General features: G+C 36.9%; 1 protein-coding gene across 5 annotated transcripts; it reads left to right on the top strand.

Annotated features, from left to right (window-relative positions):
• Nucleotides 1-4,137: 4,137 nt before the first annotated feature.
• Nucleotides 4,138-37,290, top strand: HNRNPR (heterogeneous nuclear ribonucleoprotein R). 5 transcript variants are annotated; one of them, XM_069477451.1, is made up of 11 exons: nt 4,168-4,225; nt 7,399-7,564; nt 10,199-10,317; nt 10,901-11,008; nt 13,081-13,194; nt 23,615-23,791; nt 25,363-25,498; nt 28,434-28,639; nt 32,877-33,026; nt 35,790-35,911; nt 36,042-37,290. In XM_069477451.1, the coding sequence occupies exons 2-11, from the start codon at nt 7,408-7,410 to the stop codon at nt 36,652-36,654; spliced, it is 1,902 nt and encodes a 633-aa protein (XP_069333552.1). In that variant the 5' UTR covers nt 4,168-4,225; nt 7,399-7,407; the 3' UTR covers nt 36,655-37,290. The 5 variants fall into 5 exon arrangements, with proteins under 5 accessions (XP_069333555.1, XP_069333554.1, XP_069333552.1 ...); XM_069477450.1 differs by having other exon boundaries at nt 4,169-4,225; nt 7,396-7,564; XM_069477454.1 differs by lacking the exon at nt 7,399-7,564 and having other exon boundaries at nt 4,138-4,225; nt 25,363-25,496; nt 28,423-28,639.
• Nucleotides 37,291-60,948: the final 23,658 nt, after the last annotated feature.

The following is a 60,948-nucleotide window of genomic DNA, read 5'->3' as shown; positions in this document are numbered from 1 at the left end:
ACAGAATCTCGCTTTGTTGCCCGGGCTAGAGTGAGTGCCGTGGTGTCAGCCTAGCTCACAGCAACCTCAAACTCCTGGGCTCAAGCAATCCTCCTGCCTCAGCCTCCCGAGTAGCTGGGACTACAGGCATGCACCACCATGCCCGGCTAATTTTTTCTGTATATATATTTTTAGTTGTCCATATAATTTCTTTCTAATTTTAGTAGAGACAGGGTCTCGCTCTTGCTCAGGCTAGTCTCGAACTCTTGAGCTCAAACGATCCACCTGCCTCGGCCTCCCAGAGTGCTAGGATTACAGGTGTGAGCCACTTCGCCCGGCTCAGAATTTATTTTTATTTTTATGATTTAGAGATGAGGTCTTGCTGTGTTGCCTAGGCTGGAGTGTAGCAGCTGGATCATAGCTCACTGCAACCCTGAACTCCTGGGCTCAAGCAATCCTCTTGCCTCAGCCTCCAGAGTAGCTGAGACTACAGGCGTGGGCCACCATGCCTGCCTAATTAAACAAATTCTTTTAGAAGTGAAGTCTCGCTGTGTTGTCCAGGCTGGTCTCAAACTCCTGGTCTCAAGTGATCCTCCTGCCTTGGCCTCCTGAGTAACTGGGATTACAGGTGTGAGCCACTGGTGACCAAAATGATTTTGACTGATTAAAAATATGTATATTCTACAAGTGCTGAATCTGCCAACACTGAGATTGTAATCGAAAAATAGCTTGGTGAAGTAGCTTTGGAGTTAGTTACACAGGCCTGTGTTTGAGTCTTTGTTCAGCTGTGTGGCCTGCCTTTGAGGAAATGTTTTAACCTCTGTGAACCTTATGTCCTCAATAAAATGAGATAATATTACTGAGGTTTCAGTCTCCACATAAGGATCAGCAATAGGATATGTAGAACACTCAACACACATTAGGAGCTCAAAAATGGTAGCCATTACTGTTTACAATAATGTGCTACTAAGATGGAAATGCACTTTCTTTCCATTTTAAAATGGCTTTGATAAATTTGAGAACTACAAGGGAATTCAACCAGCCACCTCAAAGATAATCTTCAAAAGAAAAAAATGCTACAAAAATGATGATAAAATAGGCATGCAATTAGATCTTGGGGTAAGTAGATTACAAGTTTTTGCAAGTTATCCATATGGTACTTTATTTCATTAAAAGAATAGAGGATTCTTGGTTCCTAAATGTCAGTAAGGGTTGGTTGCTGATGCCCTTTCCACTAACATTCTACACAATAGTATTTCTTTGTGTATTCCTTCATTTCTTTCTCCTTTCTTCTTTCCTATGTTGTCTCCTTTTTTCCTTTCCCTTGCCTGTGCCTTTAAACTGTGGTTTGGATGGCTTATCCCTCTTAGTGGCAAGTGAAGGCATTCTAAAGAGGCTGAATTGATGTAATCCTGTGTGAAGACTAGACTAAATGTTTCTTTTAGCATCATGAAAGAGACAAGCAAGACAAAGATTAATTTAAGAATCCATGAGGAGGTTTGATAATTTTAAACATTCTCTGTTACAGGTTGTAAGTAGTACAAGTCAAAGCTTCAATTTGAATATCCTCGTGTCTTGTAATTGTAAGAAGCAAAAGCATATTCACTAACATACCAGCTAAGAACACAGATTTGGTCTGTGACAGGGAACAGTTGTGAAAGGGCCTGGCATTACCTAATTTCAAAAGATTAGGGATATAGCTGGAGCTTCCCTCAGCAACCCATTCTATTATGGTTATACTGGTCCTACCTTGTCAGGTAGAATATAAGCCGTTAGAGGACAGTGATTGTGTTTTGTTCATTTTCTATTCCCTACTCTTAATTCAGTGACTTGTCTATAGAGGGCAATAAATTATTTGTGGAACATTGAATCCATGAATATCTATAGCTATAATAATTTTTTTGGTGGCTATCCTTTCAAATAAAAAATCAAGACATACGGTCTGAAAAGGTGGAGTATACCTATGAGGACTATGTGGCAGGATACATGAAATATTATCTCAGAAAATATTGGGTAAAAATGGACTTAAAGGGAGGCTCTGAATGGAATTCAGGGGTCCTTCAACTTGGATGAAAAGAAAATAACATCTTTGTTTTGTCCAAATGAAATTTAGCACTTTTCCCCATTGTGAATGTAGGCAACAAACCACATTAGAATTAGTAATATCTTTCAGTCTGTCACCAACAGAAATCATTTTCATTTCACTTTATTATTGTAATGGATTTCTTGAAATAACACTTTAAAATTTTCAGTAATTGGCCGGGAGCGGTGGCTCACGCCTGTAATCCTAGCACTCTGGGAGGCCGAGGCAGGATTGCTTGAGCTCAGGAGTTCGAGACCAGCCTGAGCAAGAGCGAGATCCTGCCTCTACTAAAAATAGAAAGAAATTATATGGACAGCTAAAAATACATATAGAAAAATTAACCGGGCATGGTGCACATGCCTGTAGTCCCAGCTACTCCGGAGGCTGAGGCAGGAGGATTGCTTGAGCCCTGGAGTTTGAGGTTGCTGTGAGCTAGGCTGACACCACGGCACTCACTCTAGCCCGGGCAACAGAGTGAGACTCTGTCTCAAAAAAAAAAAAAAAAAAAAAAAAAAATTATTAGACCTGCTGCAAGATCTTGATATTTAATGTTAATAAAGAAAAAGACTACTATATCACAAATTTGTTTTTAAAATATATTTCCTAATTGTATTTCAATATAAATGGTTTCTTTTGTAATGCTATGTATTTTATTTTATGCCTCTAAACTGAGAGGAGATCCTGGCTTTTACCAGACTTTCAGATGGCACAAAATAGATGAAGAATGCGGGAGCTATAGGCAGATTTATGTGAAGCTAATAAAGTTTCACGGTCTCTCACTTTTACAATGCCCTTCCAAGACTCTGTTCCTCAATCTGTATTTGTCATTTTGTATTATTTTTCTTAAAGATCCCAGCATTTTTGTAAAGTTTCACACCCATAACATAAAACTTGGATTTAGCTTCGAACTGGGTACACAGTAGTTTTCAATAATTAGATTTTTGGTTTACAGGTTCTAAGAAATCAAATGATCCTCGAGTGCATCTGGAAATCCTGCAGACCACCTCTTGACCTCCTCCACTCCGAAGGAGGCGCGGGCGTTAGGGGTGCAGGTGGGAACGGCTCGCTCTACAGAAGTAAATTAGGTTTCTGCGGAATGAGATAGGTTTGGACTAAGGCGAGTACAGAGAACAAATCAGGTGGAAAGTGAGAAATAGGTTTAGGAATAAAAGGAATTAGTCTCCTTTGGGAATTACCCCTTTTCCCCCTCCCCCCCGCTCGGTTCTTTTGGTTCATAGATGGGATTTATCTGCTTTATCTACTTTATGAATATTAATTAGCTCCAAACCCTGTGGGAAAAGGTCTCTGCTCTATCGTTTGTGTTACACATTCCTCTTGAGTCATGCCCAATTTAGCGATTTCTCTCTCACACTCTGCGCTGCCACCAACGATGTGTGGAAGGGAGCCAGGGAGAGAAAGAGGCAGTTCTCCGATCGTTCCACGGGGTGATTTGCTATACAAAATCCGCCAGCAAAACGACGAGTCAAATTATCTTTAAGTCGAGTTCTAACTAGAGCCAAAAAGATGACCTGCAGAGAGAGGCCCGAACGCGTGGCGCAGGGCGTGTCGGGGGGAAACGCCGGCCGCGGCGGCGCGAGGGACGACTCCGAGGCGAAGCGACACCGGCGACCGGACCGGAGCGCCATGGCGGAGCGCGGCCGGCACGGACCATAGGGGGCGGGGCTCCGGAGGCGGCCACGCGGCGCGAGGCCTGGATTTTCTGCCTTGCATCGGCGGCAGACGACGAGGGAGGAGCCTCGACCACCCAGGGCCTGGTGCCCCCCAGCCTCGCCGCCACCAGAGGCTCCCACCACAGACCCCTTTGTGTGCCTACCCCCGCCCCGGAGGCACCCCAGCCAGCGGCGCTGAGTACCCTCATTGGCTCAGCCGACGGCTTCATCGATTGGCTCACGAGTCGTCCGGCGTGGTCCACTTCGCCTCGCTACAATTGGTCGCCTGAGCTGCCTGTCAGTCCGCCTCGCGCAGTGATTGCCCTGCGGCTCGGAGTCCCTGGAAGCAGTTCCGGGAAACCCCGCGTGCTGCCGGGATCGCGTCTCTGTGCATGAGGGGGGGAGGGGGTGGCGCGCGCGCCATTTCTAGTCGTTTTCAAAGCGCCTCGCGCTGATTCTCACGGGCCCGGCCGCCGGCCCCTGCTCTGCTCGGGTGAGTCTCGCGCTGGCCCGTGGGGGGAGGGGCCGGGAGCCCCGATCCGACCCGACTCGGCCCGGCCCAGGCTCCGCGCCTTGTCCCCAGTTTCGTTTTCGCTCCGAAGCCCCGCGGTGGGGGTGGGGATGGGTCGGGGGCGGCTTCGGCCTCGTCCGGCCGCGCCGCTGTGGGCCTAGCCCTGCTGAGGCGCCTTGTAACCCTGCTCGTCCTCCCTCTCGCTCCTCCAGCCCCCAGCCCACCGCCCGGCCCGCTGGGCGCTCTCCGCGCGGCCTGCCGGGGCCGGCGGTGCTTTTCCCGCCTCCGCCCGCCGCCCCATGCGGCCGGGTCGGGAGAAGGGCCTGAGGCGCCCAAGGCGCTATTGCTTCTCCCCGCCGGATCCGCTTCGCTCCCGTCTCGGCCGGCCTAGCCACTAGTGGGATGTGTTGATAATCGGGACAGGCCAGAGGGGGTGGGGTGGGCAGAGGGCGGGGTGCAAACCCCGGGGTTACCTGAGCCGAGAGAAAACTTTTGTGTGAGTAGAAGCCGATAAGGCCGATTTGTGTGGGAAGTCTCCCTCCCCTCCCCCATTCTGCATGCTGCGAGCTGAGATTTGAAGGAAAAAATGACTACTAGAGGCCGTGAAACTTAGGCTTCAAGCGGCGCCTGAGATGTATAATTCTAAGAATGTCGTAGGCGCACTAAATTGGAAAGGCGATTCTTTTTCGTATACGGCAGTAACCGTATTTCCAAAATTTAAAAATTAAAGCCAAGGGGTTCTTAAAAGGTTCAGTCCTTTCACACTACCTGTTTTAGATTTTTGCTGTCCAAGAGGCTGAATTTATGTTTCATGAGTCAGTCGTAGAATAAGGGCTTGCCACTCCTAAGCCATGAGATAACGGTTAGTTTTCATTTCGTTGGTTCTTTTAATTAGCCCGTCTCTTAATATGAAGAATTTACACAGAAGTTCAGAAAAAGTCGAGGAGCCAGTGCTGACTTCCCAAATCTCCCAGCAGCCCTTTAAAATCTTTAAATTTCTCCTTTTTGCAAAAATGTTTAGATCAAATGACTCCAATTGCATTAGTATATTTGCTGCATCCAGAAATATGGTTTGGCTGTGTGGCATTGTGTTGAATTGACATGAGTTTTAAATGGTCTCATATGACATAAAAGTCTTTTTTAAATGAGCACTTTGTATTTGGCTTGAAAAGATAGGTTTTTCCTTGATCTGAGGGTTTTATTTTCTGGAATCTAATTATTTTATGTTTTTTGTTAAAGTTTGCAAACTTTTTGAAAATTTTAACCAATTTCAATATCAACTTGTAGAGCCTTTGCAATGAAATGGTGGTCATAAATATTTCTGTCTTGTGCTTAATACACAACTTATCTTTTTGCTTTTACACACTTGAAAAAACCCACTTTAACAGATGTTCATTGAACTTTTCTGTTAAAAATTTGCCTCTTTTCTGTGACTAATAGTATTCTCAGGTGCAATGCTATGAGGGTCTTGTGATACTGAGAACTTTTGAGTTCTGTTGATCTTAAGGTATTTGGGAGTGGGGGAAAGCATGGAAAAACAGAACTATATGTTCGTAAAGATATTTTGGATTTTAGGGTGCATCTTTATAGGTTGTGTTAATCAGTAAACGTGTTCATCTCACACGATCTAGTTTCTTGATCAAAAGTGTGCCAGTTTTGAATGTTTCTGTTTTTGCTAGTTCATCAGAATTTGAGGCTTGCCTTGAGAAACATTTATCCACCCAGAGTTTAACCACAGTCTGCGTCTGTATACACATTAGAGAGCCATCAAGTCTTTATAATGTTTTGCAATCATGAGAAGTCATAATATCTCTCATTTTCTGAAGTATTCCTTTCTTCTTCCTACTATTACCTCCTTCCCTTCTTGGTCTTCCTTCCTTTTTTATTAACTTCAACTAAATATTAAGTGGACTTTGAAACGCAAAGTTGTTTTAAGCCAGAAAAGTGCCCCTGGTGCATTTGCACAGTGTTTGATAAACCAGTCTGGAAGTTTGGTTATCTTATGTGTCTTAGTACTTTTTAGGAGACTTGTATTTTCTTTATAGAAGACAGGTATCTTGAGTTTCATCAAGAAAAGTAGGCTTTTTCTTGTGGTCCACCTTCGTGTCTTTTATTTCAGTATATGTTCCAATGTCTTTATTCTGCTGCCTATTATCTTCATCACATAATAATTTCACCACAGACAGATGACTTTAATTCCCTGTCTTTTGAAGCAGTATAGAGAACTGGCCTTGTATGGTTTTATTATTTACTCTCTCTCCTTAGGGAATTGGTCCATTTTAGCATTACATACAGGCTGAATGTACAAAATGACTTTTGGAGGTTAATCTGAGAAATCTGACTGAAGTTTATCCTAATTAGGTAATGTTTGTTGAAATAATTTGCAAGCAGTTAGCTGTCCATTCTTCAGTGTTTTTGCATCTTTATTTTACTGATGAAAAATTCAACATGTACTCATTTTTTTTTTTTTTTTGAAGAAGCAACCTCAGCTATATCTCACTTACTATTTTATGTGGACTTAAAACAATTGTTCAGCTTTTAAACTTGGTCATTTTTTCTTTTAAATCTGTGAATGGGAATAGCAAATTAATCTTAAAACAAAACTTAATGTCAAGTTTGTTTTTTTAAGTGAAGTGTAGAAAACCCAACCACCAGCATGTTGAACTAGAGACAACAGGGCACTTACTTCACACCTGTATTGTATTTGAAGCAGAGTTAGGAAAATATGAAAGTCCATAAATCTTAAGTGGTCTGTGGGTGTTCATTCTGTTTTTAAACCAAAACTTTTAAAAACATTGTAAGAATTGAGAGCTAAGGGGCTCTTAGGATTTTGTGGTGATTTGTTGATCTGCCCACCCGGACACAGCAGCTGCTTTTGTTAATCAGCAGTTCTACCTTCACTAAATTAAAGCCTTTATTTAACCTGGTGTACATGAAGTTCCTTAAAGATCTAATGCTTCCATGTACATTTTCTGTGCTTTTATAGGGCTATTACTGCAAATTTAGGTCAGATACATCACAGAAGGCATAAACTATTATTTTGATAGAGGTTATTAGCAGCATGTATACAAATTAGTTTAGATAAATCATGCATTGTCCTACAAACTAGTTATTTCTGGCTTAATGTAATATAGCTCCTGAATTTTTTCCAGCAGCATATTAAAATGGCTAATCAGGTGAATGGTAATGCGGTACAGTTAAAAGAAGAGGAAGAACCAATGGATACTTCCAGTGTAACTCACACAGAACACTACAAGACACTGATAGAGGCAGGCCTCCCACAGAAGGTGGCAGAAAGACTTGATGAAATATTTCAGACAGGTATAATATGCATTTCTTGTTTCTGACTGGTTTTGAAAGTGAGGGCAAACCACTTTGAATTTTATAGATTTTTAAGGTTAAATAATACTATTGTTTCTGATCTGTAGAGCTGAATGTTTGTTACTTTCCCTTCATTGAGGGCATATTGGGTTTGACATTGATACTCTTATTTCGTTATTTTGAAGCCTTCTTAGTGTTGAATATGCAGTCTTAGTTGTTTCAGAACAGTACATCGATTTGTCTTAGATTATCACCAATTAAAATGTATGTTTCAGCCTACCAAATTTTGCATTTTTTTCTTAATCTAAATCAGTCATCATTTTGCTTTTACTTTTCTACTTTTAGCTTCTTAACGAGATTGCTAAATCAGCTTAGGTCTGATTAGGTGGCATAATAAGAGGAATAGTTAGACTGTATTGTCTGAAATGATAATAAATGTCAGACTTTTTGAGAGTTTGTGGCCTGTCTAGTTTCTCATAGACAGAAACCCATATCTCTCTGTAATTTGGAAGTGTTTGGTTTGTAACAGCTGCTTTTTTTTTTTTTAATTCAGAAGTCCCATTGTTAAGTGCTTAAGCAAATTTGAACATCTTAATATGGTTGGTTGTAAGTGGTTTGAAGTTTTAAAGAGGGAGAGAAATATTTACCCTTAGGGAGTGTTGCTCATAAATAAATGTGGCCTCCTCCTTTGGGGCCATAGATGGAAACTTTCTTCCTCTGTGTTTTGTGTGCCTATCTAGATTCTGAGAGAGAGAATTGAATTGTCTCACTCAAAATGTGTCTTAAGTACAGTAGTAACAAATAGCTGGTTTTTTTGATCCTTAAAAAAATTTTAAATCTGGGAAGCTCAGGATAATTTTAGACACTAAAATGACTTAAAAATGACTCCTGGGTGATGGTCCCATTTGAAAATGAGTCCTTAGGAACTTTCTGTGACATTCTGCCATAGAGAATTGGCAGTGATCTGCTTAGAGATGCTCTCAAGGTAGAGTGTTTTGTTAATGATAAGAGGCTGACGGTTTGGGTGTAGACTTGGATTGAAAGAATGGATTGATGGGTGTCCTGAGTTGTGGCTTTGGGTGGTGGTATGGAATATGTGGAATATGCAAGTAAGGAAACTCCAATTATTTAGGCATGCTCATTTTGAGCCTTTTTTTTTTTTTTTTTTTTTTTCCCATAAAGGAGACAGGGTCTTGCTCTGTCACCCAGTCTGGAGTACAATGGCCTGATCATAGCTCATTGTAACCTCGAACTTCTGGGCTTAAGTGATCCTCCCACCTCAGCCTCCTGAGTAGCTAGTACTACAGGTGTGCACTATCATGCATGGCTAGTTTTTAAAAATTTTTGTAGAAATGGGGTCTTGCTATTTTGCCCAGGCTAGTCTTGAACTCCTGGCCTCAAGAGATCTTCCCGCCTCGATCTCCCAAAGCGCTGGGATTATAGGCATGAGCCATGGTACCCTGCTTACTTTGAGCTTTTAAAACAAATCATGGCAATATTTTTTAAAAAGTAACTCTACAAGTGACATTACATTTGTTTAAAATTTATTTCGTGTATGGCGTAAAATTCTTTTTGGCTTTTTTACCAAAATGGAGTTACTTTTGATATTAGTTCATATGGACTTGGGGGTTTTAATCTGACCCCAATAATTGGGGCAGATGGAAATAATTTAATATTTCCGTCTTACATTGGATCAATTCTGAAATATATTCCATATATAGAGAGAAATATAACACAAATTTAACAGACTTAAATTATATTTTAAACTCAGTGGATATTCTGTGTGCAGTTAAATATACTACATATATATAGAATGCAGTGCGTATATTTTCTGTATAGTTTACTTGTAAGTCCATAAAGTTCTTACTGCCATTTGAAAAAGATTGTCATTATTGACAGTCAGTGTTGTGAATGCCACAGCATCTTTTAAATCTCAGCTTATCTCAGAAGAAAAAAGAATGTCTTAAAATACGACTTTCAGAATTGATTAATCAAGCTGCATTTGAATTTGTAGAAGAGTTTAAAATTATGCCTTTCCACATTCTGACTGCAGCAAAGTAGATGCTCAGATAAACAAATGCATTTCAGTTTATATTTGGTGTTAAGGAGGGAAAGCCTTTGACACTTTTTGAAAAGTGGAAAGAATTATTTAGTAAAATTGGTTCTCATAGTTTCCCCCACCTCTTCCATGGTTAGCAACAACTATAACAGTCTATAATTTGAAGATTTATCCTTGGGAAATACAGTGTATTCTTACCACTCCAACACAAACCAAAACCTCTTAAATTAATGCTTAGTCTGTAGTACAGTATGTACATCAGATTGAACTGCAAGACTTACACCTTTTGGGGAGTGGGAAATGGGTGTTAGGACTTCTGTAGTTTTTGTATGTGTGCGTGTGGATATAGAGATTGAAATTCATGTTTTTTGGTGTTGACATTTTATCTCTTATTTTCATATTTGTACTCAACTTTTGTATTATTTGGATAGCTGCATATATACATGTAGTTAAATGAAAGAGTAGTTTGTTAGTGATCGTATTGAATATAACAGTTCTTAATTAAATGTCAATAGGAGAGTTTAGATTACCTCTTTTGTTGCAATACTGTTACCCCTTTTCAATTTAATTTTTAGGATTGGTAGCTTATGTCGATCTTGATGAAAGAGCAATTGATGCTCTCAGGGAATTTAATGAAGAAGGAGCTCTGTCTGTACTACAGCAGTTCAAAGAAAGTGACTTATCACATGTTCAGGTAAGGTCATTACTCAGAAATGTCTTTGAACAATTAATGACCTGAAGTTATTTCACTATTTTTTCCTGTGGAGAAGTGGTAATTCTTGTTTGTGAGTACTACTTCTTTTTAAAAAAAAAAAAAAATTTAGTTTAAAGGAACAGAAGATCTGCTGTGGCAGTTTCAGAAGCATAAGTATAAAGCAAAAGTTTCCCACCACCCCTTCTTGCAGTAAGTTATTTTAAAAACTTAAAATCAAAGCATTTTTGGGCTATCTGATCCTGTTTTATTATCTTGGAGGAAAATGTAGGTGGGAGGAATAGTTTTAGACATCTGGCAAAGATAGTCCAGATGCAGTTAAATATCAACAAATGGAAGACCATGTTTTCCCAGTGTAGAAGGTAAGCTCCCTAAGGTCCACACGCTGTCTTACTACTGTCTGCTCCAGTCTCTGGTACATAGTTACCACTTAGTGAATATTTAGTAAATAAATGGAGTAAATATTTTGTTAAAATCCTAGTCTTCTGAAATTTTAATTTAGTTTGTATTTGACCCTTCACATATCCCCGGTGATTCTTTTTACTGAATTACGTGTCTGTTCTAGAACAAAAGTGCATTTTTATGTGGAGTTATGAAGACCTATAGGCAAAGAGAGAAACAGGGGAGCAAGGTGCAAGAGTCTACAAAGGGACCTGATGAAGCAAAGATCAAGGTAAAATTTGATTTGAGTAGTTGTAATGAAATTAAATTCATGAGTGACATAAGTTAGTTTATTTATTTATTTATTTGAGACAGAGTCTGGCTCTGTTGCCTGGGCTAGAGTGCCATGGCGTCAGCCTAACTCACAGCAACCTCAAACTCCTGGGCTTAAGCAATCCTCCTGAGCAGCTGGGACTACAGGCATGCGCCACCATGCCCAGCCAATTTTTTCTATATATATTTTTAGTTGTCCAGATCATTTCCCTCTATTTTTGGTAGAGACAGGGGTCTTACTCTTGCTCAGGCTGGTCTTGAACTCCTGACCTCGAGCGATCCTCCCACCTCGGCCTCCCAGAGTGCTAGGATTACAGGTGTGAGCCACCGAGCCCAGCCAACAATGCTGATATTGTTTGTACAGGTGGCTTATGTTTTAGACAAGAAATGTAACTTGTAGGTCCTGTCATATAACTAGCTTATATAGTCCTAATTTATATTGTCCTTTTTCTTCTTCATCTGTAAAATGATATAACCCCATTCTTAATAGATTTAAAAATAATTAAATACTTAAAAATTATGTTTGAGGTATAGTCTTTTTTTAAAGAAAAAAATTGATTGTAAAAAAAACCTGATTGGCTGGACACAGTGGCCCACACCTGTAGTAATCCTAGCACTCTGGGAGGCCGAGGTGGGAGGATTGCTTGAGCTCAGGAGTTCAAGACCAGCCTGAGCAAGAGTGAGACCCTGTCTCTACTAAAAATAGAAAAATCAGCCAGGTGTTATGGCTTAGGAGGCTGAGGCAGGAGGATTTCTTAAGCCTAGCAGTTTGAGGTTGCAGTGATGATCTACAATGACACTGCTGCACTCTACTTAGGGCAACAGAGTGAGACTCTGTCTCAAAAAAAAAAAAAAAAACAACTTGATTACTGTTCATTGAGTAGGCCTGTATTATTTCCCTAAAGCTGGCTACTTGCCCTTGGTGTAATGTATTATATAATGTTGTGAGGAGGGTTGGTAATCAGGAAACATAAGGTTTTAGTTATTTTTTGCAACCTGAGTATATTTATTTGGCAATTGCTAAATATTTCGAGTCTATACTGTATGAGAGAATTTTTATGGAACTTGTGATATAGCAGGAGTACAAAACAGACAAAAGGATCAAACAAAATAAAGCTTACCCTGTGGAACTTTAAGTACAATAGAAAGAGTAGAAAGAGATGGATGTAATAGTAACTGAGAGAAGCTGCGTGAAGGAGGTAGGACTTCTGATTTTATTTTATTTTTTTTTTTTTTTGAGACAGAGTCTCACTCTGTTGCCCAGGCTAGAGTGAGTGCCGTGGCGTCAGCCTAGCTCACAGCAACCTCAAACTCCTGAGCTCAAGCGATCCTCCTGTCTCAGCCTCCCAAGTAGCTGGGACTACAGGCATGGGCCACCATGCCCGGCTAATTTTTTCTATATGTATTTTTAGCTGTCCATATAATTTCTTTCTTATTTTTAGTAGAGATGGGATCTCGCTCTTGCTCAGGCTGGTCTTGAACTCCTGAGCTCAAACGATCCGCCCACCTAGGCCTCCCAGAGTGCTAGGATTACAGGCGTGAGCCACCGCGCCCGGCCAGACTTCTGATTTTTAAAGGAAGAGAACATTTTATTTGGAAAGAATCACTGGTATAAAGTATGTTATGTAAAGGGAACAAGTAGGGAAAGCAGTCTAATTGAAGTATGGGGATGAAAGATGACGAATACTATGGAACATAAGTATAAATAGGTAGCATGGGTCAGTTTATGTAGAAATTTTAGTAATGCTTACTCTTTTTTTCCTGGTCTCATTTATAACAAAAAAGTGGTATGTGCTTAGAGACTTAATTTGCCTACAGCCCTTTCCGTTGTATGGAAAGGAGCAGTAAAATAAAGTGGGAGCGACATGTATATGAGAGGAACCAGTATGAATTTTGACATTTTTTTATCTAACTAAAAAATACATATCCTAAGATGTCGGGGTTCCTTTTGGAAAAGATTATTACACTGATTTGTGTGTGTGTATTTGTGATTTAATATTCAAGTATAAACAGATGTATGATTATCCCTAGGCCTTGCTTGAAAGGACTGGTTATACTCTGGATGTAACCACAGGACAGAGGAAGTACGGTGGTCCTCCACCAGACAGTGTGTACTCCGGCGTGCAACCTGGAATTGGAACAGAGGTAAGTGTTCTTTAGCTGTTTGCCAAAAATCTTTCCAGTTTGTAAAGTGGGAAAAATACTTCATTCCTTTCAAAGTATAGCTATTGTTTTTTAAATGTTCATGTGTATTTTACTGCCATCATAAGCATGAGTAATCATGTGACTGGTAGATACCTAATCACCTTATATAGGAATGTAGAGTTGTTGGAACTGGTTCTAAAACTGTGCTACTGGCAAGATACCTTTTTAGGTGCTTGGGTGAGATTATTAGGGAGAAGCTTTAATGTCAGTAATTTTGAACGGTGCTTGTCCTCCCTCCTTGCCTCACCTATCATGTAGAAGGTGCTTAGTGTTTAAGAGACTTAATAATTAGAGATATTATTGATGGGAGTGGGTTGCACAAGGGAAGGATGTGGAATCAAGTAAAATGCTGAATATGTTCGTTTATACTTTAACAAAGAAGCAGTTCCTCCTTTATCTGTGCCTTTGTAGTGGTTTCTCCATATATATGCCTTTATGCTAGCATCTTCTAATCCTTTAGATAAAAGTATGTGCCAAAAAATAACCTGTGTTATAGCATGGACCTTTTCTATATTTAGTGCCTAGCATAATGCCAGGAGTATAGTTGATGCACAGTGTTTGATAAATGATCGATTATGATCTTTTTCTTTGAATACTGAAATTGTGGTCTTCTAACTTAAAATTTAAACTAGATTAAATGATAATTTTATAGGATTTTCTTTAAAACAGAGCGATAGGGGATAGCTTCCTTAGATGGATCGGGTAAATATTGATGATGTAAGTTCAATATTTAGGTAATATTATTATTAGGTTTTTATTAGAGTTAATTATTTAGGTGGTCTTATTAACTTTATTAGAATTCTGAGAAATCTTAAATTCACTCAAACTCCTATTTAAGTAACTTTAAAGGAAACAATAATGCCTCATCAAGACTGTTATAAATGGCATGCTCCTAAAAGCTAAAACTTTTCAGATAACCAAAAGCAAAGATCGTTTTTGCTAGCTTGTGAATAAACAAAGATGGCACCATTTAACATAACTTTTTAGATTCATGTCAGAATCAATTCTAGTTATGTGTTCTCTGTATATAGAAAATCATTGTTCTTTGAACTTTTTAACATTATTACAGTTAATATTCAATTTTTTAGTATTTAACATTATTAAAAATACTCTAACCATTTTTATTTTTCATAATACCTGAATCATCTACATATGGTTATTTATTTATTTAATTTTTTTTGAGACAGAGTCTCACTCTTTCTCCTAGGCCAGAGTGCGGTGGCATCATCATAGCTCACTGCAGCCTCAAACTCCTGGGCTCATGCGATCTTCCTGCCTCAGCCTCCCGAATAGCTGGGACTACAGGCACATGCCACCAGGCCCGGCTAATTTTTCTATTTTTTTGTGGGGTCTTGCTTTTGCTCAGGCTGGTCTTGAACTCGTGGCCTCAAATAGTCCTCCTGCCTCGGCCTCCCAGAGTGCTAGGATTGTAGGTGTAAGCCACTGTGCCCAGCCTAGATGTGATTATTTGAGTCTCTTTAAAAATTACTGTGTTCCGTAATTTTATATAATTATTGATGGAGTTGGAATTGGAACTGTGCGCCATCTAGGGTCCTTGCAGGGGCAGGTGTCATCCATGAAACATACAAGTGTCATTAACAACCTCCCCATCCTTCATGTTTAACATTCTACTTCTGCCACAAACCTTTTCAAATCTACATTTTATGTGTGTGTGGATTTATTTATTTATTTATTTATTGAGAAAGAGGGTCTTGCTCTGTCACCCAGGCTGGAGCATAATGGTAGTGAAACTATAGGCATGAGCCACCATGCCTGGCTAATTTTTTAATTTTTTGTGGAGACAGGGTCTCACTATGTTGCCCAGGCTGGTCTTGAACTCCCGGCCTCAAGAGATCCTTCCTTGGCCTCCCAAAGTGCTAGGATTACAAGTGTGAGCCACTGTACCTGGCCTTTATTTTATAATAATTAATAGAAATGAACTTTTTTAGCATGTTAGATTGGTTTCGTTAGTGAACTTACTAATGAAGACTTGTTTTATCTTTGTTTTATATAGATAAGGAAGGAGTTTGCTAGTACTCTTAAAATTTCTCTATGAGCATTTGAACAATTTAATAGATAAACTATTTCAGGTATCTAATTTGAAACAAATCGTTGGTGTGTTGATTGTAAAGCATGTATACTTTCTCTTATATTGCATTGCCTCTTTAGGAGATAAATGCATTTTCCTTTGTATTAAATGTATAGCAAATATGATTCCAATAAAATCTCTATATGAGATCACCAGTGTAAGTCACTCTTGTCAAGCAATTTCTTACAACCAAATTCTGGTGTAAAGTTTTGGATTACTCTCATAATGTTAAATTTTATGAGATTTATCCTATATTGAAAATTAAAGTTTTGAAAAATCTGGAAAAATAGAAGGTTTTTAATATATTGTCCTGATATAATAAATAAGTTGGTTTAATTCATGTCTTTTTTTTTTTTTTTGAGACAGAGTGTCGCTTTGTTGCCGTGGCTAGAGTGAGTGCCATGGCGTCAGCCTAGCTCACAGCAACCTCAAACTCCTGGGCTTAAGCAATCCTCCTGTCTCAGCCTCCCGAGTAACTGGGACTACAGGCATGCGCCACCATGCCCGGCTAATTTTTTTTTTTTTTCTATATATATTTTAGTTGGCCAGATAATTTCTTTGTATTTTTAGTAGAGACGGGGTCTCGCTCTTGCTCAGGCTGGTCTCGAACCCCTGACCTTGAGCGATCCACCCGCCTCGGCCTCCCAGAGTGCTAGGATTACAGGCGTGAGCCACCGCGCCCAGCCATTCATGTCATTTTTGATGCTGTATAGTTTTGGTTTTTGTTCTTTTAGGTTTTGTCACAGTCATTAAACATTTTTAGGTTATGATTGAGCGGGTTGCAATTAGAGTCAGTACCTGAGACTGTGCCAGTATTAAAATTATGAGAGGACTTTGAGGTCTCATCTTTGGATAAAATCTGTAAATTAGTCCTTTAGATGAACACTCGTTAATAGACATTGTTGCTAAGTGTTGTCCTGAGATGAGAAATATATAAGAATGATAGGTATTAATTTTGAAATGTATTTTTTATTGTGCCTAGGCTTTAAGACCTAATCTGATTATAGTATTTTTGTATTCCCCAGCTAGTATTGTAAAACTGCTTTGGGAAGCAAGTTCTGTCATAATTTGTTTCCTCATTAGCATGCATGTAATATCCATAGAGGTCATGGCTATATAATAAATTGTTATTTATTTGGAGAGCATGGCACTGAAGTTCTGCAGGGTAATTAGAAGAAAATCGTGGATTGAGATCTCACTCTTTGGTTTATTAATGGAAAGAACTGATGTATTTAACAAAAGCCTAAAAGTATATGACTTTGTAGCACCTGAATTGAATTATGTATGAGGAGAAGCTGATGTATTTGCAAAATAACAAATTTAAGTAGTTGCTGGATTTGGAAAAACCCTAGTAGACACCCACAAGACTCTGTTGAGTGGCCTGGTTACTTCTATTGATTCCCTCCCCTCCCTTCTCCACGAGGGCTCCTTTGTTACTGTGGAAGTACTCAGTGATAGATCCTCGCCAGCCAAAACTTTTTCCAAGCCTTGATGGACTAGTGAGGAAAGAAAGAAGTGTTGTTAATGGTATTCACTAGATTATCTTGGTTCTAGAGGAGGGAGGAGGGTTACCTGAACATCACTGAGTGCTTACTCTGAGCAGCTCATGTGGATCCAGAATGGCTCAGAGACCAAGAAGTTAATAAAAGGAAAATATTTCTATTTCATTTTGGTTAATTAAAAATTGAACTTAAAAACTTTAAAAGAAGCAGTGCTGAATTAATTTTTGAAAACTGTTTTTAGCCTTTTGAATTCTGTTTAAGTCCTAAGTTAAATTGGTCTTGAAAGGAGGCCATCTGCTGTTTTTCAGATGAACCAGTATTTTTATCTGTTGTCTATTTCTTCATGAACCCTGATGGTTATAATATTAAGGACTTAATTGACCACAGATTTGTTGATTTTTTCCTCTGAAGTAAAACAGTATTTGTTTCGAAAATCTGTAAGTTGGACTTTTGACATTGAAATAATACTTAGAGTATAAGGAGCTTGTTCTTACGAATCCTTTCTATAAAGTGATTAATCAATACTTAAATTATTTTTCCTGAAAATACAGATTTTTCACTTTAGGTTTGCTTAATGAGGCAAACCTGTCTGGTTCTAAAACTAAAAGTACAAGTGTTATATAAGTAGAATAATAATCTGACACTTAGCTTCTTCACTCAGCTGTGTGAAATATATTTTCATAGTGCCACTTTGTGTGCTTTTTCTTTGCTTTATATGTATTTGTGATGGGAAGGGAGAAAATGTGAATGATGAAAAGTATAATAATAATAGTTATTATTTTGAGACAGTCTCGCTCTGTTGCCCTGGGTACAGTGCAGTGGTATCATCATAGCTTGCTGCAACCTCAAACTCCTGGGCTCAAGCAATCCTCTTGCCTCAGTCTCGAGTAGCTGGCTGTACCATAACACCTAGCTCATTTTTCTGTTTTTAGTAGAGATGGGGTCTGGCTCTTGTTCAGGCTGGTCTCCAACTCCTGAGCTCAAGCAGTCCTCCCATCTCAGCCTCCCAGAGTGCTAGGATTACAGGTGTGAGCCACTGTGCCTGGTGAAAGGTATAATTATTAAACACTGTTGCATTATGTTAATAGAAACAATATAAGCAGAACTTACTTCGCAGAACAGTTTAAAATTCTTAAATATAAGTATACTCAAATACAAAAATATTCTAACCAGACAAGGCCAGAGAGCCTAACCACACCAGAAAAAAAATTTCAAAATTAATACCAGTTATTCTTGTGTATTTCTTGCCTCAGGACACCTTTTGTCAGTAGCTTTCTCTTAGTTGCTGTGACTTATTAATGAATACTCTTTTATAGGGTTGATATACAGGGCCGTTATAGCTGAAGCTTATGAGAAGTCAGATTGTGGATTCAAGGCAGATTTGACAGAATTTACTGTCAGCCAGGATATAGGGTTGTGAGAGAGAGAAGCCAAGGATAACTTGAGGGATTTTGACCTGAGCAGCTAAAAAGATGGAGTTGCCATTTACGGAAAAAAGGAAGACTGTAGAAAAGAGCAAGTTAGCAGGGTTGAAAGACAGTAGTTCAGTACTGGACATCTTATGAGTTAGATGTCTCTTGGACATCCAAGTAGAGCTGTTAAGTGAACAGTTGTTTATATGAGCCTGTAGTTCAAGGTGAAGTTCTAGTTGGAGATTACAAATGTGGGAGGTATTTAAATGGTATTTTAAAATCATGAGTTTGGGTGCAATCACCAAGGAAGTTTGGTAGCTCAAGAAAAGGTTTGAGATCTGAGCCCCACAGCTCTCTGACATTTAGAGTTTGGAGAAATGAGAAGGAACCAGGAAAAGAGACTGAAGAAAGAGCCAGTGACGTAAGAGAAAAATCAGAAGTCTAGGGTCCCAGAAGTCAACTGAAGAAAGTTTCCACAGAAGGAGACTAGTCAATTATATCAAACTTTCCAGGTAAAATGAGGACTGAGAATTGACTGTTGGTTGTGGCAACATGGAGATCATTAGTGACTTTGGCAAGAATAGTGGTGAAAGTCAGATTCAGAGAACAGTCAAGAGAATGGGAGATGAAGAATTTGAGACAGCAAGTATATACAGCTCTTTTGAGGAATTTTGCTACAAAGAGTAGCAGAGAAACGGGGCAGTAGCTAGAAGGGGTTATGGAGTCAAGATTTAGTTCTGTTTAAATCTTTAATGGAAAATATAGAACACTTGTGTGCTGATGGGAATGATCCAGTAGAAAGGAAAAATTGATGATAAAATTATTGCTGGAGCAAATATCCTTGAGTAGGAGAGAAGAGTTGGGATGTCATGCACAAATAATGAGGTGTAGATGTTCATGCATTCATAGATGAGTAGCTCTTATGTCCCGGCACTGTGTTCAGTGCTGGGAATAAGGTAAAGAACAAGACATGGGCTCTCTGCTTGCATGGAAATTGAACCCTTTTGCTGGTGTTATTCCCATATGAGGAAATTGACACTCACTGAATAGGAAACTTGCTCAAAGAAACTAAAATGTAGATTTGAATCCAATATAACCTAAAAATCACCATTTCTCACATTCTCACCACCTTCATAGCTATCAGCCTACTAGGCCAAACCACCATCATCTCTTACCTGGATGGCCCTGTTAACCTGACTGGTCTGCCTATTTCTCCATACAATCTATTTTCTACCCAGTTGCTAGAATGTTCCTTTTAGAACATAAATCATACCCAGTCATTTGTCTGCTTCAAACTGTCTGATGGCTTCCCAAACAACTGGAATAAAGGACAAATTCCTAGCCATGGTTTGACTTCTGGCCCGATTTTCTCTTTTCCCTCCACTGTCACATCCATTCAGCCAGCCATTGGCCTGTGTGCCGTTCTTTATGTCAAGTGTACTTGCGTCTCACAGCCTTTTGTATTTGTTCCCTCAGCTTGGAATGCTCTTTCCTCAGATGTTTTACTTAATTTTCTCTTAGATCTCAGCTCAAATTTACCTCTTTAGGGAGGCCCTCCTAGTGAAAACACAACTCCATCACTTCTCCCCTCTTCTTATTTTTTTTTTTTTCTTCTTAGCATTTAATACCTCTTGAAATAATTTTTTAAATTTTTGTCTGTCTCAGTAGAATATAAGCTATGGGAATGCCTAGACCTTCTCTGTGATTGTCACTGTATTTCTACAATCTAGAAAAATATGTGACACATGAGTCTAAGGTATATGTGATTACTTGTCTCAGATTTGTACAAGTTCTGTGAGTAGGAGGGAGCCAATTGTCTGTACAGACTAGGCATTTGCAGTGGAGCAACTTCAAGCTGATACTTGAAAGATTATTGAATATGGATGGTAGTGGGAGGGATTTCATTGCCTAAGGTTTCTTTTTAAGGAAGTATTTCTTCAGTCACCTGGGGTGGAGAAGGTTCGGAAACGGAGAGCAATAGGAATTATGTTCTCCCACAGAGACGTGAGGGTAGTCAGAGGAGCTAGTAGACAAGGGTGGGTTTTAGTCATTTTGATTTTGGAACATTTTTATCATGAATGTCATAAAAGTGTAATTCAAGGCCAGTGGGGTGGCTCATGCCTATAGTCCCAGCTACTTGGGAGGCTAAGGCAGGAGGATCACTTGAGCCCAGGAGTTAGAGGTTGCAGTGAGCTATGATGATGCCACTGCACTCTACCCTGGGCAACAGAGCAAGACCCTATATCCAAAAAAAAAAAAAAAAAAAATTATATGTGTATATATACATATGTATATATACACACACAAAATTAAGGAAAAGGTAAAATTAGAACAATTTTTCCATGCATCGATAACCACAGTTAGCATTATTCTCATATGTAGTCATCCTTGTCTGTACATACATCTATATGTATATATTCAAAAACAGAAAATTGGCATCACTAGTCTTATTGATTTGAGATAAAAATCAGGTAGATTTGAGATGAAATCAAATTGATGATTTGAGATAAAATCCAAGAGGAAATATTTAATAGGCAGTGGGAGATATAGAATTGACTCTTGGTGTATAGGTCTAGGAGATGACTGTACAGTTATAAACTTTGGGAATGGATGTGACCTTTGAAAATACAGTGCAGAACAGGAGATAGAGCTACAACTCTGGGAAACACACAGGTTATTAGGTGGATGGAGGAAGCACCACAGAAAGAGTATAGGAGTAGTAATTATAGGTACGAAGACCAGGTTCGTGAAGCATTCTAAAAACGTAAGGAAAGGCAAGTCTCAGAAGGTAAAGTCAACAGTGTCAAAACTATAGAGAAGGCAACGATGATGAGAACTGAATGGGGGAAAAAGACTTTGGAATTTGGTTATTAGAAGTTCGTTGGTGCCATTTGGGCACACCGTTTGATGGACTTAGAGGAAGAAGCCAATTTTAGAGAGTTAAAGAGAGCATAGATGCCATGTGCTTTTCATTGTGAGTTTAGTTAGAAAAATGGTTCTACAGGGCATCACCACTCAAATCACATACACAGTTTCTTGTATCTCTAATTGGGATGATGACATAGATTTCTTATTTATATTTCTCTGTAGCTTCACAGAACTAATATAGTAGCTGTGTTGAAAATAATACCTATTAATACATGAGTGAAAAAAAACCCAGATAATATAGGCTACAGTGAGGTGGTGGGTTTTGTTTTGTTATGATTGATTTGCATTGTTTGAAGACCGGGGGGAACCAGTGGAAAGCAAAACAAGAGAGTTGAAGGAATAAAGGTTTGCAGTTATTTCCAGAAGGTGGTGAGAAGAAATGGGCTTATTTATTAGGTTCAAGAGTTAACCTTGGAAAGAAGGTAAATCTCCTTCTCTGAGGTAAGACAGAAGTGAAAGTAGGTATTGAGAGAGGTTTTTAAGGCTGAGAGGAAAGAATATGAGGAAATGAATTATTTTCTCGGGTGATCTCCTCAGCTTCTTTTCTTTCTTTCTTTCTTTCTCTCTTTTTTTTTTTTTTTTGTGATAGATAGGGTCTTACTCTGTTGCCCGGGCTAGAGTGCACTGGCATCATCATAGCTCACTGCAGCCTCAAACTCCTGGGTTCAAGCAATCCTCCTGCCTCAGCCTTCTGAGTATCTGGGACTATAGGCACTTGTCACCATGCTGGGTTAATTTTTCAATTTTTTGTAGAGATAGAGTCTTCCTCTTGCTCAGGCTGGTCTTGAACTCCTGGCCTCAAGCAGTCCTCTTGCCTTAGCTTCCCAAAGTGCTGAGATTACAGGCATGAGCCACCTTGTGTGGTCTGTTGTAAAGCTTAACTTCATAAACTTAATATCCAGTAATAACTTTGGCATCTTTTGGATTCAAGCCACTTTGCAGAATGTAAAATATTGCTGTAGATTAATTTCAAGTTTCAGTAGGAAATTTCTCTTCTGCTGCAAATAGTAATTTTACTTGCAGACTTTGTGTATGGATTGCAAATGTTTATTTAACATAAAAGATTATTTTTAATGTTGCTGACATTGCAGAAGCTTAAAGAAAATTGTAGTTTGATATTAAAGACTGGGGGTTGTTTACTTTATCATCATTATATATAATAATTTAATCTTTATAATTTTTTTTTTTTTTTTTTGAGACAGAGTCTCACTTTGTTGCCCGGGCTAGAGTGAGTGCCGTGGCGTCAGCCTAGCTCACAGCAACCTCAAACTCCTAGACTTAAGCGATCCGACTGCCTCAGCCTCCCGAGTAGCTGGGACTACAGGCATGTGCCACCATGCCCAGCTAATTTTTTGTATATATATATTTTAGTTGGCCAGATAATTTCTTTCTATTTTTAGTAGAGATGGGGTCTCCCTCTTGTTCAGGCTGGTCTCGAACTCCTGACCTCGAGAGATCCACCCGCCTCGGCCTCCCAGAGTGCTAGGATTACAGGTGTGAGCCACCGCGCCCGGCCAATCTTTATAATTTTATAAGTGAAGATACATCAGAAGTTCTTTAAATAGTGAAGACTTTTTTTTCATACCTTAAAATTTAATATCCTGGCTGGGCACAGTGGCCTATGCTTATAGTCCTAGCACCTTGGGAGGCTGAGGCAGGAAGATCACTTGAGGCCTGGTGTTCGAGACCAGCCTGGGCAACATAATGAGAACCTGCCCCTACAAAAAATAGAAAAATTAGCCAGGTATGGTGGTGGATACCTATAGTCCTAGCTACTGGAGAGGTTGAGGTAGGAGGATTGCTTGAGTCCAAGAGTTTGAGACTGCAGTGAGCTATGTTGAGGCCACTGCATTCTAGCCCAGGTAACAGAGCAGACCTTGTCTCAAAAAAAGAAAAAAAAAATTAATATCCTGATAGAGAAAGGGATAGATTGAAGCACTGGAGTTTCTGAAAAATATTGAGATAGCTTTTTAATAGTAGTGATTTTAGAATTGAGGGGGTTACTTGGGGAGGGCCACATCAATCGTTTATTTAATTTTTTTTCTTTTTTTTCTTTGTCATGACATTCACACAATTACTGGTGGTTTAAAAAATGCAGACATCATATTTCCATGAGGATACATACATACCCTTTATTCTGTTTGTATAAGAAAAATCAAATTATAAAAATTTAAAACTTAAGAGTTGTTAGTACAAATTTTGCATACTCTTATTAGTTTCAGTGTTTCAATATAGATTATAGTTCTTTGTTGATAACCCTAAGGTCATTATTATAAAAATTACGATTAGCTCTGCAAGTCATCTTAAGGTTCAAATTGTCCTCATTCTTCCTTAATCATCTGCCCCCACCTTCTGAAAAAAGGCATTTAGGCTCTTTGGTTCTCGAATCAAATGCTTTGTTGGATCCTAATAAGGAAGTTTTATTTCAGGTCTTTGTAGGTAAAATACCAAGAGATTTGTATGAGGATGAGTTGGTGCCCCTTTTTGAGAAGGCCGGTCCCATTTGGGATCTACGTCTTATGATGGATCCACTGTCTGGTCAGAACAGAGGGTATGCATTTATCACCTTCTGTGGAAAGGAAGCTGCACAGGAAGCTGTTAAACTGGTATGTGATAAATATCTGCTGTCTAGCAAGGCACTATTTGAGGGAATAAACCTCAGTTGAAAAATGCTTACAGTTAACATTATTTCATTTTCAAAATTGTTTCTTTGAATATTTTTATACTGAGTGAGTTGGTGTGTGACTTTTGCTTTTTCTGTCTATAAAAGTAAAAAAGAAATGAAAATATCTAAGAAATAGTGTTACAGGATGTCTCCTATAGTTCTAAGAAGTATCCATTAGATTGATTAGTATCAAAAGTTTCATTTGAATATTTGACTTCTGTAGCTCTCTGCTTTGGTTTAGAGAAAAAGGATATTGAGTTTTGCTGTTAAACTTTGGGATTCTTAAAGTATGATGAAGGGTAGGATGGGTTGTGGGGAACATAACAGTGGGTAGTAGTGACTTTTAGGACTCAATTCAGGAAATGGCTGTGAATATTATTTTTGTCACAGCCTAATCGTATAATTTATTTCACATTTTCTAAGTGTATTGTTCTTTTCTTTTTGTTTCTAGGCTCATGAGTCCTCTATGTCTTTAATCTTTCTCTCCTTTTCTACTATTCTGTAGCCAGTCTTCTAGTAATTTGTTTTCTCTAGGGCCTTTTACTTATGCTTATTTCAGAGGAGAAATAGTAACAGAGTTCTGCAAATCTGGTGTATCTTTAATCCTACTGTATTTAAGATACAATTATCTCAGTATCTTAAAATAACAATATGATTGTTGTTTGGCATACTCTTGCCAGATATCTAAGGGCCTCACTTAGTCTAGTTTTAACTAAACTTTCTAGGCTTTTTTGGTTTCATTAGTGGGCTCTGAATTAGTTTCACTCTGCCCTATATTTAATTTTTATTATGGATTTTTTTCTTCAAACTTGTTTATTTAATATTAAGTTTTCAAATCTTTATTTCCTCACTTTTGGCAATGCATAGATGGTTTTATTTTTTGATAATATCTTTTAGTAAACTAATGGGTAAGTAATGTTAAAGCATAGGAGCTAAAATTTGTGGAGGAAACCATCACTATAGTGATTTAAATAAAGCATTTTTTATCCCTGTCTTTTCATAAAAATTTGAAATTATTGTGTTTGATAACGTTTAAAACTTTATATATTTAAAATTCTGACTTGTATAATTCTTCTAGATGTCTTTTGTATTGATTAAATGTAGTTGTTACTCTTTATATATTGTTATTTTGACTATGGCTTATCTATATCTAATTTCATCCCTAAGGACCCTGAATGATCAGTCTCGGGTACTTTTTCTGAAAATCTCTGGAAAAAAATTTTCAGATAGATAAAATTGAAATGCGAAATAAGATATTTTAAAAAATAAAGTGAATAACTTTGAGTCCTTTTTGTATGGAGGAGCAGTGAAGGTTAACAAAACCAAACTAAAACAAGAGACCGTAACAGTGAAGTTTAAAATATACATTCATATTATGGCAAGCATGAGGGAACTCGGTGAGTTCGTGAAGCAGGGAGTGTTTGGCCTTAAATTGTTGAATTTTTTAGATTAAGATCAGTTGTCCTGAGTTTGGGGTTGTTTTGGGGTCTCTGGTTCTTTTCTTCCTTACAGTGTGACAGCTATGAAATTCGCCCCGGTAAACACCTTGGAGTGTGCATTTCTGTGGCAAACAACAGACTTTTTGTTGGGTCCATTCCGAAGAATAAGACTAAAGAAAACATTCTGGAAGAATTCAGTAAAGTCACAGGTAAAACAAAAATGTATTTAGAAATTAGTTTGGGGAAATCTGTTGTACTACTTATAAGTGCTAAAAAAAAAAAAAAAAAAAAAAAGAGGTATATATTAAGAATTCAAGTCTCCGGTGTCTAAATTGCTTCCTCTCTGCTATATAGTGTTTTAGACTAAGCATGTTCCCTCATATCCTTAATTTCTTGAAACTTCCCTTTTACTTCTTTGTCTTGATTGAACCTTGGCGCTAGAGCCTTTGCTCTGTAACCCTCAAGTGAAGGCTTTTTTCCCATACATTCAGTGTACTTCAAGGCCAAGGGGATGAACATTTTTACTCTTTCCTTCATTGTTGCCTTGTCCAGATGAGATTTTCTAAAATTTCCAATTTGAAGTCTGTGGAGTGGATTGAAAAGTACATATTTTCTATCACAGGTCTATAAACGTTTATGTATAACTGAAACAAATTTAAAAAAACTGTACTTTTATTTATTACACGATTTATTCTTATTCTGATACTTCCTATTCCATTTCTTTTTTTTTTTTTTTTTGAGACAGGGTCTCACCTTGTTGCCCAGGCTGGAGTGCCGTGGCACAGTCATAGCTCACAGTAGCCTCGAACTCCTGGGCTCAAGTGATCCTCCTGCCTCAGCCTCCAGAGTAGCTTGGACTATAGGCATGGGCTACCATGCCCAGATAATTTATCTATTTTTTGTAGAGATGGGGTCTTGCTCTTGCTGGTCTCAAACTCCTGGCCTCAAGTGATCCTCACTCCCAAAGTGCTAGGATTGCAGGTGTGGGCCGCCATGCCTGGCCCATTTCATTTTTTAATATACTGATTGGGACCCATTGATACTACCTATGATTGAAAACACTGTTTTAAAATGCTGCCTTTCCTTATAAAAACCACTGTTCCTTCACATTTTTATCCTCCAGACATATTCTTTCCCCTTCCTTGAAGCTATCATCCGTTACTCTTCAGGTTTCAGCCTTTCATTAATCTGAAGATTGTTTCTGTCTCACAGTATTCCTCTTCTGCACTAAATTGACATTCTTAGCACTTCAATATCTACTTGGATGAACCATCCAAGGCCTTAGATTTCTATTTCTGTTACTACTTCATCTCTACTCCTTTGCTTCAGCTCCACCATATACAGATCACATTCTGGATCTTGTCACCAGAAATTCTACCCACTCTGAACTCTTGATTTCCAGCATCCCACTTTGTAACCACTGCCCATTATAATTGTGTTGGTCAAATACTCCTGTTGGCACAGTTCTTTGACTTCATTACTTTTTTATTATCTACAGCTCCTTTCTGGCTTCCTATCCATTTATTTATTCCTCCAGCAGGTGTGTATTCAAGTGCCTGTTAAACTCTCATTGCACTATGTGCTGGAATACATTGGTGAATAGGAGACCTACTACTCTCTGCCCTCACAGAGCCTACATTCTGGGAAAGGAGATAAGACAACAGAATTTAAAGAAATGTTTAAACATTGTGATAAAATACTGTGATGGGGGGAAATACAGCATATTTAGCTAGAGAATAGTTGTTATCCCTGTTTTGATGTTTATGGAAGGCTTTTCTGGTAAGGTGACCTTTGAGCCAAGACCTAAAGGACAAGGAGGGTGTAGGATACAAAGAGCAAAAGGAATTGTATTCCAAGAGAGCAACACATGCCAAACCTCCAAGGCAAGAAAGAACTTGGGATATTAAAGTAACTGAGAGAAGGCCAGTGTTGCTAAAAGTTATAATTAAGAGTGGAATTATGACATGAAGTTGTCAGGGCTTTTGTAGACCATGTAAAGAGCTTGGATTTTATTGTATGTATTATGAGAAGGCATTGGAAGGTTTAAAGCAGGGAATAACATCTGTTTCCTCTGTTTCATGTTTACAGAATATTATTCCTACACGGCTCTGTGGATAAGGCTTGGAGAGAGGGGTTAAGGGTAGAAGTTGATAAATTAGTTGGGGCTGTCATAGTAGTAGTTCAGATAGGAGATTGGAGTAGGGTAATAATGGAGATGGAAAAAAGTAAATGTGTTTCGAATTGTATAGGAGAGATGAAGTAAAGGAAGAAATCAAGAATGCCTTATCAATTTCTGGCTTGAGAACCCAGTAGATGGCACTGTTTATTAGTTAGGAAAGTCTAGAGAAGACAGATTTTTGGCCATGGTGGTGCTGTTTTGGACATGTTAAATTTGAAATATCTAACCAAAGGGCAGTAGCTACATCTGGAGCTTAGAGAATCCTGGGCTAAAAATAAAATCCAAGCATTTAAGGCCAGGCATGGTGGCTCATGCCTGTAATCTGTGCACTTTAAGAGCCTGAGGCAGGAGGATTGCTTGAGGCTGGGAGTTCAAGACCAGCCTAAGCAAGAGCCAGACCCCTGTCACTACAAAAAGTAGAAAAATTAGATGGGCATGGTGGCATGCATCTGTAGTCATGGCTACTCGGGAGGCTGAGGCAGGAGGGTCATTTGAGCACAGGAGCTTGAGGTTGTAGTGAGCTATGATGACGCCACGGCACTCTATGGGGTGATAGAGCTCTAGCTGGGGTGACAGAGCGAAACCCTGTCTCAAAATAGAGAAAAGTTTTCTTGGATTTATAATTTTGTTTTTAAGGTTCTTGATAGTGCCTTTATAAACCATAAGGTCATCTTATATCAAACACTCTAAAACGTGTAGAATGTTAAATGTCAGAAGTACAGTAATTGGACTTGTTTTATACAGCTATACCATTAGGCCTCCTAAAATTAAAAGGAAACATTAAATACTGTCCCAAACTCCATATCTAATTATGCTGATCTAATTGTCTACTAGGTAATTAGTGCCTCATTTTGAGGCTGCCTCATTTATTTTTTGCTCGTCAGCAAGTGGATTTTTAGGTCTGCCTAATCGCTAGATGTGTGGTGGATGCTTTTGGCTTATATATCTGGCTGTTGGTTTAACAGAGGGTTTGGTGGACGTTATTCTGTATCATCAACCCGATGACAAAAAGAAGAATCGGGGGTTCTGCTTCCTTGAATATGAGGATCACAAGTCAGCAGCCCAAGCCAGACGCCGGCTGATGAGTGGAAAAGTAAAAGTGTGGGGAAATGTAGTTACAGTTGAATGGGCTGACCCTGTGGAAGAACCAGATCCAGAAGTCATGGCTAAGGTAAATGCAATTGTTTTGGGTGGGGGTAGGGTTATTATTTAAATATTATACTCAGAGTAAAGCTCAAATTTTTCAAGCTTTATGATAAATACAAATTGTAGTTCTTGACTTTAGCTGTTTCAACGAAGAGCTGCTTTAGTACTAAAGTTAACAGCCTGTCTTAGTATCTAGGAATTGCCATTAACCATCCCTTTTCCTGCAGATTAAATGTGCAAAAGGAACTGAAATGAAATCCCTTCAATTAAGTGTTCCTGTACACAATGAATATTTGTTTATTGCTAGGCACTATGAGAGATACAAAGACAAGGTCTTGTAGAGTATAGAGAAAAGTAATGTTTTGGAGATCATAAAAATATAATCTTCATTGATCATACTATGACTTGTATTATGTGACCGTGAATTATATTTTTAGATTTATAGCTAATTTTTTTTCTTAATGATCAGGTTGTCTTAGAGTATTGTCCCTATGAAGAAAGGCAGAGGATTATCATGTTTGCTGTTACTTGCTAGTGGCAAAATATGTGTGGCAAATTCTGCAGAGGGCCTTCAGTTATCTCCTAAGCCCTGTACTTGCATTGCAGGATCTTTGCCTGGTAAATGGTGGTGCCATACATCTTTCTTAGGCTTTCCTTTGGGTGACTGCTAAGATTGAAAAGAAACATCAGAATTGTATCTCTGCTGCTTGCAGTAAATTCTTGAGTATTTTGGTTGTCCCTTCCCTTTTCAGGGAGGCAGCAACTCTATGGATGGCCATGAATTAATTAGTGGTTGGATTCTTCTTGATTGAGAAGTCTTTCCCTCAAGCTCTTTATTCCAAATTTTTAGGAAGTGAGTCCTACTTGAAGAGGCAAATTTAGAGGAGAACCCTGGTTTATACAAGTATGGTGAAGGCTTTGTAGGCAAAGATACCTTTTGGCTTAAGAAGATATTTATTGTGAATGAACCAAAGAGGCTTTCAGAAATGCCGCTTAGTACCTTTTATCTCATATTCTCATATTCTTGAGTAGACGGGTGTCTAGGAAAGGGACTGGGAATTTAAATAGCTTTGAGTTTTTATTTTTTACTGGCCTAGTTTTAATTCTAGTTATTTCTTCTCCTAATATAATCGTGACTTTGGGCAAACTACTGAACTTGGATGTCATGTGTTTTATTGAGGTTGGATAAATCTTTTAAGATATACTACAACTTTGACTCTGCCTGTAGAAATTAAGCATAGCCTGCGTTGTTTTTTCTATAAAAATGTTTAAAAATAGCATTATGGATGTATTACACATTATAAGAGATGAGTAAAATCCCCTAAAAATCAAAAGTGTAACTAGTAATTTGCTTATCAACCACTTTTCACATACCTCTGGTAACGTCTCAGATGGGAGTTCATCCTAAATCTTTTTAGGGTTAAAAAACCTCATGATTTTATTCTAGTAATGGTTATTTTTCCTAGATTGAAAACAAGATTTCAAAATGAAAAGGAGACCTCTGTAAACTTGGGATTGAATAATATTGACTTCTTTATTGTTTTGTTTTGTTTGTTTCCTTCCTTCCTTCCTTCTTTCTTCTTCTTCTTCTTTTTTTTTTTTTTTTTTTTTTTGATAGACGGGGTCTTGGTATCTTGTCCAGGCTGGATGGAGTGCAGTGGCTGTTCACAGGCGCAGTCAGTGCACTGTAGCCTCGAACTCCTGGGCTCAACTGATCTTCCTGCCTCAGCCTCTGGAGTAGCTGGGACTACAGGCATGCGCCACTGCGCCTGGCTTCTCTGTTTTGTAATTGGGAACAAAAAGTTTGTCCATTAGAGTAAAGCTTCTGCTGTTCACTCTATCGATGTTATAATTCATTGAAGACTTTTTTGCCAAGTTGCATCAGTTTTGTAATTAACCAAAACCTTAATATATCTCTCTTAAAGGCACCCTTTTTCCTATTGAACATTTTAAACACAGTTTCAACAACTACTTTTTATATAGTACATTTTGAGTTCATCATAGAAAAACATAAAAATCCATGTTGAGTGTTTTAAAAAGTGAATAAACCAGTGGGGGCCTGTCTAATGTAGAAGATAGACCTCAGTATGACAACATTGAAAAGAATAAAGGGGGCGGGGGCAGAGGTGAAAAATGCTAGTTTTTTCCCCCTTAAGTTAATATCATCTTATTTATATAGCTCTTTATCTGAGTCAAGAGTTTGTTCACTGGATGTGTTAGTTTTTTGTTTGAGTATTTCCTTAGTTCAAAAATTAAAAATTACATAGAAAAGTGTAGACAAAGAATTCCCACTTTCACCCCCGTCTCTGTCTGCCTTATCCCCCTTGTCCCCTATAAGGCATCCAGTTTTAGTAGTCTGTGGTTTATCTATTTAGTGTTTCCTTAGGCAAATATAGGCAAATGTGAGTATATATTCTTACTTTCCATAATTTTTACATGAATGGTTGCTGGCAGCCTGCTGTATTCACTGATTGGTATTTGCTTTATTCACCATTGTATTACATCAGCTCTAAGAAAGGAAGTGCATCATTATTATATGTACCACTAACATATCATAAAATGCTGCCACATTGCTTGCTTATCTCATTGACTGTAAGTTGTATCTCTGTTTCAGAGATGTAAAAATAGGAAAAAATGTGTTTTACCAATAATGTGTCCTCTCTCTCTCACCAGTTCATAGAGCTCTTCATCGGTTTTTATGGCTACATAATATTCCATCAACCAGTTGGACATAGAGTTGTTTCTGATCTTTTGTTATAGTGATACTATAATGAATAAGCTTGCATCATGTCTGCTGATACAGATACACCTGTAGGATAGATTCTTTGGGGTAGAATTGTAGGCCAAAGGGTAAATGCATCTGTAATTACTAAGATATTGCCATATTTCCCTCTGTAGGAGATGTGCTGTTTTATATTCCCACCAGCAAAATACAAGAGGACTATTTTTATTTTTTTATTTTTTGAAGACAGAGTCTCGCTCTGTCATCTGGGCTAGAGTGCCATGGCATCAGCCTAGCTCACAGTAACCTCTGACTCCTGGGCTCAAGCATCCCTCCTGCCTCAGCCTCCGGAGTAGCTGGGACTACAGGCATTCACCACTACACCTGGCTAATTTTCCTATTTTTAGTGGAGACGGGGTCTCGCTCTTGCTCAGGCTGGTCTTGAACTCCTGATCTCAAGCAGTGCAATCCTCCTGCCTTGGCCTCCCAAAGTGCTAGGATTACAGGCATGAGCCACTGCACCCAGCCACAAGAGGACTATTTTTCTCATCCTTGACAAAATAGTATATGATCACACTTCTGGATTTTTGCCAGTCTGATAACAAATGGTATCTCAGTGCTGTTAATGATTTGCTTCTCTTACTGTGCTTGAGTTTGAGGTTTTAATATGTTTGAAGGGCCATATGTGTTTCTTTGTATGGACTATGTATTTATGAATTTTGACTATTTTTCTATTTGATTGAGCTTTTTCTTATTTTCTGGTGCTCTGATATAACGGAGAGATTATTTCTTTGTGATGTAAGTTGCAGATATAGCTCCATATTTGTTGTTCATCTTTTGACTTTGCTTGTGGTATTTTTTATGCCATATAGTAGTCATTTATTTTTAGTAGTTGAATCTATAACTCTCATAGCTTCTAGATTTTATGTCACAAGGCCATCTTCACTCCACTTATTGTATTAAGGAATCACCCTAATTTTCTTCTAATAGTTTTGTAGTTCCTCCCTCTACCTTTTAATCATTTAAAATTTTGATCTATTTAGAATTTATCCTGGTATATAGTGTGAGGTATGGACCAACTTTTATCTGTCTGAGTCAATGATTTAAGCATTATAATAAGTTTATGTACATCCAGTAGGGCTAGTCTCTAAATATTGCTCTTATTTTTTTTTTCCTGGATATTCTTGCCTTTATTTTTATAAGAACATTAGAAAGTGATCTAGTTCTAGGAGAAAAAACCAGAAAACATGTTTTGGAGGGGACTTAGGAACCATGTTAAATAATTATGTGTTGGTTCCTTGATAGTTCTATTCGTAGTGTTAGGTACTTTAATGGCAGGGCAGGAGCAAACAATTTATATAAACTGGTAACTAATATCAGAATCATTTTCTTGGCAGTTTCTCATACTTCCTATAATAGAACTTTTAGTACTAAACATTTTAGAAAAGAAATCCTGTGGCACGAATACAGGAAGAAATACTGTAAGACTTCAGCTGAAATTAAGTAGCCAATGCCAGTTTTGTATATTTGTTGCTATTAGGTGAAAGTTTTATTTGTGAGAAACTTGGCTACTACGGTGACAGAAGAAATATTGGAAAAATCATTTTCTGAATTTGGAAAACTTGAAAGAGTGAAGAAGTTGAAAGATTATGCATTTGTTCATTTTGAAGACAGAGGAGCAGCTGTTAAGGTAGAAATTTTGAAATTTTGCTTCATACATGAATTTCTTGTTCAAACTTGCTAAACACACAAAGTGGCTTTAAAAACTGAAAGAAAATTAGTTTTTAGCTTTTGTCAAACTCTGGAATTTTCTTTTAATAATCTCTGTAAAGTGGTAGTAGTATAACAGGTAAGACTTCATATTTCAAAGCCAGATTATTACTGAGTTTGTCATTTCAGGCATTATTTTTAATCTCTGCATTTTTGTAAGCCTACGATTTGATAGCAAGATGCCTTGGAAGTATTACAAGGTATGATAATTAGTCGATATAAATACTAAACAGGTAGTGAATGTATTAGAACTACTTGTTTACCTTAGTTTGTGGGCCTGTGAAAGAAACTGGTGTATATGACTTTACATACGGTATACCTTATTTAATTTGTAGATGTGTTGTGAGGGTATGGTCAGTTCTTTGTAGTTTTGCCTTTATTTAGTCATTTTGAGTTAGCATAGCATCGATTATGTTTTGCTGATTTCAGTAATCGTTGAGAGTATTTCTTACATGTAATATTGGTTTACTCCTTGATGATGGTAATGAAAATTATGAAAAAAGTATTTTCATGTGGTGTCTAGAACATAAAACTGTAATATTCTGTGGTTTTCTTTTAATAATGGATTAGCACCATCTTTAATGGGTGAAATTTTCAGCTTTTTTTTTTTTTTTTTTCCTCTTGTTCTCTCCTTCCCTGGGGGGGAAAACAAGACAAAATACTAAAAAAAACCTTTTTTATGTAATTAGGAAAATGAATGGATCCAAAATGCTTAGTGATTCAAGCTTTGTTCTTTTTCCACATGTTCTGTTGGTGGGGTACTGCCACTTCTAATTTGAGATTTTTTGTTTCCTGCCCAGGCTACTGCTTTAAAACAGGCTTTATAGAAACTTTGACTAGTATAGAGTTAATTGGCTTGCTTCTGATGGGAGCTAATTAGTGAGGCAGTATTGCTTATAAAATTCACAGCTTAGTGCAGAATATAATGTTTGGTTTCTGATATTTCGAATGGCATAGAACACAGATGACTAATAAATTTATACTTTCTAAATATTTTTTGATTCAGTTGGTATAAAATAATTAGTTGTCCAAATTAAAAATATTTGTAAGAACTGGTAGGTTGGTTTGCCAAGGAGGCCTATGAAATTATAAAATTTCTAGCCCAGGACTGAGAGTCATCTTCTCCAGGGTGATAAGAACAGAGAGTAGATGTTTTATTTTTTTGTTTATAGCAGAAACCTTTGTAGATTTGTTTAGTTTAGCTGAAGCAGCCCAAAGCTGAGGTAGTAAAAGGGGAAAAGTGAAATCTAGAGGAAGACTAATTTACTTTTTGTCTAGAGACTTACAAATCACTGAGAGCTCTTTATGGTTAGAGCATTTTATGATGTGTGCTCAGAGTGGGGACTGGTTGTATAGGGAAGCAAAAAATATCATGAGGTGCCACTTTTTTACTTTAACATATGGCAGAGATTGTTAGGTTGAACGATGTGAATAAAGAACTAGAACATGAAATGTTTGATTATTACTTTCTAGGTGATTGTTTGAGTCTTCATTAGTCCAAACCTTTTCTGGCTTTGTGTCTTTTTTTTTTCTTTTCCCCCTGAGACAGGGTCTTGCTCTGTTGCCCAGGCTAGAGTACAGTGGTGTCTTTAGAGTTCACTGCAACCTCAGACTCTTGGGTAGCTGGGACTTACAGGCACGGGCCACCACTCCCAGCTAATATATCTAATTTTTGTAGAGACGGGTCTCACTCTTGCTCAGGCTAGTCTTGAACTCCTGACCTCAAGTGATCCTCCCCACTCAGCCTGCCAAAGTGCTAATATTACAGGCATGAGCCACTGTGCCCTGCCTGGCTTTGTGCTTTTAACTGTTCTGGCAAAGTATATTCCAGGTGAAGTGTTGTGAAGGGAACCTAGGCTTTTTGTGTCAGTGAACAACTTAGCCTTTTTGTGTCAGTATCTTGTTGAATTTTACTGAAAACTCATTCAGTAATCTCATTTATGTTTCAAATACTTGAAATTTTTGCCTGAGAACAGTGTAAGACCTGTATGTTATATGCCACATGTTTATGTTAAAATTTGAATCCTGAGAAGTTAATTTTTGTCTGGTTTGTATTAATACTGGCATTTTCCCTGGTGTAGATTTGCTTCTTGGTTATGGCTTATCTTTAAGGAGTTAGTTATTTGGAATTAGGAGCAGCAATAGGCAGTTCTTGTATCTTTTTTTTTTTTTTTTTTTTTGACAGAGTCTCACTCTGTCACTCAAGCTGGCATGTAGTCGCGCCATCATAGCTCACTGTAACCTCAAACTCCTGGGGTCAGGCGATCCTTCTATGTAGCTAGGACTACAGGCCTGAGCCACCATGGCTGGCTAAATTTTTTTGTTTTTATTTTTTGTAGAGACAGGAATCTCACCTTGTTGCCCAGGCTGGTCTTGAACTCTTGGCCTCAAGCAGTCTTCCAAAGTACTGGGATTAAGGGCATGGTCATGCCCAGCCCAATTTTATCTTTTTAAATATAATAACAGTACATCGGTTTTGGGTTTGGTACAATTTACATATAAGAAGATAAGGTCAAGGGACATGAGTAGTTTGTGTATTTTTTAACTTATAGGCTAGATTGATCTTTTGCAAATTAAAATAACTGTGAAGTAAGTTGTCTATTAAGTATATTAAATGACACATGTGGTATTTTCAAAGTACTATTACTTGTTAAATAAGTTAATTTTTCTAATTTATGTATAGGCTATGGATGAAATGAATGGCAAAGAAATAGAAGGGGAAGAAATTGAAATAGTCTTAGCCAAGCCACCAGACAAGAAAAGGAAAGAACGCCAAGCTGCTAGACAAGCCTCCAGAAGCACTGCGTGAGTCTGCATTTTAGTAGATATGTCTTTGAACAAGGAGTAATGGAGATCAGGTTAATAAAACAAAATCGGGAAGAATCTTAAAGTAAACTAATTTGTTTTTTCTTTTCTCCCTTCCTTCCATTGCTAGGTATGAAGATTATTACTACCACCCTCCTCCTCGAATGCCACCTCCAATTAGAGGTCGGGGTCGTGGTGGGGGGAGAGGTGGATATGGCTACCCTCCAGATTACTATGGCTATGAAGATTACTATGATGATTACTATGGTTATGATTATCACGACTATCGTGGAGGCTATGAAGATCCCTACTACGGCTATGATGATGGCTATGCAGTAAGAGGAAGAGGAGGAGGAAGGGGAGGGCGAGGTGCTCCACCACCACCAAGGGGGCGGGGAGCACCACCTCCAAGAGGTAGAGCTGGCTATTCACAGAGGGGGGCACCTTTGGGACCACCAAGAGGCTCTAGGGGTGGCAGAGGGGGTCCTGCACAACAGCAGAGAGGCCGTGGTTCCCGTGGATCTCGGGGCAATCGTGGGGGCAATGTAGGAGGCAAGAGAAAGGCAGATGGGTACAACCAACCTGATTCCAAGCGTCGTCAGACCAACAACCAACAGAACTGGGGTTCACAACCCATCGCTCAGCAGCCGCTTCAGCAAGGTGGTGACTATTCTGGTAACTATGGTTACAATAATGACAACCAGGAATTTTATCAGGATACTTATGGGCAACAGTGGAAATAGACAAGTGAGGGCTTGAAAATGATATTGGCAAGATATGATTGGCTCTAGATCTACATTCTTCAAAAAAATTGGCTTAACTGTTTCATCTTTAAGTAGCAATTTGCTGCCATTTGTATTGGGCTGAAGAAATCACTATTGTATATATATACTCAAGTCTTTTTATTTTTCCTCTTTTCATAAATGCTCTTGGACATTATTGGGCTTGCAGAGTTCCCTTATTCTGGGGGTTACAATGCTTTTATCGTTTCAGGCTTCATTTTAGCTTCAAAACAAGCTGGGCACACTGTTAAATCATGATTTTGCAGAACCTTTGGTTTTGGACAGTTTCATTTTTTTTTTGGATTTGGGATAGAATACATAGGAGTATGGAGTATGCTGTAAATAAAAATACAAGCTAGTGCTTTGTCTTAGTAGTTTGAAGAAATTAAAGCAAACAAATTTAAGTTTTCTTGTATTGAAAATAACCTATGATTGTATGTTTTGCATTCCTAGAAATAGGTTAACTGTGTTTTTAAATTGTTATAACCTCACACGTTTTTGAAATCTGCCCTACAAAATTTGTTTGGCTTAAACGTCAAAGCCGTGACAATTTGTTCTTTGATGTGATTGTATTTCCAATTTCTTGTTCATGTAAGATTTCAATAAAACTCAAAAATCTATTCAAAACATTACCTATTTCAAATTCAATTGTGTCCTAAAACATTATTTTATTCGTAATCCTTACAAGGAATATTGTTTTCAAAGTATAACTGCCTATGTGAGTGATCAAATTCATGCAAAATTTCTTGTCTATTCCAACATGTATTGTGGCTATCAGGCTGAGGATTAGTCTAAATTCAAGTATTCGAAGTAGCACTTCATTGATTGGTGTTCTCTTGTAGTCTATTCTAATTTTGAAATTTTATCCTTTATTTAAAAAAAAATAAAACACAACAGGTTCAAAGACTTGAACATTCTTGCAGGCATTGGATAATTTGTGTTAAAACAAAATGGGGCTGGGAAAGCAGACTGCAATTTATTTTGACCCACATTCTTTCTATAAAGGATAATTTGTGGCTGGAGACCTTATTTGCTGGATAAATGAATGTACGTACTGTTAGTACTGTGGCGTCAATTGCACTGCGGACTTCAGTTTTAGTGTACATGATCATGACTACCATTTCAGTTACTGGTTTAGAAATGTAATTTCCTACTGCTATGTAAATTGGCTTTTAGAAACACTCATGCCTTGTAAGAGAGGCTTAAAAATAGCTAGTAGTCATTAACTCTTTCTGTTAACACTTCCTTTATTTTTACTTACCTACTATCCCTGATGGCTAAATTTTTTGTTGGCCAAGTCATAGCATTTATCCCTATTTCCTTTAGAAGTTTCAATTATTCTAATGACTTTCTTGCTTGAGAATGAGAGGAACAAAAGAATCTGAACTTTACAGTGCAGAAAAGTCTGGATCACTTTGAAATTACTGTGAAATTTCCCCTTCCACCTTATTCTTAGGTGGTTCTAAGATATTTTTATAATGATAAAAATATAAGCCATTGGGGAATAATTAAAATGAACACACCATTATTTTGTGTTTTGTTCTTGTTTGGTGTCCTTTGTGATAGGAATATTAGATTTTGAAATCATAAGCCACTTAATTCCTTGTGAGCTTGGTTAGAGCATATTTTGGGTTTCCTAGCTTCTTTTAATTTCAAATAAGAAAATTAATATTTGCTTATGAAAGGCAATAGGTCTCATTTCTTTTTCAAAGTGCACTCATTACACAGTAATGATTTAACAGGCCTTATTAATAGTCCTTTTATTTTTTTTAGAAACTGATGAAAGAATTATGTGGTCTGTTGTATAGTAGTTTCAAGTTAACATGGGTATTTATTTGGTAAGACTTAGATCCATTTGTTTTTCTTATGCCCATGTATGCAAGTAAAGACACCAAACATTCTTTAAATGCTGCTTTTAAACTTTGAAAATACAATTTGAAGTTGTAACTATAAATCTAATTAGACATAAGTAAAACCCTGATTTTTCTTGGAAAGAACAAAATCTACAAATAATTTGAGTTGTTTGTATTTCTTAAAAATTAGATGTTAACAAGCTTCAATGTTGTCATGAAGAAAATTAGGAACAGGAATAGAAATGATTCTGGAAAAGTAATTTATTATGCTTCCCCCACCCATTCTAAAATATAAACCTTAGCAAAAACATAAGAATAAAACCTGAGTTCCATGTCAAAATCCTTCCTTTAATTGCAAATTATATTTTCAATTTTAAAGTGGCCACTTACTTTTCTGTCCCTCTCACCAATTGAAAATAAATCTGCCAAGGTGTCCCTCTAGTATTTGCTTTATAGGTTTTGTGGCTATTTTAAATTGAAAAGCATAACCCTATACATTAAATCTCACTTTAGAGCTTTTCTTCTTTCATGTCGTGTAAATTATTGCTGTAGCAACATTCAGAGAAAATAGATTCAGAGCTCAACTTTTCACAGAAATGAATCTAACAGTATAATATATAAACCTGAAAAGTGTCGATTGAAGGTCTTTATTCTAGATTTGTGTTTTTTTTAAAAATAGGCAGAAATAATGTCTTCTGAGGAATTTGGTTTCCTGCTCTCCTGCCTTTCCATCTTTTTTTTCCCCAACCTAATTGATTTGCTTTAAAACAGGCTTTATTTATAAGCTTGTTACAGTAAAGTATGTGTTGGGAAATATATTTATATGGAGGTAGACCTCTTCTTTGTAAGTACTCTTATGAGATTGACAGATATATACCCCTTCCCCATAATGGAATGCTAATTTTTATTTGATCACTCATTTATAGCAGTTGCTTCAATGTATGTATTTATATGAAGGTGTTTTAATTTTTAAAAGCAAAACAGTTCTAATAAGTTGCCAGATTTCTAATAAATTCAAGTTTATTTGATCAAAAGATAAGGAAAATGAGTTATGGTTCTGTAGTTTTTTAAAACAAGTTCAGCGTAATTATTTTTCAGTTTTCTTAGTTACTGGGGTTATTCTGCATAAGAAAGCCCAATGCTTTCTGATAGTAGTAGATAATTTTTCTCTAATTTGACTTTGAAATCTGACTTCGGAGTTGAACCCTCTTTTTTAAAAAGGTCAGCATACATCAAAATAAATTACATGTTTTAAATTCCAAAAGAGGAGGGACCTAAAATTCCACTCTTAGTATAAAGCCATATAATAATATTCTTGAAACTCATTACATCATTTGCCTTCTGCCCATTTGAATATAATCATACCTACGTTTTATTAATTGTGTATTTGTAAAACCAAACCCTTCCAGTAAATACTTGCTATAAGGCTGTTAATTGTCAATTGTAAAGACTTCTAAATATGTTAAAATTTGCCATTTTGATAAATTACAAAGAGAATTGTATTATACTGAGCTATCCAGAATTCTTAAAGAAAACTAACTGAAGTTAATGTTAGTGTTGTCTTAGTTATGTGGAGTCTTCTAAGTGTGCAGCTAAGAAAAAGCCTTATAGAAAGAGTGCACTGGATTTATAAATGTGTTTACGTTTCTCTAAGAATGGGAGCTTCTGTTAACTTAGGGGTGGAGTTGTTCTGAGTAGCCAGTGGATTGGATGACTGGAGAATCCAGAATAACAGATCTGTTAACCAGACATGTTTACTTTTACATTAGAAGTTTATCGATTAGGTCTTAATTTTGAAATGCAAACACTAAGCTTTAAAAATATTGCTTATTTAATGTATTCGTCAGTAATTTAATATAAATATTTAATTTGAAGTTGTTACTGTTAATCTTTCTAGGAAAGTTTTTTTTTTCTTTTAAAATACATATATATATATATAATTTTTTATTTAGAGGTTACCAGAAGCTCTGGTTTTGTTTTGTTTTTTGTTTTTTAATCATTTTCAGATGTTATCCAGAAATCTGCAAGTGTACTTTTCCTGTTTTAACTCCTTCCTTTTATCACCTGACTATCAGGGAAGCGAGGTTGAGGCTGCCCTGACCTGACATGTCATGATGTCGACTTGCTAGGTGGGGTTCGCTGGGGACGATAACCAGTGGAATTGTTGGTAAGAACTTTTTTTTCCTATTTGTTTTGATCAGTAGTGGGTCATTAAGTGTGGGAAAATGCCCATATTTTATAAGTGGGCAATTATGTCAGCCTTATAGAAAATAGGACTTCAATTTTAAATTTTATATTTCTGTTCTTAATAGGAACATATAATAAGTACTTCACTAATTCTCAAAGTGGTAACAGATCAGCAGGAAAGGCCTACAAGTATGACATAATGAAGTACTCGGTATATTTTAAGTGATCAAGATATCAAGATAGACACCTCACAATCTAAAAAGGCTTTTGGAGAGACAATAAATTTGCTTTATTTTACTGTGATTTCAGTCCTTCTAGTGTCATATTTACTGTACATTTTTACTGGGTAGAATAGCATGTAACGCATCTTGAAGAGATGTTTATTGTACCTTAATTTTAATGAAAATAGGAAGGTATTGATAGAATGGAGGGTTTAAACACTAGAAGATAATATTTTTAGAAAGTCTTTGAAAATCTTAACGTTGTAAAATGAAACTTAAAAGTTTTAGCAATTTGACAAACAATAATGGGCTTGATTTAGAATAATGACTTTGGGTCAAAAGGAAATTGCATAGCTGAAATATTAAGACCTTGAACATAGCAGAAACACAAACCCATCAAGAACCTGTGTTTTGTCTGAAATCCAGGACAACTGATAGGATTAACAGATATTGGTAGAATTAGTTGTCAATATTTAGATGATTGCTAAAGATTAAAATTTCTTATCTTGTAGTCTATAGAGGGTTCCACAATGGTAAAGAAGATTAAATGTAATCACTAGGCATTTCTGACCATACCATATAAAAAATAATTATACCATGACATAAGCACTGATTAGAAGTAATTATGGATTTTCATGCCTGAAGAACCTCCTCAGTATTCTTACAGCACTGTACCTTCTTTTTTATTGGTTGGGGATATCAGTCTAGAAAGAATTTCCTAGATGTTAAACGTGTGGTAGTCAGTGTCATGAATATAAACCCTTGTCTGTAAGTCTTCTGTAGACTAGCTGTATATCACTACAGTGAAATTATACTTTTAAGAATTGCAGTGATTGCAGCATTGTGTTAAGGTACCTGTTTCTCTTCTTATACATTTTATGCATGTATCAGTGTAGAAAGATCAGGGTATGGAACTTTAAAGATTGCACTAAATAATATGCTCCTTAGGAAGTTTTAAGGTAAATGATAGAAACACTCAAGTAATTCTGATGAGTTCATGTGAGTGAAGGAAAATGCAGTGCACATTTGTTGGCTTTATACACCTATAACAAAATACATTTTGTGAGACCAAAAAAGGAGGCATTCTGGGGGAAAACTTAAATTGCTCAAATATAAGGGCTCTCATTTTATGTAGTAACTTTGTCAGGGTCCCATGAACATTGCTTATCTTGATTTCTCATGTGAGGGCTGGGCAAAAAGGACTTCTCTAGCCTGTTCAACAACATAGGTAGAATTGTACTTTAATGAATCCTATTATGATGTTTAGTACTATGTTCTAAGGCTATTTCTATAATTGGACTGAAAGTTCCTGCAGATATTAAATTGCTGGTATGCATACAGCGGCATGAGAATCAAAATAGGGACATTTGCAAGACCTTTTCCATTTAATTATCAGTTTAATAAAAATTATGCTTTTGGTACAGTGTTCATGTACCATAACTGTATTGGAATATTTGTACAATGTTAAATATTTTTAATAAAATTTAACATGTTCAAAATGTTGTGTTGGTGATTTTGGGTGGGGTGTGATGGGTTCAATTGTGCAAAACAGATTCTGTAGTTATGTAATGGAGGTTTTTGTAGTCAAATGGAGTTCCTATCCTCATATTCAGTACTAGATACTGGGTACCTGTTCTAAGGAAGGTAGTGAAAGAGCCAGATAGTAAAAATAAAAGGGCTGAACTCCCTGGAGTTCTATTAAACTGTCAGGAAGTAGCTTTGCTGGGATTGGAACTGGGTATACAGGTGTCAGATAAGAATGTTGGTTTTGGCATAACAGGCTGCCAATAAAGTTTTTCTGAAGAAATTACAGTATTTTGTAAGTGATCTTAGAGAACCTACAGAGATTAGCAAACAGAAACACTTGTATAGTGCTTTCAGTAGGCTTTTTATTGCCCTATTGTCCTTGAGCCCTTGACATTGCCATGGTATAAGTGAAGGAGAAGTGGTAAGGGGAATATTTGAGGAAGGCCTGTGTTGAACAGTTTGGCTGTATCATCTAGAAATACTGCCAGTGTACGGAAAATAGTGTATACAGTTCTCTGTTTCTTAATGTTAACTTTATGTGCTTTCTATTTTCATGCTGATCCCATTCTCTTGCAGGTAGCCCTAGTACAAAAAAAGCTTATTTTCCTTGAGAGTATTCGTAAATTTCTCATCAGTCAAAAAGGTAGAAGTTCTGCAACTCAACAGTGGAAATTTACTTGAAGTAATGTGGTCATTCCTCTACAGACAATGCTTTTAATAACAAAAAAAGATTTAAGAGAAAGGTAATAGGAACCTAATAATCTGTAAACAAATTGAGTAAGAAACTACATAAAGAAGAAATAGTAATAAATTCTACCTTGGTTAGTATATTCCAGACTTTACTGTTTTTATTTTGTTTTGTTGTTTTTGTCCCAAAATCAAAAGATTACTCACTGATGAAACAGGAAGGAATGTTCTAACAGTAAAAATACTTAAACTTGGGCACTTTTAGGAGCTGGCAGAGCTAGAGGTGGGATGGGAGGTGAGGCAGCTCACTGATTTGTAGTGTATTTCTCCCAAAAATGAAGGGAGATTGCTTTTGACAAATATTTTAAGCTCTATCGATGTCTTTTGGCTCTACCTAAAGCCCTGAGTTTATTTGGTTTATTTCTAGAACTAAGATATTATTAAGTATTTTCCTGTGGAGTATATTCTATTCATACAAGGGAATATCTTCTACTTATAGCTATGAAAATACTACATTTCTGTTTCCTTGTGACTGAAATTAAGACCATGTGTATACACTTCCTCCAAAAACATAAGAGTAGTGTTTTATTCAACTATTTACTTAAATTCCAAAATGGTGACTTTTAGGTTTAGCTTTCCATTTATTAAGAGGCAGGAAGTTAAATTAGTGATAAAATTATACAGTTTAGTCATAACTTTTTGAAATAATACAGAGTTTGATCATTTAAAAATTCATTTCCACAAGGGTATAGGTAAGGATCAGTGTTTTCAAATACAGTAATATTGGTGAAAAAAGGAGCTCAGCCTCAAGTTTTCAAATATGTAAAGGGGAAAATATTTGCTTAAATATGAAAATATTGTATTACTACAGATCTCAATACTCTGCAGAGTGATATTTAATAGAATTAGGAATCACTCCTGTACAAGAGTTCTTGGGGAATTAATTTTAAGCTTCCATCAGGAATCCTTTCAACCTGTAAATTTCAGTTGCCTACATTTTTAAGTAGATTGAGTAGAAGTTATTGTATTTTAAAAGGCTGTTTTTTATCAGCTAAATCAGTATTTTGAAATTTTGTGTCATATTGATCAAAACATTTTCAAAACAAATTCTGTTTTCATTTGAACCTGTTGATTATAATGGTACTTATGTATTTGACGTTCAAGTACCTGAACTGGTATGGTCAGAAGGACTTTGGTGGCTGGGCACAGTAGCTCACACATATAATCCTACCAGTTTGGGAGACCAAGGTGGGAGGATCACTTGAGGCCAAGAGTTTGAGACCAGCCTGTGCAAAAGCGAGCTCCTGTCTCTACAAAAAATAGAAAAATTAGCCAGGCATGGTGGCATGTGCCTGTAGTCTCACTTACTTGGGAGGCTGAGGCAGGAGAATCACTTAAGCCCCAGGAGTTTGAGGTTGCAGTGATTTATGATGATGCCACTGCACTGTAGCCCAGGTGACAGAGCAAGACCCTGTCTCCCCACACACCCACCCCCAAAAAAGGACTTTGGTGGCCTTTTAGCAAGTTATGGCACAAATATTTTTGGTTAAGTGATACATGTTTAGAATTGGCTTGGCATATTGAAACTTTCCATGCTTCCTGTTAAGAAGTAAAACCTTACCAGATTAATCATACTTAAATATAATCTATATAGGGTTGATATTTGATCTAAATACAATAAATGTTATTGAAACTTCTTTTTAAATCATGGGGAGTAATGAGGGTATGTTTATTAGTTGTAATGTGACTTCTATTTTACTTTCCTAAATGTGAAAGGATAAATTAGACCATTTGTTAAACACTCATCAAAATGATTTTGAAGGAACTTCTGGTAATCATTTTAATTTTCTAGTTAAGTAGTTGAGGTCACAATTCGCCATTCAGTAGTGCTGCTCAAACTTGAAGTGGATGAGAATTTCTGCAGATTTTGCTAAAGATGCAGATTCTGATTTATTAGATCTGAGGTGTGGGGCAAGAGTCTGCATTTCTTTTTTTTTTTTTTTTTTTCCCTCCCCACTCCCTCCCTCTTCAAGAGTCTGTATTTCTAAAATGCTTACAGGTGATGCCAATGTTCCTGACTATACTTTGAATAACATAGTTATAGATTATCTCACATTTGGGGGGATTTCAGGAAATCTTAGTTTTAGAAAAAAATACCAACAACAGATGCTTGCGATGATTTTCATGGTTCTAGTTGTTCTGAGATTAAAAACTGTTGTAAGGGCCACCACAGATGTTAATAGTGTTTAGGATGCTAAGGAAAGGTTAGGAGAATGGTCTGCAAGAAAATGAAATGAGTTTAGAAAAACAGGTTTTAGTAGTTTTAGGGAATTTCTGGAAAATAACAATGGGAAGGAAAAGATCAGGCCACTAAGGAAATGTCTTGGCATGTTTATTTAAGAAATAGATCAGAAAACAGTTACTCTATCAAGAGTCATAGAAGATAAAGCTCAGAAAGGGAAGATTGGTAGCTTACTAAAAATACCTATGTGGTTTTATTTATTTATTTTTGGAATCTAACTTTGTCCCTCAAAAACAGGTTAACATTGATTAATTAGTTCAAAGTAAATCTTGGATGGAAAAAGCAGACTAAAGAAGAAAATCATTAAAAATGGCAATTTAAAAACATCTTTCAGGGATTAAGATCAAAAGGTGGGAAATGCTTTGTGAAGCATAGAAATGACAAGTGTATCCATCTTTATGTAAAGAAGGGCTAAAAGGTGGTCCCTGATAACTGATAAAATATCTGATTTTCAACTCTACAACTTAATTTGGAAAAATAAAAAGTATGGTGAAGTATGGAACACAAATACTCTGTTGCAGATCTTTTTTAATGGTAGGTTAGTAATTCCTACTAACTATGGTGTGAGTACTGTGTACCAGGCTCTGTGCTAAGGAAACGTTTTACATTCTGTCTATCATGTAATCCACAACCCTGCAAGGTAGGTGGTATTGTCCTTACTTTATATATAAGGAACTCAGAGATGAAGTTAATAAATAATTTGATATTTGTAGCTAGTGGCCCCCCATTTATAAAGTGGTAACACCAGAATTCAAACCCTGTTCTACCTGACTCCAAGTTTGCATTTTTAACTATAAGATTAGAAATAGACCTACTGTGAGGTTAGAATTAAAGAATAAATTGTCTGTGTACTTTAAAACTCTTTAAATTATATCTAAAATAAAGCCAACCTAATAAGATTTAAAGTAAAATAATTTAATCTGAGATTAAGGATTACTAACGTGTTTTTTTCTTTATGTTCATAGTTGTCATTTTTTTGCTTTTCTTCCATCATTTATAAAAAATTTAGACCAAAATACCAGATTGGATTGTGGTCTTTAAGAAAGCCAGTTTGTATAGGCAGTTACAAGCAAGTTTGTACTTTTTTAGAAAAGGTTGGCACTTTCCAAATGACTTAAAAGTTAAAAATTTTCCCTTGACATATTTTATGTTTTAATGTATTTTTACTTTTTAGAGACTTAATGTTGCTATGTTGTCCAGGCTGGTCTCAAACTCCTGGCCTCAAGCAATCCTCCTGCCTTGGCTTTCCAAGTAAAGTGGCTTACAGGTGTGAGCCACTGTGCCTGGTGGTATTTTATTTTTTTAGAGACAGGGTCTTGCTCTGTCACCCAGCCTGGAGTACAGTGACATGATCGTTGCTCACTATAACCTCAGACTTCTGTGCTCAAGCAATCCTCTCACCTCAGCCTACTGAGTAGCTAGGACTATAGACACAGACCACCACAGCCTGCTAATTTTTCTTTTTTTGTAATGATAGGGGATTTGCTGTGTTGCCCAGGCTGGTCTTGAACTCCTGACCTCAAGCAATCCTCCTGCTTTGGTCTCCTAGCATATTTTATTAACAGAATCCAAATATACTTATCTTGATTCCTGAGTTCTATCTATAACTAGTGTTTAAGCATTTTAAAATACTAATAGGCTGGGCAGGTGGTGGGTGGCTCATACTAAACACTTTGGGAGGCCCAGGCTCGAGGATTCCTTGAGGTGTTAGAGACCAGCCTGGACGATAATAAGGCTGGGCACAGTGGCTCACGACTCTAATCCTAGCACTCTGGGAGGCCGAGGCAGGAGGATCGTTTAAGATCAGGAGTGAGGATCGTTTAAGATCAGGAGTGAGGATCGTTTAAGATCAGGAGTTCGAGATCAGCCTGAGCAAGAGTGAGACCCTGTCTCCACCAGAAATAGAAAAAATTAGCCAAGCGTGGTAGCACGTGTCTATAGTCCCAGCTACTCTGCCCAGGAGTTTTGAGGTTGAGGTGAGCTGTGATGATGCACAGAGCAAGACTCTCTGTCAAAAAAACAAATAAAATAATAATGACTTTACGGGTTTTTTTTTCCTGCTGTTCTATTTCATGAAAATCTTGAGTCAAGTAGAAAACACTGTAAGGTCAACAGATAATAGTGTTTTTCTTAAAAACCTGTTAGTTCATAGGGACTGTGATACCTTGCTTCTAGAATTCTGTGTAATTTGTTTCATTGCCAAAGTACTTGGGTATTTCAGAGTAGAATCAGGGAGTTCTCAGTACTCACCAATCCTGAATGTAAGGTCACCATGACAATAATACTGAGAACGTTGTATTAGGGAAGAGCTGAAGCCTTTTTTTTTTTTTACCATCCCTAGTTCACAAGTCAGTTCTTTGAGTTTGTAACTATCATCAGTTGATCTGCCTCTAGGAAAGCTAGCTCTCCTTAACAGAATTTTCACAAATTTTGTCTGGGGTAGACTAAATGTCTGCAGAGGGAGATTATCAATGATGTGAAATATACATTAATAAAAGATCTGGCCAGTATTTTCTGAAAAGTAGCTGTTACTCTTAACGCTGTAACTGTTTTAGTGTTGCTTTATCTTTTAATCTGAAAAATAGGTCAAAGCAATGATAGATGCTTTATAAAATTTACCCAAAGATTCTGTCCGTGACAATATTTAAACATATAGATGTATGATATGGTAAGAAGTTCAAGTAATTGTACTCCAGGAGCGGAACACTTCACATGAGTTATTCTAAGGTATATTCTTTATGTGATCTTGCTTACCAATAAACATTTGAGAAAAATGTTTAATTCTAATAAGATAAAACCCAAATTTAGTCTTCATCTTGGCTTGCAGTGGTGTTGAGAATTCTTAATTCTAATCCTGTTTTTATTAATGTAATGTGTTTTCCATCTTAAAATGAGGATTGCAAAAGCTATGACTATTGCTAGTTTATTTATAAAAACAATTAATTTTTTTTTCTTTTCAGAAAGTACAATAACATCTGGATCAACCTGTTAATTCTTAGGAAGGGACATAATTAAATGGATTGATCTGGTACATCATCAACCAGATATAGATAATTAGTTGAAAGTCAGCTGTTAATTGAAAGTGTTAAATGTAGTTTATACCTAACATTGGTAGTTGATAGGACATCCATTCATTTCATGGCCATTGAGTTTTCAATAGTTGGGAACACAAAATTGGTAAGCCATGGTTATTGTCCTCAAGGAATTTAGCAATTACAGGAGGCAGTAACAGATTTATAAAGGGTAGTGGTGATCATCAAACCAGGTGTTCCAGAAACACCATTGGAAGTTTGAAAGGTGTTCTGTGCTCCTAATAAAATATTCAGGTTATATTAATAATTGTAATATATGAATAATTGTATGATTTAGATTATTCCAGGAGAGCAGAAGAGTTTATAAATGTATATATTGTGATTTTTTTTTTTTTTTTTTTTTTTTTTTAGCTAACTAAAATTCAGCTTAATGTCCACTGGATATGATCAGGTAACTTGGTTTTAAGAATTTTCACATATTTAAAATATAGGCAAGGCATGGTAGCTCACACCTATAATCCTACCAGTTTGGGAGGCTGAGGCAGGAAGATTGCTTGTGCCCAGGAGTTTGAGGCTGCAGTGAGCTATGATGACGCCACTGCATGCCAGCCTGGATGACAGAGCAAGACCCTGTCTCATAAATAGATAGATAGATAGATAGTGGTTGAATGTATAACTCTGAAGGAACAAATGTGAAGGTAGGTTTCCTTATATTTTTATTTTTCTGTTACTGAAAACTTAAGGGAGAAATCTCTGGTCAAGACTGAATTAATGAGCAGTCCCCTGAAGCATTTCTTCCCTCCCTAAAGGCATACAGATGTTGCTAAGTTAAAATGAAATAGATTTACTAAAAAATTTTTTCTCCATTTCCTGTAATTCATAAGATCAAACTGTTGCATCCCTCGTTATGTCTTATAAGGTTAATCTAGTGTCTGATTCACATTTTTTACATTTTAGGACATTAATACATTTGCCAGGAGTGACTACTGAGGTGGTTTCCTTAGAAAGAAAAGATGGATGATGATAAGCTCCTTTTTGTAAAAATAAAAAACAAAAACAAAAAACAGGACTGCGTGTCTCCTGAGGATATAGGGTTTAACCGAGTAGCATTCCATCCTTTTCGGTTTTTCATTATCCATTTATTATTTTTTGTCCATAAACATTTGTAAAAAGAAGTCTAAGACCTATAACTGCTAGCTGGAATTTTTAGTCAGCATGAGAGAACTGGGGTTAACACATTGAACCAGTTCTGGTTATGGTTTCGGTCACAAACAAGCTAATACTGAGTATTTCCAATATGCTGCCATTTTTTCTTAAGTATTTTGTGTTAACTTATTTAAATGTTATATGAGCCCTGTAAACTAAATGTATTTGTGGATGCCGACACACAGATATATTTATTTATTTTGAGACAGGGTCTCACTGTATTGCCCAGGGTAGAGTGCAGTGGTGTCATCATAGCTCACTGCAACCTCCAATGTCTAGGCTCAAATGATCCTTCTGCTTCAGCCTCCCGAGTAGCTGGGACTACAGGTGGATGCTGCCACGCCTGACTAATGTTTTAGATTTTTTGCAGAGATGCTGTGTTGTTTAGGATGATCTCAAACTCCTGGCCTCAAATGTTCCTCCCACTGCAGCCTTCCAAAATGGTAGAATTACAGGTGTGAGCCATTGTGCCCGGCCTACGCATACAGTTTGGTCCAGGGCCAGCTGACTAGAAGTGGCCCATCTTGTATTGAACCCAAATGGGTCTGATACCAGAACTGACATTTTTTTTCTCCCCTGCCCCCACAAGAACTGACATTTTAAACACCATTCTGTACTGCCTTCTGGATTTGTTTTTTATTTTTTTGAGACAGAGTCTTGCTCCATCACCCTAGCTATCATAGCTCACTGCAACTTCCAACTCCTGGGCTCAAGGGATCCTCCTACCTCGGCCTTCCAAGAAGCTGGGACTACAGGTGCACACCACAATGCCTGGCTAGTTTTTCTATTTTTGGTAGAAATGGCATCTCACTCTCATTCAGGCTGGTCTCGAAGTCCTAAGCTCAAGCAATCTTTCTGCCTAGGCCTCCCAGAGTGCTAGGATTACAGGCGTAAGTCTCTGCACCCAGCCTGCCTTCTGTGTTTATTTCAGTAGTTAGGAATAGTAAGTCACGGTTATTGTTCTCAATATGACCACTGCCCCAGTCATTGGGCTTCTTTGAAAAACTGAGATACTGCTACCTAGTTGGTTAGGTTAATGGTTTCTCTAGCTCAGAGCTGTAGGTGGGGCCAACAACTGGTATTACAGAAATAAGAGTATAAGAATTATTTTGTGTTGTGAGATTTAAGTTAATGATAGTCCCTGAATAGCTTAGAAACTTTCTTTTTGTGAATAATGTGCTATCAGTGTTGGCTTCCTTAGTTGAACAATGCCCTTCTTAAGTCTATTAATTTTTCAAACTATTTTTTGTTTGTGGGGCTTTTGTCACAAGTTTACTAAACATAGAGTGTTTCAGAATTTGTTTTACATTATTTTTAATATTGGAGCCAAACTGTGATATTTTATCTGCCACTATTATGATTTTACATGGAATTCAATTTTATCATCTTAACTTTTTCTTTCCAGATTGGAGTTCTTATTCTTTGAAGGTAAAAGCCACTTCATTTCTGTGCATACTTCCTTTGTATTATTTTGTACCTTCCCTGGCTTTCTTTTATGTCTTCAAAGTGGCTACTGAAAGATCATGAAGTATGCTGGGTGTATATGTAACTATGGCTCCATGTAATGTTGCTTATCCTTTTTTAATTTTTTTAACACCTTCCAATTTACCCCCAATTGTTATCTTTCTGTTTGTGTGTATATGTTTTAGAAGTGGGATATTAGAGTTCCCACTTCACTTCATAACTCTTATGATTTGCCTAGGCTAGCCTTATAGAAAAAAGAAAAAGAATAAAGAAAAAGCAGAACCAGAAGTTATTTCTTGATATTTTTTTACTCAGCTTGATTTTTGGAGAAAACCTATAGTAGAATGCATAAGCAAAGTTAAATGGTATCCTGATTTCCTGTTAACTCTGGAGAAATCTGTTTCTGGTAGTAACCACATACATATATATGACTGAATAAATAGCCACCAATATTAGAACTTGGACTTACTTAAAAACCTTGGAAGGTATTAATGAAGAAAGCTAGACTGCCTCTAGTTATACTTAGCACCAAGACCAACTTCAGAATTTGAAATAGGTATCTATCTGACAGGGAACCCTCAGTTGCTTTGGGGTTTCATCTAGCTGTGTGCTGTCTGGGAAATTCAAAATTACAGATAAGTTTAGTTGCTGTTCAGTCAAAGCCAGTGTGCTAATAGTAAATCTTTAGGCCATTTCAATTGCCTTTTTTCTCCCAATCATTGTCCTTGATCTTTTATTTTTGACACAATTGTGTAAACTTTCAAAACTCTTCTAGGTTTTGCTGACTCAGTTTGAACCATAATTCTGTGTCTTTCTTTCTCCCCGAAACACCCTCTTCTATGACTTTTGTACCTCTTTAGGGACTTCATTCATTGTTAGGGCTATTAATTGGGTTTTAAATGCTCCCAAATTACATCTCTAATCCCACCTCTCACTCTAATCTCATATGTGCCTCCAGATCACATGAAACTTGATAATGTTAAGAAACCAGTTACTAGCATTTGTTCATTTAACAAACGTTTGGTGAATACCTGTGTTCCTGGCACTGTGCAGGCATGGGTGTACAGGGGGAACAATTGGCAAAGGAAACAAACCCTTATAGGCATAGCCATGAAAGAATTGAGTTTTGGAAGCACCTCTTAATCCCACAGATTGCAATCTTAATAGTTCTTCTGTTGGGTTTTTCTGTTAACCAAGTCATGCTGATTCTTTTCTATGATATCTTTTCCTTAATTTCTCTAGTCATTAATCCAGTATCCTAAGGTGGTAGTTTTTAACTTTTTCTTACAGGGGATGACTTGGAGCCACGAAAAAATATCAGAACAGACATAAGAAATAACAGCTATACTTCAGTAATTTTTTTTTTTACTTTAGTAATTGATTGATGTTCCAATCAGTTGATTGGAAAACTTGCATTAAAAGATTCAGTATTTTGTAAGTGAATTATATTTTATTAATTACAACTGCATTTATATCAGATTTAGACTATACTTAATTTTAGAGGGCCACTTTTATGCTTGATATTCTAGGTTCTGAAAATACAGCAGTGAGTAAGACAGTCTCTTCCCTCGTGGAGTTAATGTTCTGTTAAAGGAGACAGAAAATTAATTCACATTTAGTCTGCTTGATGTATCCCAGAATCCAAGACTGACAGATTAGGAAGCATTACTGTGGGCCTTGAAAGTCAGTTCCTTGATTATTACAGCTCTCTTCCTAATAATCCTGCCTAATCTGTCTTACTTCCCTATTTGTCCTACACAATTGTCATAATAATTAACACACAAACACCATCATTCCCATTATGTCACAGTGTCTTATCTAAATTCTCGAAATCTGAGACCTTCCACATACTTTCCTGGCATCTTTTCCTTTCAAACCTTTTGTTAATACTTCTCCCAGTCTGACTGCAATTGTACTTAAGCCTTTACTTTCAGCCTTAGGGAAGATTATATTGATTTATACATACATATACACACACACACCATTTGACCACTTTGCTTTAACCCATTACTTCCTATCAGTTACTTTGGAGATTATTTACTTTCCTTAGACACAAGGATAGGAATGTGCTGTCATTGATGAAATAGCAATATAAGGTTGAGTCATATACAAAATGATTTTTAGGTTCCAACCCGTAGCCCTCTTCAAGGAGCATTTGGAATCACTTAAGTGACATTTTGACAACAAATTTGGACTGAATCTTACTATCTAGATGCTGTGGGTAATAAAATCTGTAAGTAGAAAATGAAAAAGGGTCAAAATTAGTTATTTGAGAGTTTGCATTCAGTGGTTTTGAGGGCAAACCTAAAGACTCAGAGGGGACAGTAGAAGATTCCCAGCCGTTGGCTATTACAGAACAGTCTCCTGCTTCACAGTTGTCAAAATCCCACCTCATGAAAGTTCACAGACCAAATGGCAGAAAAACAGCCCAATTAGCCACTCCTGGCCTACTCCTGAAAATTGCATAGGTGGATACATACTATAGTATTTTTTGAAAGCAAAAGTGCTATGTTTATTGAGGTCTGTGTCCATATAGCTATAGGTGAAACTGTTTAAAAGTTTTTTAATCATGGTGATAAACTCCCTTAGACAAAGACTGTAAGACATATCTCCTGTGACTTCTGTGCTGTAACTCTGTTCTGGAGGAAATTGAAGTGCAAAAGAAAGGCTTCCTGATATTTTGACTTTGGATTTGATATCTAGTCTCCTCTCCCTAGCCCCTTCATAAGAGTCGTTCTCATTCATTGAGTTCCTTATATGTGTAAGACACATGAAGCTAGGTGCTTTATATTATCTTTGATATCCACAATAACCCTGATTTAGTTAGTAGTATCCCTATTTGACTAGTTGGAAAACTGAGGCCCAGAAAGGTTAAGTGATAGTTGCACAGCTAGTTTGTGACAAAGCAAGTACAGGTACTAGAACTAAGAACTAACCTTTTACTTTTTTTTTTTTCTTTCATGTTTATCTTTCTCTAGAAATATATATTTAGCTCTTTGGAGCTAGAGATGATACATTTCTTTTTAGGTTAGATTTATTGTGGGAGTTTTGAATTATAAACTAAAAAGAACAAAAGATTTATTCTAGAATATAAGGTTTAAATTTTTAAAATTTAATCTGCTGTTATATGCTTCTGTTACCTCTTAGTGTTGCAAACCTTAGTGTTGCAGAATACTTTCTTTTCTACATTTTGTGATTGATACATGTGTGACGTTCTTTGTATGTGTAAAAGCCTGACCTTGAGCATTTTAGAGGAAAGGAACAAAAGAAGTTAAATTGGTTAAAGTAAGTATAGCTCGGGGGATTTGATTATCCCCACAGCAAACTTGAAGATTCAGTTCACTCATCATTTAGGGTACAGACATTATGTAAGGGCATAGTGCCTTTCATTTCTTTTGTAATATCAGTAGTTGTCATTGATGCCAGGCAAGAAGAGGAGTGCTACCTTGTATTGGGGTCAGCTACTTTTGTAAAGGGAGCATTTTGAAGAACTTACCCAAAGCTATTCTTAAAGTTAAATATCATTAAATACATTGTCAGATCCTGAACTTGCAAATTCCAGTCATTCAGGGAGCCTCTCAGGAAGATCCTTACTTTTGCCCTTGCAAAAATAAAAATAATAGCTTATAAAGTAATATTTAAATATGTACTTAGTGTTTAATAGCTAGCATTTGTTAACTGCTTACTAAGTGCCAAGTACTGGTTAAAGTTCTTTTCAGGTGTTCTTTTTTAATCTTCACAAACTTCACTTTACAGATGAGGACACTGAGGGTGCAGGGAATTTTAACTTTTTTTTTTAAGTTTACACAGGTAATTAGTCATTGAGGCATGGTTCAAATAATAACTGGTCTGTTCAAAAAGATAAAGGTTTTTATTTTGTTTTGTTTTTTAATTTTGGTTTTGTCTTCTTCTCCTTTTCTTCCCCTCAGCTTCCTTCTACCCCATGATCTGTTTTGGATTTTTTCCCCCTGTAATTAAGCTTTAAATTTGCTTTTCTCTCTTTTTTCTTTTTTTTCTTTTTCTTTTATTCTTTTTCAAGGGGTTTTTGGTATCCTCATGAGCAGAAAACTCTGGAAACTTATTCATAAGTTTAGAAATTTTATGAGATACTTCAGAATAATTATACTTCGTTGACCTATGTCTTGTTTTAGAAATTTCCATTTTGAATTATGTTATTTAGAGGGAGGACTATTAAAGTGTTCTTTCTGCCCATTTCTGATACATCTTAGATTTCCCACATTTTTTTCCTGGATATCTGTCAGGAGATGGTATAGAGGTTTGGTAAGTAATACAGTTTGATTCTGTGTGTCTCAAGAGTTTCTCATTCAGTCACATACTTGAGTTTATTTTATTCTGGCCTTTTTTCCCCCTGGTGATTCTATTTGCAGTATTTATTGAAAATCCTTGTGCTAATGCTAATTTTGATCTTTTTTTCCACTAGCATGTATTGGAGCACTCAGGCTTGAAGAAGGACATAGGTAAAAAGTATAATATGGAACATTTTCTAACATTAGGGCTATGAAAATTTTCTTATTGTTTAGTTGCATACTTGACATATGCAGTCTGAAAATTATAAAACAATTTAAGTGATATTCTTTAACTCGAAACAATTATGGATATTTCCGTTTCCTTTTATTTTTATAAACACAACATCAGTTCTTTTAATCCTTAAGGTCCAAAAAGGTTGTCTCATGTTACATTAGGACATACTTAGGACTTTAAGTTATTTCCTCTCTTTGTGAAATTTTATACAGAAGACTTGAATTACTTAACTGTAAAGTGAATAGCAAATGTTAATCTAAAACATTTTTGAGAATCAGTTCGTTGTCCTGAAATGATTTCTTATTTCACCAGAACGCTTATTGAATTTAAACCCCATAACATATCTCTCACATATCTTGACATAGGCGTGTCATGAGTGAACCCTGCATGTCCTTGTAAGTTCTTGTCAGTGACTAGAAGTTGAAGACCAAGAAACTTGGAAGTGACTTATTCATAAAGTTTTAAAACAGCCTTTATTGTAATGTATTAGCAAAATATGTTACACATTTGAAAATTTTAAAGTTAATTTAGTTACCAAAAATGTTAACACATTAATTATTCTGTCAAACAAGTGTTATTTGGAAATTGGGTATCTTCAATGTTTTTTACTTAGAGTTACTTGAAGTTTGCTTAAACTTTGTTTACTTAGAGTAGAACTTCCTAGTTAGTAATTAAAAAGGACTAGGTTCTTCTGCAAAGTCTGTGAGAACATGAGCTTCTGCATACGTATAAGTTCTCTCTTTTCCTCTTTTGTTTTTGATTTGTCTTAAATTTTTAAGAACAACATTCTGATGGCAGTCTAGGAAAGGTTGAGATAAAGAATATGTAAAAAATATTCCACTTTGTACATGTTGTTTATAGTAATCTAAGTTAGCCAGATAAAATTAGGAATTTCACCCAGGATATCAGGTGGAACCATTAGTTCGTTGAAGAATTTACTTTTTAAAAATGTTAGTGGAGGAAAGGAGAAGATGCTTATTGAGAGTAATCCGAAATAAAGATGGTAAGCATTATGTTGTACATGATAAATATATACAGTTTTTATTAAATTTTTTAAAAAGAAATCTTTGAAATCAGTCTGTTATCAGTAGGAAATTTCATCTGGTATGCAAAAATTTTATGTCTAGTCAGTGGATTTCCAGGAATTGACCCATTTCATAAAGCAAGGAGCAACAGTATAAATAATACAAGTGTGGCTATTGACATTTTGAAATTTTTTTTTTTTTTTTTTTTGAGACAGGGTCTCCCTCTGTTGCCTGGGCTAGAGTGCAGTAGCATTGTCACCATCATAGCTCACTGCAACGTCAAACTCCTGGGCTCAAGTGATCCTTCTGCCTCAGCCTCCCAAGTAGCTGTGATGACTATAGGCGTGTGCCACCATGCCCAGCCAATTTTTAAATTTATCTTGTAGAGACAGGATCTCGCCATGTTGCCCAGCTGGTCTTGAACTCCTAGCCTCAGGTGGTTTTCCCGTCTTGGCGTTGGAAAGTGCTAGGTTTATAGGAGTGAGGCACAAGGTCCCACCATGTCTGTTTATTTTTAAAGTGACTCCACCCCATTACATTAACAGTAATTGGCCAAGTTTATTCAAATCCAGATTTTCTAGCTTTTTTTTGTTGCTTTAGCATTTTTTTTAAAGTTACCTGAAAGTTTAGCTTAAAAAACAAGAGTGTGATTAATGAAGCTATGTATGATGGTATTAGAGTACATATGTTAGTATTTTTGTGAAAGAGAGAGTGAGCAATAACTGATTTGCCAATGATTAAAAGATAATGATGACATTATCCCTTTAAAGTTTGAGTTAGAAATTTATATCCTTTGGCCCATGAAATTGCAGCAGCTCCAGTCACTGCTTCCATATCTCTACCTAAAGGGAAGGTGGAATCACCCTTTTCGGAAGTAACCTCCATTCACTTTGTCCCTCACAGTCTGCTAGTGACCATGACTTCTAAGGTTTACCCTTGGGACCAAAGGCAAGAAGAAAGGGAGGAGAGTGGTAACCAGATAAACTTTACATCCCCTTTGAATTGACCCTTTGGAAGATCATTTATATGAAAAGCAGTTTACTTTTATTACACATCTGCCTCTAGTTTCAGCACCAATTTTTTCCCTTAATTTCCAAAAGTTTGGTACAATGTTTTTTCAAAGATTGTGGGAAGAATACTGACTAACGTTAGAAGAGAATTATGCAGGGAAAATATTTTCTCAAAAAAAACAAAAATTTGCGGGGAATGGGGTGAGGCTCAACATTAGGGAGGTAGGAGATGATATAAATATTAAGTCATTTGTAGTCTGATAAACTTGCTATGTAGATTACTTATAATTAACATGAAATGAGTGTGTCATTCTTTATGCATGCAACTGGGGAAGAATGGGAAGCCAGCTTGGAGGCACAAATTTTCAGCAGCTGCTCTGTATCCAAGCAGCAGAAGTGTCTCTGACAGCACTGGTATCCTTCATTTCAAAAGCAAAAGCATTTCCAAAGGAGTCTGATCACCTTTACCATCATTAGGCAACAGATAGGATAAGGCTTCATGAAGAGCATTTTGGTGGCTTTTGATTGTTGGGAAAATATATGTAGGAAAAAAATGGAAATTATGCTTGGGATTTTTCTTCCTGGCTCCTTTTTCTCCTGATACTGTTAACATTTCACAACTAAAATAATGTTAACAAATACTTGATTGTAATCTTTTAAAATATATTTTCATGAACTGAGACTGCAGAAATTACCATTTTTTTTTAAGGGCACAGTTTACATTTGACCTTTTGCTTACTATGTCCAGAGCATCCCCAAATTGGGAGAGATTGCCTATATAAAGTCAGTGGCCATTTTGCCTCACTGTTAACAAGGACTATCCTACATGTAGCTTCAGTTTTGCTCTCAACTTTGAAAACTGAGTCAAGAGAACTGAATGGAAGTGTGAGGACAAAGCTAGCAGCTCTACTCAAAATACACATGAGTCTGCTATATTTTTTTTCAAAAGACATGTTACTGAGCCCACTGCAGTCAGGGAGCACTGAATATTGGGTTTAAATAAAACCATAATGTTACTCATGTTTCAAATGAATATTTTAAAGAACTATATTAATACAAACACTTTAAAATGTAGCTATATTTGTTGTAGTCTAGAAAAATATGGCTGTTACCATAAGGACATAACTTGTGTGGTTCTTGGTTATTTACCTTATTAGAGAACACAAATTTATGAATAGCTCGAGGTAATTTAACTTTTTTTCATGATCCTTTCCTGTCTGAAAAGTAATTTAACTTTGAAGTGAGAGTTTATATGCATCTTCATATGTGGGATAGCTGATATCCTTGGAATATATACTTCAAAAGAAGGATGAAAATACTGTGAAAACTTAGTACTGGGACCTCTTTTTCCCATGTGCAGTGGTCAGCTTCTTATAAACCAGACATGAAGAGAAACAAAAAATTCTCTAGATCATGAAATTAATTTTCTTTAACCCAGGCACAGGTATAATGACATTTCTCAAAGATCTCCCCTCTTTTTTGAGTCTGGGTGCAATTGAGATGTTCAAGCTGTGATTAAGTATATTAGATATTAGAGGATTTTAAATACCAACAGAAGTGTTTAGTAGTATAGGTGTCACCACTGACTTTGAAAGTAAGATTTACCATGAAAATTCATAATAAAAGACTAAAGAATGATCAGTTTGAAAATGCAAACCTTGCAATTTAAGAATTATTGTTGGCTGTTAAAATGACAAAATACTACAAACCAGGATATCTAAGAGAAGTCTGCAGTTGCCAACTCAAGTCTGTTTAACAAATCTAATCCAGGATGCATCTCAGCTGTGCCTTATTTTTGCCTTATTTCCAGATGCCAGTTTTAACACAGGTGCTCTACCACACTGGCTAGCTTTGAGTAGTGTATTTTTGCTTTGAAAGGAAACTTATATGTGCATTTTGTCTTCCCTTTGAATGTTTCTTTTTAACTGCAAACTAAGAAACGTTGAGCCTAGTGTTCACATAGCTTGTTCTCAAACTCTATTTTACTTAATTTTTTATCAGGTCATCCTAAATGTGATTCCTTTCCTTTTCTTTTTTTAAATTTGATTTTGCTTTGTGTTTCTTTATAAAGTGAAGAGTAGGTAACATGAATTTCTCTTGCCTTTTGCTATTACAGTCTGGTATCAGGAGCAGCTATTGCTAGATATGATTTCCCTTTTTTTCTTTTTTTTTGTGACAGAGTCTCACTCTGTTGCCCAGGCTGGAATACAGTGGTCATCATAGCTCACTGCAACCTCAAACTCCTGGGCTCAAGTGATCCTCCTGCCTTAGCTTCCCCAGTACCTGGTACTATAGGCATGCACCACCACACCCACCTCTTATTAACATTTTATTTTAGCTGGGAATTATGTTCCTTTTGCTTCTGGAATGCCAACCTGAAAGTAGAAGTTGTGCGCCAGATGTGGTGGTGCACGCCTGTAGTCCCAGCTACCTGGGAAGCTGAGGCAGGAGGATCGCGTGAGCCCAGCAGTTTGAGTCCACAGTGCACAATGATTGGACCTGTGAATAGTCAATGCACTCCAGCCTGGACAACATAGTGAGACCTCATCACTTTAAAAAAAGAAAACAAAAGAAAGAAAAAGAAAATAGAAGCAGTGGAGAGGAAGACTACTTAGATACTTTGACCATACTTTGAATAACAGACATTTTGAGGGTTTTCTGTTTTTTTGTTCTTTTTAAAAAACAAAACTCAGGATTAGTTTTCATTGCTTCTAGTTCTTACGTTTGTCATTAATGAATTAGTATTCTGCCCTAGTCCCTAAAGGTAGTTTTATACTCTAACTCTTGTTTTGCCTTTCTAGCTGCTAAGATAGATAATGGTTATTGCAAAGTACACGTTTTTAAATGGTCTCCATTGTGGATTGCTTCTGAGCCGCTGATGGAATGAATACATTGAGAAGGAATGTGTCACTTGGAATCCAGGACCCATTCAGCAAGGATAACTGCCTGATTATATGGTCAGAATGCTCAAACTCTTATGGCATACTGATGGCTTTCTCTTCCATTTCCCCAAAGAGCAAGTTTTGTCAGTCTGAGTTCCCCTCATCTAGCTACTCTCATTTCCATTCCCAAACTAGTGACCTAGTTCTGTCACGTGGGTGTCAAAGGGAGGTGAAGTGTCAGTGAGTACAGCAAACCTGTTTAATGATTTACAGGAACAAATAAAAAGAATTTTATTTGCTAATTACTTGAAGTATAG

Source organism: Eulemur rufifrons, chromosome 8, assembly GCF_041146395.1.
Source record: "Eulemur rufifrons isolate Redbay chromosome 8, OSU_ERuf_1, whole genome shotgun sequence".
NCBI lineage: Eukaryota > Metazoa > Chordata > Mammalia > Primates > Lemuridae > Eulemur > Eulemur rufifrons.
Note: the sequence above shows the minus strand (reverse complement) of the source record. Positions and strands in the feature narration are given on the sequence as shown.

Bases quoted from the DNA above. Each gene is read 5' to 3' on its own strand.
- HNRNPR (XM_069477451.1), top strand. From the start codon at position 7,408: ATGGCTAATCAGGTGAATGGTAATGCGGTACAGTTAAAAGAAGAGGAA. The intron at 7,565-10,198 runs GTATAATATGCA...TTTAATTTTTAG, and splicing joins TGATGAAATATTTCAGACAG to GATTGGTAGCTTATGTCGAT. The intron at 33,027-35,789 runs GTAGAAATTTTG...ATTTATGTATAG, and splicing joins ACAGAGGAGCAGCTGTTAAG to GCTATGGATGAAATGAATGG.